At 37.3% G+C, this 72,089-nt stretch overlaps 4 protein-coding genes across 5 annotated transcripts in view; 2 read left to right on the forward strand and 2 right to left on the reverse strand.

Annotated features, from left to right (window-relative positions):
- Positions 1-33,389: 33,389 nt before the first annotated feature.
- On the reverse strand, positions 33,390-33,881 carry LOC113337201 (S-protein homolog 5-like). The gene has a single exon (XM_026582903.1). It carries the CDS (start codon positions 33,879-33,881, stop codon positions 33,390-33,392), a length of 492 nt encoding a protein of 163 aa, XP_026438688.1.
- Positions 33,882-45,113: 11,232 nt separating this feature from the next.
- On the forward strand, positions 45,114-46,994 carry LOC113337122. 2 transcript variants are annotated; one of them, XM_026582801.1, is made up of 4 exons: positions 45,114-45,682; positions 45,776-45,941; positions 46,066-46,154; positions 46,774-46,994. In XM_026582801.1, exons 1-3 carry the CDS (start codon positions 45,351-45,353, stop codon positions 46,093-46,095), a joined length of 528 nt encoding a protein of 175 aa, XP_026438586.1. In that variant the 5' UTR covers positions 45,114-45,350; the 3' UTR covers positions 46,096-46,154; positions 46,774-46,994. The 2 variants fall into 2 exon arrangements, with proteins under 2 accessions (XP_026438586.1, XP_026438585.1); XM_026582800.1 differs by having other exon boundaries at positions 45,114-45,941.
- Positions 46,995-67,989: 20,995 nt separating this feature from the next.
- LOC113337171 (40S ribosomal protein S29) lies at positions 67,990-70,259 on the forward strand. The gene is made up of 3 exons (XM_026582868.1): positions 67,990-68,179; positions 68,870-68,969; positions 69,934-70,259. The coding sequence occupies exons 1-3, from the start codon at positions 68,118-68,120 to the stop codon at positions 69,940-69,942; spliced, it is 171 nt and encodes a 56-aa protein (XP_026438653.1). The 5' UTR covers positions 67,990-68,117; the 3' UTR covers positions 69,943-70,259.
- Positions 70,260-70,630: 371 nt separating this feature from the next.
- LOC113337170 (methylthioribose-1-phosphate isomerase-like) overlaps positions 70,631-72,089 on the reverse strand; it is a 2,860-nt gene continuing 1,401 nt past the window's right edge. Inside the window, exons 5-9 of the mRNA XM_026582867.1 lie at positions 71,891-72,033; positions 71,700-71,805; positions 71,442-71,580; positions 71,055-71,323; positions 70,631-70,946 (exon numbers count right to left, since the gene is read on the reverse strand). Of these exons, the coding sequence (XP_026438652.1) occupies positions 70,887-70,946; positions 71,055-71,323; positions 71,442-71,580; positions 71,700-71,805; positions 71,891-72,033 (717 nt within the window). The 3' untranslated portion in view covers positions 70,631-70,886. The remainder of the gene's footprint in view (positions 70,947-71,054; positions 71,324-71,441; positions 71,581-71,699; positions 71,806-71,890; positions 72,034-72,089) is intronic.

Raw genomic sequence — 72,089 nt, forward strand, 5'->3', positions numbered from 1 at the left:
ATCCAAGTATAGTTTTAAAAATTCATTGTAAATCAAGTGATGGTGATTTTGGTGCTCATACACTATGTTACAAACAAAACTTCTACTAGAGATTTCGTGTTAATATTTCACAGTCAACTAAATTTATATGCCGATCAATTTGGTATGATCCTAACGGGACAAATGGGCACATAATGGATTTTTGTGCTTACAACACTAAAAGGGACTATCAAATACATCGTTTGTTTGGATCATTCATCGAGATCGTGGCTATTATGGACAAAGTGAAGCAAACAAAGATTATCCTTTTCAAAAAATGTTTTCTTACAATGATTTTAATTCTAGATTGACAGTGGATAATTCTGTAAAAAAATATAATGGTGATTTGGGTCCCGGTAATAATTTTCGGAAAAAACTCAATGTCACCGGACAGTAATATACCAAGTTGTAACCATTATCAGTGTTAATTCTTAGTTTTTATTTTCAATGTTGCTTCTAATTCCAATCATAGTGTCAAAATCATCATTTCTAGTTTTAGGATGCTTAAAACAACATGAAGAAATTACTTTGGATAAAGATGGTATAATATACTTAGCTACAAGGGATGGTTGGAAAGATTCATGAGAATGGAACTTGGAAATTCATAGGCGGGGACATGTTATTAGGAGTCACTATGTCAAATACAAATGCAGGCGATGTTTTAGTGTGCGACACAGACAAGGTATGCAACTTGTTAACCACGAGGCCCGATCCATCTAAAATTCAGTTTATCTTCATTAATTGTGGTAAAACATTTTTCAATCCGAAGATTTTTTTTATGCTCAACTACAGGGCCTGTTGAAAGTTAACGAAGAAGGTGAGACCATTCCAGCAACAGAAATCGATGGTTGCGGAATAAACTTTCACTGTTTAAAGTAGTTGCAAAATAAAGTAATGATAGACGATCGATCATTCATTAATACTGACTCACTTCATATTTTCTTGTCAATTTCGTGCATTACTCGAAGCTAATGAAGTAATTGCAGCAACGGATGGTAGTGTATACTTCAGTGACATTAGGACGAAATTAGTTGCACTCCAGAACTGGTATCTTGGCATACTCGAAGCTAATCCTAATGGGCGAGGACTCTCAAGTTAAGTACAATCGTTCAACTAAAAAGAACGACGATACTTGGTGATAGTTTCTGGTTCCCCAATGGTGTTGCTCTTTCCACGGATCAGCATTTTCTTGTGTTCTGCGAATCATGGGGTAACCTCAGAAACATGTAACAATATTTGGAAGGTTGGAACTTGGTTATGATGAGCAAGGGTAAACTGATTTCCTATTCCACCCACGGTAATTAATGACATTCGTCTTATGATATTTTTCAACAGATTCCGATGTCTCGATTACTGTGTAGGTGAAGGAAATCCTACAACCACAACCGTATAGAAATCTAATTGGAATTTAAGTACTCATCGTGGAAATCATAAAATCATTCATTAAAATCTTAAAATTGGATACAAGATTATGTGAAAGACCAAACTTGCTCTCCAAATAAACTTTCTCTTTCCTAAATTTATTGGCTAAACTCTCGGGAAAATCTCTCCTTTACATGACCGCTCAATCCTTTATATAGGGTTTACATAGTGGATATGACAGCTAATAAAGCCCCTATTTTCGGATATGGTGTGCGTTACTAACGCACACTTACATTGACAATTCTCGCACACATTCTTATCTTCGCACGGTTCTTCACACTTTACTCGTGATTATTCTGACGTCATCTGATACGTCACTCTAAATAAGCTATACGTGAAACCCTTCGCTCATACTTAATTATCATGACTTCGCGTACTTGATGACTATGCGATATTTTACCCCTACATTTTTCCTCTTCTCATGTCGTTCCTTCAATAGAATGAGCGATGTGAAAAACCTTCAGTGCACAATGCCACACCTTCTTATCTTTTCATATTCTTATCCGCCGACATTCTTCCGTGATTTAGGCTTTCCAATTTACGTGTGTCTTCTCATCCATTCATTATCTGACACGTCCTTTATAACCGCCTTCTCATATCCGTTCATTCTTGAATCATCGCATTCAAGAGGTAAAATCTTGGGAAACGGGAGTAAATTTTCTATTTACTTTCATTCATCTTCTTCTCTCTAAATTTTTACTCTTTTTCTATTTCAGCTTCTGTTCTTCTTCTGTTATTGTTTTCTTATACTACTGTTTCATTAACTTTAACAGTTCATCGTCTCTTCTTATCACTCTCGTCCTTCTTCCCGCTTTCTTCTCTATTTCTCGTTATCTGATCACAGCTTCGTTGATCTGATCGTTTGATCTTAATTTTGTTGATTATTTGTTGTTTTTTTTTTAAAAAAAAACACCGTTCTCATTCTGAAGATGCCTCCTATGGATGGAGAAGTGAAACAGAATTCACTAGATTGAAGAAGGAATTTGGTTCAAGAGGCTATTCGCTTTCCCTTCCTTATGGATCGAGTCATTCAACCAAACTTAATCTTGAATTAATTTCTTATGAAGAATGGACTGGTCAAAAAATTATCGTTACAGTAGGGCAACTTCTTGTTTGTCTTCCTATCCCCTTGTATGATCCAGAAATTCCTTTATTTTACGAAATTCAAACTGATAAAAGATTCGCACGAGGTATTTTTCAATTAAGTAGTGTGCCATTAGAATACTCCTAGATTATGCTCGTCGTGCAGCGGGATTAGAATCGTCGTCTCCGAAAGAAGTACGAAATCACTTACACCGTGATAAAGAGATTAACCCTGCTGAGTATACTCTTGAGAATTTCTTCAAGCATTACCAAGTCGCAATCATAAAGAATAATCTGTCCAAATGGGTTGTTCACTTGAGAAGAAAAGACGGCTTCGCTGAAGATGATAAGATTATGCGAGATGTTGATTTTAATGATAACTCCAACAGCACTGCTCGCAGATCCAATGATACACGATGGCTAAATCGTCCCATTATCTTAGTAGGCCCTTACATCTCTGGCAGAGATACTGATGGATCATCTCTTCCCCTTCCTGAGATATTTTCTGATTATCATCCTTGGAAGTTCAATTGTCCTGAAAAGGCTAAAGTGGTATGTTGCCTTCAATTATTTCTTTTATATTACTTAAACCGTCTCATCCTTCTCTTATTGCTTTCTTTTACATCAGATTTCCAAGCAGTCAAAGAAGGCTAAGAAGTCACTGCACGCGTCACCTTCGCAGGATAATGAAGTAAGAAATACCCTTTGTTTTATTTTAACAATATTGTTGCATCTAACAAACCTTGATAGAAACTAACAAACCTCAGCAGAAATTTTCGGTTCGAAAACTTCTAAAAGTACGCGTACGGGTACGCATACCCAACCTGTCTCCTTCGCCAATACTGCATGCACGAATGCACACACTTGGTTTTCGGCATATGGATTTATACACTAATGCGCGATCACACTATATATGCTTATATCCATAGTAGGTTATGTAATCTCACCTCTACATTCCAATCGTTGAAACATTCTTCCATAATGTTATAATAGTCGTTATTCACAACTATCGTCATCAAATATATTTTCAAGAAATTGGAACGTCATCATGACATTGTCATGGGTAAAGATTAACTTGGTTAAAGCGAAAGCTTACCAACACATATTTTGAGAAATATGTAAGCGGGTTAAACTCAGCTCGAAACAATAAATTGTTCCACATATTCAGAAATTTCCCAAAATAATATGTGTGCCCCAATTCATTTTCAATCCTCACCGCATTTTATGGCTTCTTGGTGAGGATGCAATTTCAACAAAATCAGGTTGTGTTGGGGTGAGCAAAATCTTGCTCACCACAGGTATTAGAAACAAAATCATGCATATAATCTAGGAATTTAAAAACTTCCTTGAAACTTTTAATAACTGTTCCATACCTCTTTAAGATGTTATCCCTTGTCGAAATCTTTTCTGGGAGATCCTTCTTAATAGTACTCGTTGCTTTATTGATCTTTTTTGGTACCCATTTCTGAGTAGCTTTTGGAGCAACATATTTCCTTATCTCCCCAATATAATTATGAAACTTCTTGGGGGGAATACTGAAGGAACTGATATTATGAGGCTCAGTTTTTCTCTAGTTTGGAACATCATATCTTGTCTTCTTAACAGAACCAGATCTGGTTTTATCTCGTTTAAGAAATCTGCAATTTCTTTGCAAGTGGCCTGGTTTTCCACAATAAAAACAATGTTTAGTAGAACAGAAACAATTATGTTTAGTGTTACCTGAATGTTTATGTGCTTTATTTGGAACTTGAAAGGATTTCCTATTTTCGTTATCAGCAGTTGATAGAAATACTTTATTTTTGTCAACCGTGGAAGGTTTTTCTTGAGAAGAATCTTTATCTTTGACAAATTTTACCTCTTTAAAAATACTAAGAGCGTTTATTCCTTCATAGCCTAATACTCGTGTATCACGATGAATTCTACATGTTCCTGATGAGTGCTAAATAGTGCATATTTATATATATTTTTGTTGGCATTTAACTCATCTTTTGTGCATTAATTCTACATTTTATCCCATATTCTGTATTTTCAGTGTTTTCAAGAATAAATATTTTTCTCACTTAATTTTATATTTTTAGGTAATAAATAAAGTCTGGATGAATTGCGGAGCGGAATAGAGCAGAAAAGTAGTAAAAAGCCGGGAGGAATTACGCAAGGAAGCCGCGAAGAATGTTGTGCACAAGACCAAGAGGGTAGAAATGGGCTCAAGAAGGAAGAATTGTTCTTAAAGAAGTTATGGGCCTGGCATACCCAAGGCCCAAAACCCTTTCTCAAACCCATTTCCACTACCCAAGCCCGTATCGGATTTCAGCCGTCAGATCTAAGCATTTCAGCATCCTACGGTCGCTCCATCATCGCACATCAAACTCCGAAGCTCCCGCTTTACATCGCAACACCGATCTCCATTTTGGGCCGTCCTTTTCGTTGTATTCCTCCATCCGACGGTCGCTACCCACAGCCTCCCATCTCATCGTTGGATCCACCTACCATCTCCACATCCAACAGCTCAGCTCGCCAAACATCGAATCAGATGCTCCCGCTTCACACCCTAGCACCGAAGCCTATACTACCACCCAAACACCCCCTTCTTCCCAAAACTTCAATCTCATCTTCCTCCAACCGACCACTTCCAGAGCCACCATCGCCTGCAACTCCCTGCCACCACCAGACCTCGAGCTCCACCACCACCACAAACACCCGACAACACCACCATCTCCATCAACAGACAACAAAGCCCATCACCCTAGTTCACCCATTTCATTAACCCTACCCACTGTTAGGGTTCTGACATGAGAGAACTAGGCTGATGGTAACGGAATTCATAGCAGAGGAGCAGAAGAAAGCATGGGTAATCGACAGCAAGGAGCAGAAGAAGGCATGGGTCGAGCAGATTTTGGGAATTTGTAAGTCCAATTTTTTGTAATTTAAGAAAACCTAATTTTCTGATTTGGGGGATTGCAATGAGGTTTAATGTTCTGATATAAATGGTGTACTGTGTAACATTGTATGGGGGGGAGGAGAGACCCAAGTTTAATTTGAGTGAAAATTTCTCTATCAATTGGAATTGTTCTGTGTCCTGACTGTTGATTTCTCCATGAACACCAACACTGTTAGTATCATGTTAGGCTCTCTACTCATGAACTAAGCATCTTAACTAGGGTTAAGATGAAACCCTTAGCCTTAATGCTAGGATGTGTGCTGATTGCTGCTGTTTATGCTAAGATAACTGTGTAGGATGAATTTTTGTTGATGAACAACATGTTGCTTTCACCTAGAATGTCAAGCATCCTAGGTAGTTAGAATTCCCCTATGTATGTTCACTTACTCTAAATTGCTTGTTACTGTGTTTTGATTAGTTGTGCTTTAAACAGACAACTAATGCTTGCCTTGATTGAGTGATTGTAGGTAGTTTATCCACTTAAAGAAGCTGAGTAGTGCATTAGCTAACATGCTAGTATGGGCTGAGAGGTGAATTCTCAAACCCTAGTTTCCCATTCATCTGATTCACCATATCTTTCTTGCTGTTCAGAAATTTTCTCCTCATCATTTGCTTGTTCACTTCAGTTATCTTTGTAACCTTGCTTCAATCTCAATGATTGAATTAGTGTAATGTTCTGCCTCCAAATCTGCTGTTCAGTTAATGTGAATGATTAGTATCAATGATTAATGATTAGTTCTCCAGAAATAAATGCTAATGTTAATGTTCAGTCAATGGTTAATGATTAATGTTAATGTTCAGTTAATGTAAATGATTAGTAGTTAGTGATTAATACTTCAGGAATAAAGACTGTGTTGATTTTTATGCTAACCTGAAGTCAATGCATTGAATGTTTAATGTTAGTGGAAAATTAATGTTAGTTCTGTCTAATAAATGCTAGTTCTGTTTATGATTGAGAAGTTAATGCTAGCTCAGTTAATAACTGTTAATGGTTGTGAATTTAATGCTTGTTCTGTTAATGGTTGATAGTGGAAAGTAAATGCTAATTCTGTGTAATGATTGGGAAGTTAATAACTGCTAATGATTAGTTCTGTTGAATGTTAATGATTAGTTCTGTTTAATGTTAGTGAAAAGAAATAAATGTTAGTAATCTGCCTTGGCTAGTATAATCAGCAAGAATTTGGTCACAATAAGAAAGATAGCACTTGCACCCCCTTGTCCCTGTGGAACTGACCTGTGCTTGCCCTGTGTTGCTTGCCGACACTGTGCACTTGCAGTAGAATTTTTTAGGACTACATTTCTAGTCACAACAGTTCCCAATATCGAGATTAATTTATTTGAGCTACTATTTCTAGAAAAATTCTCTTTGAGGCTCGAGTTTTCTTCTTCCAAACTTTTGACCTTTTCAAGCACAATAACTAGATCATTCTTGGATGATTCACATTGAACTTTGAGATCTCCTCGTTCTGAATCAAATAACAAGTTCATCTCAATGTTCTCCAATTTATCTAGCTTTGCTTGAAGAATAATTTCCCGATCTCGACCTTCGGCAATTTCTTCTTTAAGCTTTCCTATTTCGTTGAGATAATCTCTTGCACCAATATAATCAAGTTTCTCTTGCAAGTCTTTATTCCGATTACGAAGTCTGTCATATTTAACTTTCTAACTAAAGATGGTGCTTTCAGCCTCTGAGAGTTTCTGATGACATTCCTTAAGAAGATTATTAGCAACTGGATCTACATGGAACATTTCTTCGTCAAAATCATAATCAGTATCCGAAAGAATTTTTCCAGAAGCTAATGCAACTTCGCCTGCGTACTGTCGGTGCTCAAAATATTCGGGTTCATCTTCAAGAGTAGGCAAAGCAGCTGCATATGTCGATTGTCTACAGCTCCAACAAGGACATACTGAAGAGAGGTTCCCGAAACCACTACAGTTATAACATTGTACATCATCATTAGGAGATGTTGTAACTTTAGAAAAACTCTTTTTCCGGTCTCTCAAGAGTTTTCTAAATTGTGGTGGAGTAACATCCTTAGTATCTGGTGAACCAGATTTATCCTTAGAGGATTCAGAATTGTTTGCAGCTTTAAGAGAAATCACCTCTTTTCTTGCGTGTTCATTATCAAAGATCTTTAACTTTCCAACAAGAGTATTTCTGGAAAGTGTAAAAAGATCGTTTGATTCTTCAATGTCATGTTTCTTAGACTCGTATCCTGATGGTAGAGACCTGAGAATTTTGCACACAATAACTTTCTCTGGAATAGTTCTTCCTAAAGAAAAAGAGGAGTTCACTATTTGAGAAAGTCTTTGGTTAAACTCATCAAAGGTTTTATCATCAGACATGCGAAGGTTCTCCCAGTCAGAAGCTAGATTTTGAAGCCTTGCTTCTTTCTCTGCGGCATTCCCTTCGAATACGGTTTCTAAGATATCCCAAGCATCTTTAGACTTATTACACGTAGTAACGTGGTGCTAATGGCATGGATGATAGAATTTAATCTTTCATAATTTTGCTTTGCAACAAGAATCTCAATATCATTATAATCACCAATATCCTTTTCAACAGTTACACCGTCTACTGTAACTGATAGAGGATCATAGCCATTAACAATACGAACCCATGATTCAAAATCTCGCGCTTGAATGAAAGAACGCATAAAAATTTTCCACCATAAATAGTTCGTGCCATCGAAGACTGGCGGTACGTTTATAGAGATAACACTTCTGTCCATAGAATCAGATTCCTACAAACACAAACTTATAAGGTCTTAGCGTGTTTGAAAACCTCCAATTCTAGTTTACAAAACGAAAATTTCTAGTTTACAAACTGGAAAACCGTCACCTTAGGTATGCGTACCCATACGCGTACCCTCGGAAGTTTTCGAACCGAAAATTTCTGCTGGGTTTTCAAACCCAATTCCCGTAAAGCTAAGGTACACGTACCCATACGCGTACCAAGGATGGTTATTTTCTCAAATCGGTAGTTCCTGAGCTTAAACAATAAATTATAAGGAATGCAATCTTTGCAAACCGTGTTTATATTGGTCATGAATTGATCAAACCTATTTTGCTTCAATTGTGTCTATGTATAAAGATCTAAGCAATTGAACAACTCATGAACTAGTTCTTTTGAATTCATTAGAGCTAGTTACGGTGAAGATGAATATGGATGGATACCACATGTATGATTCTTACATTAGTACAAACAGACGCTTTTGCCACGCCAAATTGGCGTGTCCATAGGGGTTTTGACACGCCGATTTGGTTTGGACTTGTCGTGGCTTCAGCTTGCGTGGTTTTAGGTAAAACGACGTGGTTTTAGGTAGCTTATAGCCACGCCTGCCTTGCGTGTATATTTATGCATGAAATAGACACGCCAGAGCCATATAGGCGTTGTTATATAGTGTCCCAAAAACTTAAGTACTGGTACTCTATAGACACACGATTTATTGTTTTGGCGTTGCTATTTGGTTCACTATAGACACAAAAATTTGTTTGGGCATGGCTATTTAATTCAATATAAACACACAAATTGCTTTTTGGCGTGGCTATTTGGTTCACTTTTAGACATGCAAATTTCTTTTTAGCGTAGCCATTGGTTATCCGATAAACACGCCATATAGGTGTAACGTGGTTATATGTTATGTTTTAGACACGCCAATTTCACTTACCTTCATACACGTGGCTGTATTAGGACCGTTGAATACCATCGACATGTAAAGTTGTGAGCCGTTCATTGGATATCCTATAGACACGCCCCATATAGCGTGGGTTTATGTGATATTTAGCCACGCCAATTTACGGTTACCTTGATCCACGTGGCCGTATTAGGAATCGTTGGATCTCATTTAAGATGATGCAATATTGACCGTTAAATTATATGCATCCTTCACCGTCCACATGTAACGTTGTGAGCCGTTCATTGGATATCATATATATACGCCTTATAGAGCGTGGCTACATGTGATATTTAGCCACACCAATTTCCAATTACCTTGATCCACGTGGACATATTAGGAATCGTTGGATCTCATTTATGATGATGCAATATTGACCGTCAAATTATATGCATCCTTCACCTTCCACATGTAATGTTGTGAGCCGTTCATTGAAGAACCTATAGACAAGCCATATAGTGTGGCTAAATGTGATATTTTGCCACGCCAATTTATAATTACTTTCATCCACGTGGTTGTATTAGGACCCATTGGATCTTGTTTAAGATGAAGAAATATTGACCGTTAAATTATATGCATCCTTCACCATCCACATGTAACGTTGTGAGCCGTTCATTGGATATCCTATAGACACGCCATATAGCGTGGCTAAATATGATATTTTGCCACGCCAATTTACAATTACCTTCATCCACGTGGCTGTATTTGGAACCATTGGATCTCGTCTAAGATGATGCAATAATGACCGTTCTGATGTAACGTTGACCATCCACATGTAACGTCGCAAGCCATTCATCGGAGAACTTATAGACACGCCATATAGCGTGGCTTTATGTGATATTTATCCACTCCAATTTATATCTGCTTAATGTGTCTTTATGTTATGTTTAGCCACACCAATTAATCTCGAAGCGTGTGCATTACACGTGTGACGCCTCTAAGCCGTTCACATATGACGCATCTAAACCATCCACCTGACACTATCCAAATTCTCTTATACTTTATAAATTGTGGTTAAATCTGAAATTCATACATGCCAAAAATTCATATTATTATTAATAACACCGTAAAAAATGTTGATCTTTGGTCTAATAGTTTGCAAAAGAAAATATTAAAGAGCATTTATCCAAATATCATCAGTTTTTCTTCAACTTTTTGGATGGTGGTGTCTCTCCAGGCAATTGATCAGGTTGTGACATTCTCGACGCGGCAAACCTTGTCATCCTCTGTTTCCCATCTGGAAGTTGGTATGCCTGATCTACACTTTGTACATATAACTTTCTTTGCGCCTTTTTAATCTTCTTTGGAAGCTTGTCAGAGGCTGCATGACTCCCCAAATGTGGATTGACTGCTAGGTTCTCCTCATTCAGTTTATCTTCTGCAAGGCTGCTTGTTGTTTTTAGGTCACTGTCTAATTTCTTCTCAGAATCTAAAACTGGTTCTGGTTGCTTACGAGGTTTTCCATGCTGTGGAGTTTCCTGCAGCAAGAGATTAAATGTATTAAATACATATATATATATATATATATATATAAGGTGAATTCGTCTATCATGTGAATTCTCAACAAGAGACAGAAAAATTCATTTTTCCAACAATGTAATAAAGCCGACTTCACTGAAGGCGTGGCATTTTTCACATCTGACGCCCATAATAAAATCCGTAACCAAATATCAATTTTCTAATTTAAACTGGCATCCATGTTCCATTTAGGTGTTAATATATTTCTATCTCGTACTTATTCTTTAACAAACTGGATACACAATTTATGTTAAAAAATTTATGTACTTGATTAACAAAGCAAAAGAGCTAAGAAACTAACCTTGTCATCTTCAATTAAACAAAAGAAAACAAACTTGATAACTGAGATTTGAAAGGAAGCGGAAAGATGCCTGGCTAGCCATTGATAGACACATTTTTGTGTCTAATTTGTCCTCAATGCCTGTATTGTTGGAACTCTATTTTTGTACTAATATTGTGTTTTTATGTTTGTTTAGGTGTTTTTGGAGAAAATACCCTTGTATGGAAAGAGTTGCTCAAAAAGTGATGATTTACACCCCGGAGAAAAGTACTAAAGGCACCCTAGAAATGTACCGGAAACGTCCCAGAAACGTCCCGGAGGAAACCAGAAAAATTACTATTTCAACCCAAGAATTACTATTTCAGCCCAAATTCCTAAGGGGACACCACTGTTTGCTAAGGGGACACCTTTTCACGATTTGAATTTGAAAATGGCGGGAGAAATCAATCACGCCTGCATGAAATTTCTACTCGATTCTTGGACGTGTTTTTGGAAGATTCGATCGCTGGAAATTATTGGGCTAAGCCTCTTAAGGCTAAACAGGCCGAATGCAAGTGATTTTAGCGATCAAGTTGGGCTGAAATGACCGAGAGAGAAGATCAAAGTCCAAACAGGGGAGCCGTTTTCACAGGAGAATATTTTGGAAAATATTGGATTCTGTTGGAGGATATACGTGCGTTATCTCATGGGATTCGAATATATCTAAGCTAGGAAAGATTGAGAGAGCGTCATAAGCCAAGAGAATATTTGGTAAACACGATTTCGATTAAAAAGGAAAAAAATCAAAAATATTATTCTCGCGTCTGCAAAGAATTGAAGAGAAGATTATATGGAGTTATGATGGAAGATATCGATGTTGTTGGGTATAAATAGCTCACTGAGGTCAAGGAGAAAGGGTTTCGAGAGTTGGGAGGAGAGGAGAGAAGGCTGCAGAGGGAGAATCACCATTTTTCTCTGCTGCTGCTGCTTCCATTGATGAAGAGGAAGAACACGAAGAACAGACGGCCAAAGACAGTCGTTCCCCAACAGTGACAACGACCGGTCTCTGTGGGTCATAGTCAGCTACGCAGACAACAACAACACTCTTTTATCGTTCTTTGTAACGGTGTTCTGTAACGCTTATAAGCGTTGCAGTTTACCGATTTTCACCCTTTTCTCCATTTTCTCTTCATTGTAAATACCAATTGAGCTTAATAAAATATTTTTAGAGGTATTTCACTATGATGAGCTAAACCCAGGCACTGGGACGACGGAGAAAGCCTTAATTCATCCATGTGGTAATTTAATTAATTCTTTTATTTACTTTTTGCGCTAATTTTAATTGAATTAAGATTTTAAATTAATTACTTGTGATTTTATTTGATGGAGTATGCTTGGTCCTAGGGATTTTTGATGCGCCATGCTCATAAAATACAAATAATATTTTATAAAATCTATCTTGGCAATAAACTAGAGTTAATATTTATTTTGTTTTTGAACTATAATTGTTAGAATTAATTTCTGAACCACTTGAAAAAGAAAAAAACGGTCGTATCTTTAGTCCCAGTACTCTTGCCCATATTGTTAATATTTTTTGTATATATTTTTATTTTTAAATCTTTACAAGTCCGAGCAACGAACTTTTACTACCACTTTCAAAACTATAACAGCCATGCTATGATATGGAAAGGTATGATGTGACAGTCAGGCGTAGTATTCCTTGAGCCACTTTCCGTTGATGATCGCTTCCAATTTTCCTCCGTCTTATTTAATGAACTTGTAGTACCCTTTGTTGTACGCTTTTGTGACTATATAAGGCCCTTCCCATTTTGGGGAGAATTTTGGTGGGGACGCGTCTTGCTGGATGTGTTTGACAGTCTTCAGTACCAAATCTCCCACTTGAAAAACCCAAGGTTTCACGGCTTTGTTATATGCTCTGGAAACCCTATTTTTGTACGCTTGCATGTGTTCTTCCGCTTTGGATATTCTGGAATCCACAGTGTCCAACTCTGCTACCCTGGCGCTTAATGTTTCAGCTTCATTCCGTCGAACTCCGCTTGCTTCGAAAATTCTAGCTGATGGGATTTTAACTTCTGCTGGGAGGATGACATATGCGCCGTAGACAAGGGATTATGGAGAGGCGCCAATGGAACTTCTTGGTGATGTCCGATACGCCCAAAGTGTCATTGGCAATTTTTCATGCCATGTCCGAGGATTATCGTGTATTGTTCCACTGAGGATTCAGATCAAAGTTTTGTTAGTACTTTCAGCCTGCCCATTTCCTTGGGGATAGTACACGGTGGAAAAAACTTGCTTAATTCCATACTCTTCAAGTAATTCTCGTACTTGATTGTTGGATAAAGGAGTGTCGTTGTCGGTGATGATATGTTTATGCACGCCAAATCAGAAGATGATGTACTCCTTGATGAATGTCGCGATTGTGGCTCCATTAGTTCCTCGTAAAGGTATGGCTTCGACCCATTTGGTGAAGTACTCGGTTGCCGTTATTATGTACTCGTGCTGTTTTCAAGACGGCGGTTTGATCTTTTCAATGATGTCGAGTCCCCAGCTATAAAATGGCCACAGATTTCTTATTGAGTGCAGAGCAGTCGACAGTACATGGATAAGGTTTCTGTGGATTTGACATTTTTGGCATCTCTGAAAAAAAACAGTTGCATCATCCTCCATGGTTGGCCAGTATTATTTCTCGTGTATATGAAGAAATAACTTCTGTTTCCCTTGGTGTTCGCCTTCGTGCATTTCTTTCAGCATGATCGGGATTTCTGCCTAGTTCAAACACCGTAGCAAACTTCCTCCATAGATTTTATGATATAAGATTCCTTCATAGAATATGAATTTCTTGGACCTTTGTTTTACCTTGGCTGCATCCTTCTCGTTGGTGTGGAGTACGCCGTCGCGACAATATTGAAGAGTTCCAATTGATGCGGCGGTTCTTGACAATTGGAACAGGTTATTTGAAGCAACTAAGATTGAGGCTCCGTTTCTGGATATTAGTAGCCAAGGCGTTGCAAACGGCGATAGAGTGTTACCACTAGTGTTATCCCGCAAACTTCACCATGGCCGCGGTTGAGTTGTTGTTGCGTCTCTTCCTTTCCGAGGCATCTTGAAAAGGAACCGTCTGGATTCCGATGGTACAAAATTCCTCAGAGCATGAAGAAATTTTGTAAAGTTTTGAGACTGACCTTTCCCTGGGAGAGCGAGTTGTTAAGATCTTGGATAATAGGTGTTCTTTAGTCGCCGGCTTCAGCCTCCTCGGGTTGCGAAATCCATTTTAAAGCCAAGGTTCCTCTCTTCACTGTCAGGGTTTCCTCAAGACCTTCGAATTGCAGTTTTGACGCTAGTGTGGATAGACAATCAACATGTTTGTTGCCGCTGCGGCCAACATGCGTTATGGTCGCGTCAGCGAAGTAATTTAGTAGCTTTTGTGCCTCGGATCTATACGGGGCCGTTACTTCCTTAAGCGTGTATAATCCATTCACCTGTTTGACGAGTAATTTAGAATCCCCTCTTATTTCCAGACGCATGGCTCCAGCTTGTTTAGCTAATGACAGTCCGATGAGAAAGGCTTCATACTCTGCTGAAGTGTTGGTGCAAGGGAAGTCTATCTTGAAGGAGTGCGAGGAGATTTCACCGGATGGGGATACTAGAACCACACCTGCTCCTCCGGTACCGTTTTTAGGGGTGGCGGAGCCGTCGAAAAATAGTAGCCACGTTTCATTTTTTGATGAAAGAGATTTCTGTAAAATCTCCAAGGAGGTCCTCACGTAGCGTCGTGGTATTCTATCCCGAGAATGCTGCTAGCAAATACGCAACTGCTTTCCCTTTGATAGCTCTCGGGGAAGCGCACGTTATGTCAAATTCTGACATTTGGAGGAGCCATTTGGATGGCCTTCCTATCAGGGCCGGTTTTGAGAGGAGGAACTTCAACGGATCAGACTTAGATATCAGCACCACTTTGTTGGAAAATAGGTAATGTCTGAATTTCTGGATGGAGTGAATCAGGGCCAAGCACGCCTTTTCTGCTTTGGGATATCTGTGTTCGGCATCTCTTATAGTTCGACTGAAGTAGTATATGGGATGTTCAATCCCTTCGTCATCTTCTTTGGCGAGGAGAGCTCCGACGGAAGTGTCGCTAAAAGAATTGTAGAGGAACAACGGTCTTCCTTGCATAGAAGACTTCATGATGGCTGGGGAAGACAATATTTGCTGAATCTTCCGAAACGCCTCCTGTTGCATCGTGGTCCAGACAAAGTTCGCTCCTTTCTTCAATAATGGGGTAAACGTACCAACAAGTTGAGCCAATCCCGGTATAAAGCGGAGAATGTAGTTTATTTTACCCATGAAACTCTGGAGTTCTTTCATAGTTCGCGGTGGTCGCATTGTGAGGATGGATTTGGTTTTGACTGGGTCGACTTTAATTCCCTCGACGGTTACCTAGAAACATAGGAACTTACTCAAAGAGACACCAAAAGCACACTTCAATGGATTCATCTTCAGATTATACTCGAGACACCTTTCAAACACCTATCGCAGAATCTCCGCATGGGCCGCCCGAGTTTTTGATTTAACCACAATGTCATCTACGTAATCTTCGACTTGCTTGTGCATAATGTCGTGAAAGATGGTAGTCATGGCGCTTTGGTAGGTGGTGCCAGCATTTTTCAAACCGAAGGGCATCACAGTATAGTAAAAGTTTCCGAGGGGAGTTCGAAAATCCGTCTTACTTGCATCGTGTTCGTACATCTTTATTTGATTGTATCCGTTGTACCCGTCCATGAAAGAGAACATACCGTGTCCACTTGTGGCGTCTACCAGCAGGTCAATGTAAGGAAGTGGAAAATCATCTTTAGGGAAACATTTGTTCAGATCCCTAAAATCGACACATCACCTGATTTGACTGTTCTTCTCTTTTACCGGAACAACGTTGACCAACCAAGTAGTATGGTGAATGGGTTTGATGAAACCAGCAGCCAGTAGCTTTTGAATCTCCATCTTGATTTGTTCTTTCACATCGTGCCTGAACTGTCTCGGGGTTTGTTTGAACGGATTGGATCCGGGTATTATGTGTAGATGGTGAGTGATCAGCTTCTCGTCTAAGCCAGGCATTTCCTCGTATGTCCATGCGAATACGTCTTGATATTCTTTGAGAAGATCTACCAGCTTCGCGCGTTCGTCTGTGCATAGAGTCGAGCCGATTGAGATGGGTCGCAGAGATTCCTTACTCACGATATTTACAACCTCATGTTCGTCCATGGTAGAGTTGGTTCCGTCATGTAATTGTCGTGGTGCATCCAGTATTTCCTCTTGCGGATCGTTACTGTGTTTGCATTCTGCTTGGGGGAAAGACTGTGTGGTAGTGTCCCCTGTTAATTGCTGACAACGACGCTGATATACGGTTTTCCCTTTTTCATCATGACTCATGATAAAAGACCGTTCTCGCTTGGAACGGGGGTGATCCAAACTCTGGTTTGGCAGGTGGAGACTGGCGCGCTTCCCTTCCGAAGAGGTGGTATGAGACCGGGTTTCTATGTGAAACGATGCAAGCCCATCGCTTTCTTCAATTGGCGCCCACTTTGGCAGTGGAGTGTGGTGAATTTCATTGGTTGCGCCCCGCTGGTCCCTCCTCGGCTCAAACATCTCCATGCCACATATCGGCGCATATGGAGATAACGATTCAGAGATGCGCATGACTTCTCCGTTTAGCATGATTTTCAGGCACTGGTGATATGTCGAAGGAATGATTCTATTGTCGTGGATCCATGGTCTTCCCTGTATCATATGGTAATACGGCTCCTTTTAGATTACTTCGAACCTTACTTTTGACTGCACCGGTCCTATTGATAAATTCAGGTTAATGTATCCATACACGCTGGTTTGGTTTCCTTCGAAATCGGTCATCGTAGTAGACTGTCGCACGACTTCGCTTGGACGCACCCTGGATGTTCTGAGCGTCCTGAGGGTAATGACATTGGAGGACGCTCCTGTGTCGATGAGGGCCCTTTTAAATTCCACATCCTTGATACGGGCTGTGACATGTAGGGCCCGGTTGTGTCCTTTTTCTTCCATCATGTCGTCATCGGTAAACGTGACATTATTGATGAACATCTCCGGCATTCTTGACGTTTCCAAACAGGAAGGAACTAGGGATTCTTTTAACGCTATTCGATTGATGGAAGTGAACGTCTCTATCCGTTGATCCTTTGAAAGATGTGGGAGTTCACATAAACTTCCACCAATGAGGCCGCTTTCTTGCCTACTGGTTTCTGATTGGTAGTGAAGTTGTTGACTTGGGAATGATCGTATGGGACATTAGTCCCAGTTTCAGAGTTTTCGGGACAGGTGGGTCACTCAACTCCGATGTTAAGCTGATAAGGAAGTCGAGTATGCTATTAATCGCCTCTTTCATCAGATCCATATTCCTGGTGTGGATCTTCTGAACCCGTGCCAAAATCGGCCAGCCTTGGAACTTCTCCGCCGATCCCTTTGTTGGATGTTGCGTTGGGAGAGGAAACATTTCCATTCGCCTGAGTGGAACTTGGGGGAACGGATTCAGTCTTAAAACCGACCATCTTCCCGAGTTGGAGTTAAAAAGCGTAATCTGAAATTGGTAATGCAACCGAGATATTAATCTCCCACTGTGGTCGCCAATTGTTTGAGGGTGAAAACAGTTTCTGCTGATTTTGGTAATTTCAAGTGTGTGGGTGACAAACGAGTCTAAACCCTAAATAATGTACTGCAAGGGAGTACTTTGATTCGAGAGATCAATCTGTACAAATCCGGCCTAAACCAAAAAATGGACGTTACATACTTGCTTCGGTCACAAATTGACGGAGAAGGGTTGGTCTAGAGAGGGAAGCGAAGAGAGTGTTGAGACCAGAATAGTTGATTCGGGAAGAATAGTTGTTTGACGATTTGTATCAGAAAGTGGAAAGCTAACAGATGGGTAAGCTAACAAGTGATTTCTGAGTGTTGTATTCTCCTGACCAAAACTTGTTTTTTGGTGGAAATAGGTGAGACCTATTTATACAAGTCGCAACAAAAACGTACCCTGGTCTCGTAAGAGGTGGAAACGGTTAAGTAAATGGAAGAAAGCGGTAACGGGTAACGCCTGAAATTGATGTTTCCATAATGAAGAAAACGTTTCACCATTACTTCATATATTTACTAACCTCCTCACTCTTATGACACTTTCTTGTAACGGGCGTAGTGTACGCCGCAGGCTGTAAACTGCCAGACCAATACCCTGATGATCATCCCCCAGTTTTCTGACATGTTTTGATGTCTCGAGTGTTTTCGTGGAAAACATGTAGTTTGTTGCTATTGTTTGGAAAGTTATGATTGAGACGATCGTCGGTTCGGTGGTGATTTTCGACGGCCGAGATTTCGCATCTTGAGAGGAATGTTACCCGTTGATTGTGGTTTCCTTCCGTTGGTAGCCAGTGGTGTGGCCACGGTGCTGGCATGGCTTGTGCATGCTCTTGGCATGGCTAATTAGGGTTTGGTTCAATGACCAAAGAATCGGCATAGCTAAGTATGTGTCGTGGCCAAAGAGTTGGAAGCGTAGCCAAAAGTTGCCACAAGTCGTTTGGTTCCAAGTTTGTACGGATAAGATCTGCATCTCAGGAGGAAGGATAGTTGTTGATCGTTGCAATCTTCCGTTTGGCAGCCAGCGGCATGGAGGCATGGCCAGCATGGCTTTGGCGTAGCCAAATTAGGAATTTGGCACCATGGAAAAGAGTTGGCACTGTAGCCAAGAGATTTCCACAAGGCGTTTGGTGGCAAGTTTGTACGGCTGAGATCTGCATCTCAGGAGGAAGGACAGCCGTTGATTGTAGCAACCTTCCATTTGGCAGTCAGCGGCAGGGAGGCATGGCCGACATGGCTTTGGCACCATGGCCAAGACTTGGCACCATAGACAAGATATTGCCACAAGTCGTTTGGTGGCAAGTTTGTACTGCTGAGATCTGCATCTCAGGAGGAAGGACAGTCGTTGATTGTTGAAACCTTCCGTTTAGCAACCAGCAGCATGGATGCATGGACGGTATGGCTTTGGCGTGGCCAAATTAGAGCTTTGGCACCGTGGCTAAGAGTTGGAACCGTAGCCAAGAGATTGCCACAAGTCGTTTGGTAGCAAGTTTTTACGGCTGAGATCTACATCTCAGGAGGAAGGACAGTCGTTGATTGTTGCAACTTTCCGTTTGGCATCCAGCAACATGAAGGCATGGCCGTCATGGATTTGGAGTGTCCAAATTAGGAGTGGTCAAGCTAGGATAGTTTAGGCGCGGCCAAAATTAGGGTTTTGGCATAGTTCAGGCGCGACCAAAATTAGGGCTTGGTATTGAGCCAAAAGTTGCCACGCGTTTGGTGGCGAACTTGGACGGCTGAGATTTGCATCTCAGAGGGAAGGGTGGCCGTTGATTGTTGCAACTCTTCGTTTTGGCATCCAGCGGCATGGAGGCATGGCTGGCATGTCTTTGACATGGTTTAGGCGCGGCCAAGCTAGGATGGTTTTAGGCGCGGCCAAAATTAGGGTTTTGGCATAGTTCAGGCGCGACTAAAATTAGGGCTTGGTATTGGGCCAAAAGTTGCCACGCGTTTGGTGGCGAACTTGGACGGCTGAGATTTGCATCTCAGAGGGAAGGGTGGCCGTTGATTGTTGCAACCATTCGTTTTGGCTGCCAGCGGCATGGAGGCATGGCCGGCATGGCTTTGGCATAGTTTACGTGCGGCCAAGCTAGGATAGTTTTAGGCGCAGGCAAAATTAGGGTTTTGGCATAGTTCAGGTGCGTCCAAAATTAGGGCTTGGCATTGGGCCAAAAGTTGCCACGCGTTTGGTGGCGAACTTGGACGGCTGAGATTTGTATCTCAAAAGGAAGGGTGGTCGTTGATTGTTGGTATCCAGCGGCATGGAGGCATGGCCGACATGGTTTTGGTGCAGAGGTGCGGCTGGCATGGTTGGCATTCCTTTGGCGCGGAGATGTGGCTGGCATGGCATTCCATTGGCACGGTGGTGCGACTGGCATGGTTGGAATTCCTTTGGCGCGGAGTGTGGCTGGCATGGCATGCTGATGCGTGTTGTAACCACAACAAATTAATTAATATTTTTCCACCTAATTAACAAGTAATATAGTGTAGTCAAGTTCGTTCCCACGAGGAGCAAGAGGTTTTAGTTGTTTAGTTGTCACAAAAAATGGAGGATTGGTTTTAGATTTTAAAAACAAAAGAAAATAAACAAAGAAATTAAAAGTGTATGTTGAAATCAATAAGAGAGATTAGATCAAGGAATCCTTCTTCGTTGCAAAACAATGATTCAAGTTATTTTCTTTTCCACTTTTTATTAGTCATAGATTATCACCAACCGTAGGTAAAGCAACTAGCTCAGTGCTAAACCCCTAAATCCCTAGTATCACCGGATACGGAAGTTCTCGACTACCGGATTCTATTCACCAAACCACCTAGTAGTAGCTCACTCAAGATGTAATTTAGTTAAACACATTAAGATTTATGAATTTATTAGGTTTATATTAGTAGTTAGACTCTTAGCTCAAGGTCTACTTGCTAACGTTGTTTTCACACACAATTGCTCCACGGAATCCCTCCACAAGGTCTCGTGTTTGCTACTTATGTAAAGTCAAGAAATGATTACTTATCCCCTAACTTTCAATAGCTTTAGATCAATTAACAAATCAATTTAGTTGACCACCTAAACAATCTATCAATCAACCATGAATGTATAAACATTCCTACTAGTAAAAACAAAAGATAATCATGTGAAAAACTTCAAAGTAGATTTAAAAACAAAACTCAAAACATGTTAAGAATTAGGAATTCATCCTCAATCAATAAGAATATTAATTACTCATGTTTTTGAAATTCACACAAATAATTAAAGGAAGAATTTTGAAGTTCACACAAATAATTAAAAGAAGAATTTTTAAAGTTCACACAAATAATTAAAAGAAGAATTTTGAAAGCAAGCAAAAACAAAAGTGTTGTGTGTGTAGAGAGGTGTCAAAAGTAGTATAGAACTTCTCTATTTAAAGGCTTCAATTTGCTTCAACTCTTCTTAGAAATAGAATCCCTTTCCCTTTGTAATTCAACTTCCAAATCTAAGCCTTTCTCACATCTTCCATCTTCTCTTTCCAAATTCGAGCCAAATTCTCCATCCAATTCCAAGTCCAAGTCTTCACACCCCATGAGAGAAACTCACTAAAAAATCTACTATTTTGGTCGCCGGGAAAATTCTGGAACCACCGGAATCCGGCTTGGAAAGTTGCCGTCGGCCACCTGAGTATCACTGTCAGTCACCGGAGGAATATACCGTCTGATGCCGTTAAAGTGAACGGTCAAACTAACGGTCGTTGGTAGTCAATGGAGTCAAGGGAAGAAGGAGTCATCTATTGAGTCAGATGATTTGACTTAGCTGAATGGTCTGACTTGCTTGGGTTGAATCGGCTCATCGGCCGGTAATGAGTTGACTCAGCCAAAAAATGATTTCAGCAGAGTCTCGTTTGTTTTCTGGCACTTCCCAGGCCTAGTTCAGGCCATTCTTCTCCTCCCTGTAGCAATCCTAACATACATCTAATGCAATTTATCAGCTCAATCATTCTGCTACTGCAATAGCTGCTTAAATTATTTATTTTCAGGCTTCCAACACCCACAGCTGCAGCTTATTTAATCTGAATCATTCACACAATTTCAACCACAGAACTTCTTCATAGCAGCAGCTACTCATCCTTATACACAACCACTGACCTATTTCATCAACAGCATCACTGGGATTCACTCTTCTCATTTACAGCACCATCATACCATCAAAGACTTCTTTATTTATCAACGTCAACAGAACCCATTTTCTTTCCTGCAATTTCAGTACCACCTCCCATGAACATCAGCAGCATTAATTCTTCCTTGCCTTCCTTGAATTTCAAAACCCATCTTCTCAACATCACAACACCGTTCTTCACCTTAATCATTCACGAAACCCATTCAATCTAAGATCATCACTTTCTTTTGTTTTCGTATGCTACTGCATCACTTTCAACATCCATCAGATACCACCATAACTCATATAACTTCAGTTGAACATCAGCAAACCCACAATACTTCGACTGCAGAAACAAATCCAAACCCTTATTTCATCAATTTCAGCAAACCTATTCCAGCAGCTGCTTCTTCTATTAATCTCTCTGCCAGATTCAATCTTTTTAATCCCAAAATCATACCAACATAACCCATCTCGAACCAAATCGAAATCTGAACATTACCCATTCATTATCACAACCACCAGATCCCCCTTCTAATCTTCAAGAACAGCAACAACATCTGCATCTCTCACTTTTATCCTGTCAATACACCACCAACCCATCTTCTCGATTTTACAGTAGCATTATCTCCTAACCAATTCCATCAAATCCCATTCTCAGATCAAATTTTTTCCACACTGTAAAACCCCAACTCCTTTTCGATCTAATTCATATTCGTCAGTAGCAGAAACCCATCAGAATTCATCATCGCTCTTCTCAATTCACAATCATTCTCGAGCAACACATCTACCCTATTTCTTTCTTCTTCTGGATCTGAATCCCATCTTCATCTTTTGATTCTTCTGTTATTGAACTCCTTTCATAATTCCGATCGATCTCTCAGTAATGGATGTGCCTCCATTTCGTCTCTCTTTTTACTTCATTGATTTCAGGCAATGGAATGATTGGGGATGTAAGAGAATTCTCGTTTTAGGGTTGTAACTGAGTTTGGATTTAGACACCCCAACTGATAAGAACCACCCAGCTGGTATTCCCCTTAGCCTCAGCTGGTTTGTGTTTAACACTCCTTCAAACAGGGTTTCCCCTTAACCTTGACCAGGCTCCCAATAATGACAGCCTATGAAATTTCCTTTTTTCACTTTTGGCTCAATTTGGGTGATTTCTTCTTCTTTTTCTCCGTGCGACTCCAGAGTACCTAATAACTCAAAAACATGCGCAAAATACATAATTTACAAGAAAAATAGCAGATAAAGTATAAACAATAGATAATAAATAGGATGTATTCTACACCCTATCACATGCCATTGGCAAGATGGTGCGGCTGGCATGGTTGGAATGCCTTTGGCGCGGAGGTATGGCTAGAATGGCATTGCATTGCCACGGTGGTGCGGCTGGCATGGTTGGCATGCCTTTGGCAAGGAAATGTGGATGGCATGGCATGCCATTGGCACGGTGGTACGGCTGGCATGGTTGGCATGCCTTTGGCGTAGAGATGTGGCTGGCATGGCATGCCATTCGCACGGTGGTACGGCTGGCATGGTTGGCATGCCTTTGGCGTAGAGATGTGGCTGGCATGGCATGCCATTCGCACGGTGGTGCGGATGGCACGGTTGGCATGCCTTTGGCGCGGAGATGTGGCTGGCATGGCATGCCATTGGCACGGTGGTGCGGCTGGCATGCCTTTGGCGCGGAGATGTGGATGGCATGGCAATCCATTGGCACGATGGTGCGGCTGGCATGATTGGAATTCCTTTGGCGCGGAGATGTGGCTGGCATAGCATGCCATTGGCACGGTGGTGCGGATGGCATGGTTGGCATGCCTTTTGCGCGGAGATGTGGCTGGCATGGTTTGCCATTGGAAATTTTGGCTAGCATGCGTGGCTGGCATGTGTAGAGATGATGCCATTCAGTACTGAGGGCCCTGCCGTGGAGCATGGCATATACATAAAAAAGGTACCCCGGTAATTTTACGCAGACATATTGAATGTTTCATTAAATGTGCTAATGGCGACATCATTACTCAAGTGTGACGTCACTGTTTGACTAAGGTTTTTTGATATTAACCCTAAGATAAAAACCACCATCAAAACCACCATTGGTTATATAACCTATACTCTCATTTCAATCATTGAAACATTCTTAGAGGATGTTATATAGTTGTTACACCATTTCTCGTCAAAGAAATTTTCAAAGTGATTGAAACATATCATGACTTTCATCACTAGGTAAAGATAAACTCGGTTGAAGCAAAGCTTTCCAACACATATTTTGAGATATAGATAGGTGAGGTATACCAAATGTGTAGAATCAAAATTTATATAGAAAACGACTTTTCTCTCAAAGAGTAGGAGATAGAGTAGATAGACCTTTAAGTGATAGATAAGTTCAAGTCTCCACATACCTTTTTGTCGATGAAGTTCCACCGGTTCCTTGAGTAGTTTTTCGTCTTGTATGATGAATCGCCATGGAGTTCTTGAGATCAACTGCACTTTCTATCCTACTCCAAGAATTAGCTATAGTAGACATAAATCAAGACTTATAGTTTTGATCACTAACATTGACAAGCATGCTTGAGATAGCAACGCATGCGAGTTCGACAGAGCAATGCTCTAACATTTTGTAGAGTAGTATATTCATCAACTGAAGCAACATTCCAAACAGATTATTTTTTTGCTTCAGAAATACAAGTAGGTACTCTAGAGATATATGCAACAGGCAAAGGATGTTTAACATCAAAATATGATTTATGAGTATAATTCCATTCTTGCCTCTGGTATTCATGCTATGATCATTCACTATAAAAATATCTTTAGAAATATTAGTGGAATGCGTGGAAGAAGGAGAAATGGATTCCTTAGAAGGGAGAGCTGGTGACTCAGAAAATACAAGATCAGTGTTAGATGTTTGAACAATATCCTTATAAGGAAAATAAGACTCAATGAAGGATACATTTCTGGATATATAGATTATATTGGAAAGAAGAACAAAACATTTATAGCCTTTATGATTAAGACTATATAATCAAGAAAAACACATTGCTTGCTTCTAGGTTTAAGTTTATTGGATGTATAAGGTTTAAGCCAAGGGAAGAAAGAACAAACAAAAACTTTTAAAAAATTGTAGTTAGGAGTCTTATGAAAATGGAGCTCAAATGTTGTTTGAAAAGCAATGGATCTGGTTGGTAATGAAAAAGCGGGGATCTAACAACACCACCAAATATTTCGCTTAGCAATCTGTATGGACAAACTCGAATATACTTTTAAGAGAATAAATAAGACTCAATCAATTAAAATTATATCAACGAGTTTATATCTCTCTCTTGATTTGATTTACTCAATCAGGAACTTCGAGTTCTAATCAAATACAAGGAATAACTTGGATGGTACCAAAGACCAATATCCAAGGATCAACCAATGTAAATCAACAACCAAATGTTGGATTATTCTAATTGATGATCTAAGCGCACAACCTGTATTATTTCAATTATAAAGATAAAACAGTATAATGCGGAAATAGAAATAACACAGACACCAGAAATTTTGTAAACGAGAAAACCGCAAATGCAGAAAAACCCCGGGACCTAGTCCAGATTGAACACACACTGTATTAAGCCGCTACAGATACTATACTACTCCAAGCTAACTTCGTATTAGACTGTAGTGGAACCCCAAACAGTCTCCCACTGACCCAAGGTATGGTTGTACTCCCTATGCCTCTGATCCCAGCAGGATAGTGCGCACTTGATTCCCTTAGTTGATCTCACTTAAAACTAAGAGTTGCTACGACCCAAAGTCAAAGACTTGGTAATAAACAAATCCGTCTCACATAAACAATACTATCAAAGGATCAATCTGTCTCCCACAGATAAAGCTTAAAAGGTTTTGTTCCGTCTTTTGATAATAATCAAGGTGAACAGGAACCAATTGATAATCCAGTCTTATATTCCCGAAGAACATCCTAGAGTTATCAATCACCTCACAACAATCTTAATCGTATGGTAGTGAAACAAGATGTTGCAGAATCATAAACAATGAGACGAATATGTTTGTGATTACTTTTTATATCTTTCCTATCGTAGATATCAATCTCAAGACAATCAATATGATTGTATTCGTACGGTAGAAGATGCAAGATCAGATCACACAACTACGATAAAAGTAGTATCGGTCTGGCTTCACAATCCCAATGAATTCTTTAAGTCGTTAACCTGGTTTTTGGAAGAAGAAAACAAAAGGTTAAAGGAGAACCGACTCTAGCACGCAAACTAGTATCACACGTAAGGTGTAGGGATTAGTTTTGCACGGATACTAGAGTTCCCCTTATATAGTCTTTCAAATCAGGGTTTGCAATTAAGTTACCTTGGTAACAAACTAATCAATATTCACTGTTAGATAAAAACCTGATTTAGATTGAAGCTAATATTTCTCAACCGTTAGATCGAAAACTTAGCTTGTTACACACAAATGAAATGCACGCTTCTAGGTTTGTTAATCGTACCCGAACATATGCACTTATTGGTTCAACAATAGTTAAACAAATAGGTTAGCGATTTGAGCATTTCATATCAACCATGTTATTCTTCACCATAACTAGTTCAAATGACTTCAAAATGAACTAGTTGTATAGTTTTTCAATTGCAAGGAAATATCATGTACTACACAAGACACAATTGAAGCAAAGATGATTTGATTCACTTGAATCGGTTCATGAACTTTTATAGCCACGGTTTGCAAACTGCATTCCTTAGTGTTTTTAAGTTTAAGTTCAGAAATCATCTTTAGATATATAACCTTCTCAAGTTCGCAGACTAGGTTCGCGGACTTAAGTTACCGAGCAGAGTTTATAAACTCCAGCACAAATTCTCGGATATGAGAACTTCGCCGGTTCGCGAACTTAGCTTCACGCAAATAGTTTTCCAATTCCAGCAAAAATTATCGAGTTTGAGAACTTCGGCAGTTCGCGGACTTGGATCACGTCATTCTTCCAGTTCTCTTGATCAACAAAGTTCGCAAACATGGGTTCAAGGAATAGGACTTATACATAAATGTGTTTCCACAACAATGCTTACGTCCACCATTGTTTATGTAATCTAAACTCTCATTTCAATCATTGAAACAATCTTAGAGGACGTTATATAGTTGTTACACCATTTCTTGGCAAAGCAATTTTCAAATTGATTGAAACATAACATGACTTTCGACACTACGTAAAGATAAACTTGGTTGAAACGAAAAGCTTACCAACACATATTTCGAGATACAGATAGGCGAGGTATACTCGGCTCGAAATACCAAATGTTTATCATCAAAGTATATATATATAGCATACGACTTTTTGTCTCAAAGAGTAGGAGATAGAGTATATATACTTTTGAGTGATAGATAAGTTCAAGTCTCCACATACCTTTTTGTCGATGAAGTTCCACCAGTTCCTTGAGTAGTTCTTCGTCTTGTATGATGAATCTCCATGAAGTCCTTGAGCTCAACTATACTTTTTATCCTATTCCGAGACTTAGCTATATTAGACTAGAAATCAAGACTTATAGTTTTGATCACTAACATTGACAAACATGCTTGAGATAGCAACGCATGCGAGTTCGACAGAGAAATGCTCTAACATTTTGTAGAGCAGTATATTCAGCAACTGAAGCAACATTCCAAACAGATTATTTCTTTGCTTCAGAAATACAAGTAGGTACTCTAGAGAAATATGCAAAAGGCAAAGGATGTTTAATAGCAAAATATGATTTATGAGTATAAATTTCATTCTTGCCTCTGGTATTCATGCTATGATCATTCACTACAAAAATATCTTTAGAAAGATTAGTGGAATGCGTGGAAGAAGGAGAAATGGATTCCTTAGAAGAGAGAGCTGGTGACTCAGAAAATACAAGATCAGTGTTAGATGTTTGAAAAATATCCTTATAAGGAAAATAAGACTCAATGAAGAATATATTTCTGGATATATATATTATATTGGAAACAAGATCAAAACATTTATAGCCTTTATGATTAAGACTATATAATCAAGAAAAACACATTGCTTGCTTCTAGGTTTAAGTTTAATGGATGTATAAGGTTTAAGCCAAGGGAACAATAACAAACAAAAACTTTTAAAAAATTGTAGTCAGGAGTCTTATGAAAAAGGAGCTCAAATGGTGTTTGAAAAGCAATGGATCTGGTTGGTAATGAAAAAGTGGGGGTCTAACAACACCACCCAATATTTCGCTTAGCAATATGCATGGACAAACTCGAATATAATTTTAAGAGAATCAATAAGACTCGATCAATTAAAAGTATATCAACGAGTTTATATCTCTCTCTTGATTTGATTTACTCAATCAGGAACTGCGAGTTCTAATCAAATACAAGGAATAACTTGGATGGTACAAAAGACCAATATCTAAGGATCAATCAATGTAAATCAACAACCAAAGGTTGGATTATTCTAATTGATGATCTAAACGCACAAACTGTATTATTTCCATTATAAACATAAAACAGTATAATGCGGAAATAGAAATAACATAGACACCATAAATTTTGTTAACGAGAAAACCGCAAATGCAGAAAAACCTCGGGACCTAGTCCAGATTCAACACACACTGTATTAAGCCGCTACAGACACTAGCCTACTCCAAGCTAACTTCGTACTGGACTGTAGTTGAACCCCAAACAGTCTCCCACTGACCCAAGGTATGGTTGTACTCCCTACGCCTCTGATCCTAGCAGGATAGTGCGCACTTGATTCCCTTAGCTGATCTCACCTACAACTAAGAGTTGATACTACCCAAAGTCGAAGACTTGATAATAAACAAATCTGTCTCACACAGACAAGTCTACCAAAGGATCAATCTTTCTCCCACAGATAAACCTTAAAAGGTTTTGTTCCGTCTTTTGATAATAATCAAGGTGAACAGGAACCAATTGATAATCCAGTCTTATATTCCAGAAGAAAAGCCTAGAGTTATCAATCACCTAACAACAATCTTAATCGTATGGTAGCAAAACAAGATGTTGCGGAATCATAAACAATGAGATGAAGATGTTTGTGATTACTTTTTATATTTTTCCTATCGTAGATATCAATCCCAAGACAATCAATATGATTGTATTCGTACGGTAGAAGATGCAAGATCAGATCACACAACTACGATAAAAGTAGTATCGGTCTGGCTTCACAATCCCAATGAAGTCTTTAAGTCGTTAACCTGGTTTTTAGAAGAAGAAAACCAAAGGTTAAAGGATAACCGACTCTAGCATGCAAACTAGTATCACACGTAATGTGTGGAGATTAAAGTGTGGAGATTAGTTTCGCACGGATACTAGTGTTCCCATTATATAGTCTTTCAAATCAGGATTTGCAATTAAGTTACCTTGGTAACAAACTAATAAATATTCACTGTTAGATGAAAACCTGATTTAGATTTAAGCTAATATTTCTCAACCGTTAGATCGAAAACTTAGCTTGTTACACACAAATGAAATGCACGCTTCTAGGTTTGTTAACCATACCCAAATGTAAGTACTTTTTGGTTCAACAATAGTTAACCAAATAGGTTAGCGATTTGAGAATTTCATATCAACCATGTTATTCTTCACCATAACTAGTTCAAATGACTTCAAAATGAACTAGTTATAGCGTTGTTAAATTGCAAGGAAATCTCATGTACTACACAAGATACAATTGAAGCAAAGATGATTTGATTCACTTGAATCGGTTCATGAACTTTTATAGCCACGGTTTGCAAACTGCATTCCTTAGTGTTTTTAAGTTTAAGTTCAGAAATCATCTTTAGATATATAATCTTCTCAAGTTCGCAGACTAGGTTCGCGGACTTAAGTTACCGGGTAGAGTTTACAAACTCTAGCAGAAATTCTCGGGTATGAGAACTTCGCCGGTTCGCGGACTTAGCTTCACGCAAATAGTTTGCCAACTCCAGCAGAAATTCTCGGGTTTGAGAACTTCGGCAGTTCGCGGACTTGGATCACGTCATTCTTCTAGTTCTCTTGATCAACAAAGTTCGCAAACATTGGTTCAAGGAATAGGACTTATACATAAATGTTTTTCCACAACAATGCTTATGTCCACTATTGTTTATGTAATCTAAACTCTCATTTCAATCATTGAAACAATCTTAGAGGACGTTATATAGTTGTTACACCATTTCTCGACAAAGCAATTTTCAAAGTGATTGAAACATAACATGACTTTCGTCACTACGTAAAGATAAACTTGGTTGAAGCGAAAATCTTACCAACACATATTTCGAGATACAGATAGGCGAGGTATACTCAACTCTAAATACCAAATGTTTATAATCAAAGTATATATATAGCATACAACTTTTTGTATCAAAGAGTAGGAGATAGAATATATATACTTTTGAGTGATAGATAAGTTCAAGTTTCCACATACCTTTTTGTCGATGAAGTTCCACCAGTTCCTTGAGTAGTTCTTCGTCTTGTATGATGAATCTCTATGAAGACTTAGCTATAGTAGACTAAAAATCAAGACTTATAGTTTTGATCACTAACATTGACAAACATGCTTGAGATAGCAACACATGAAAGTTCGACCGAGGAATGCTCTAACATATAACATGTTAATAAGATAATTTGCAGTGTGTAAGGCTTCAACCCAAAAAGAAGTTGGTAAACCAGATTGGTAAAGAAGAGTTCTAGTAATGTGAATAAGATGCTTATGTTTGACGTCAGCAACACCATTCTTCTCAGGTGTATGAGGACAAGTCATCTCATGAGTAATTCCTTTAGTGGAACAGAAATGGTGAAGATATTTATTAAGGAATTTACTACCATTATCAGTTCTTATGGTAACTACTGATGTTGGAAACATATTTTCAATTTTAGCAACTAAGGAAACAAAGGGATATTTAAAATCAGGTTTAGTGGACAAAGGCAAAATCCATATTTTGTAAAATCATCAATAACATTTGCATTGTACAATGCACCAGATGTAGAGGGATTATGACATGGACCCCATAAATCCCTATGTAACAACTCAAGAGGTCTAGTAGCCTCATTACAAGATAACTGAAATGGGAAATTTTGAGATCTACAAATACTGCAGTCATTACAGAAAAAGTGTTTATTGAAGACATTGGACAAATTTAATTTTCTACATAATCTTTGCAGAGTCTGGAAAGAGGGATGCCCAAATCTTTTATGGAGGAGAGCATGATCTGTGATTATGGAAGAGAGATCATGAGGGTGTGTGTTGAAAAATATTGGATAAGGACCATTCTTATGTGGCCCTTGGAAGATAACCTTCCCAGAATTGAGGTCCTTCACAACAAATCCAGATGAATAAAGAGTTAATGAACAGTTGTTATCAGATAAAATTTTGTGAATTGATAAAAGATTGTGTGATGATTGTGGAACAACTAGGACATTTTTAAGAATGAATGAATGATTATTATTTATTCTATTAGAGTTCCCTTTGCAAGAAATGGACATACCTGCTCCATTAGCTTTCTGAATTTCCTTAGAACCATCATAAGAAGTAATGTCATGCAGTTGAGTAGTGGAAGAAGTAACATGATTATTAGCTCCACTATCAGCAATCCACTCTTCTGCATCAAATATATCAGCAGCACCTAACATTGCACTCAAATTGTCTGGAGGAGCTTTGCCTTTGTATGAGAAGTTTAACCTTTGAGTACAATTGGGTGCAAGATGTCCATCTTGTTTACAAATCTGACAAGGTTCCTGGTCTTGAAAATGAGAATAGCCTCTTCCTGAAGTACCTCTGCAAAATATATAGGGATTTGGATATTTGCCTCCATGATAACCTCTGTCTCTAAAAGAATTTCCACCTCTATATTAACCTCCTCTAGATGATCCTCCTCTATAATTTCCATGATTAGCTAAAAAGGCCTTTGCATCTGAAGTTTCAAGTGTATATTTGTGTCTTTCACTAATAACAGTCTCTTCGCTTAACAGATTATTATGTAATTCAATACAAGTCACTGGCGGATTTCTGTGTCTCATAGAAGTTGCAAATGGAATGTAATCTGAGTTTAAATCCTTGAGAGTAACTATAACTAACTCTTTATCAGAAATAACTTAACCAGCAGCTGCTAGTTGATCAGACAAAGACTTGATTTCATTAATCAAAGATGGAATAGACTTATCACCTTGAGATAGAGATAAAAACTTTGTACGCAACTGAATGGAGTGAGTAGATGAAGCTCTTGCAAATCTTTCTTCTATACTTGTCCACGGATGATGTGAAGTAGTCGATCTTGAAAAGTAGAATATAACCGAACCAGAAATAGTTGAATTGATCCACATGATTATAGTTGAATCCCCATCCATCCAATCAACATAAAGAGAACTTTCAATCCCATTAGCTTCATTACGAGGTGATGTGTATTGAGGAGGACATGGGTGAGAACCATCAAGATATCGCCTTATCTTGTACTTTTGAATCACAGGATTCATGAGTTTCTTCCAGGTTATGAAGTTGTCTTCCTTTAGTTTAAGATGAACAAAACCTGTGAGATGATTTAGTGGAATTCGAGAAAAAGATGTTGTTTCAGTTGGATTTTCCATTGTTGAATACAGTAAAATTGAATCTTGATATTGAGAAAGAAACAATTTGAATCAATGTCTCTGAATCAAAAGATTGAAGATACACAAGCACATTCATTGAATGTTAAAAACTATTGAGAAAATCACTGAAGATCAGGATCGAAGAAATTTTGGTAAGAGAAGAAGAACCCTAACCTAACCTGTCTGATTTCATAACAACATTGTGTATTCAGAGAACTAAAAACAAATCTCTCAACAGAGAGTGTGATTCATCACAGAAACCTGACACAGTAAAAGCAGGTATTCAAAGAAGTCAGACACAACAATTACAGACAAAAGAGCATGCGAGAAGCGTGTGTGAGACAGGCTGTACACAGCTAAATAGCACGTGAAAACAAAGAGGGAAAAGAGAGATTTAAACCTTATCCTACACTGCAACAGAACCTTAACCTTCACCGATACCTTGACCGTTGTATGTTAATAAGATTAAGCTAAACAACTAAGATGAATAACTTAAACCTATTGCAATAATGTGACAATCAGAACAATATATCGAATAAAAGATCACTATTTGGGGCAAAATTGGAGCATATTTTCAAGCTAATGTAACCAGGAAAATTGCTTCATGCTATAATGTGGTGCCGCAACCTATTTCTTGTCAATTTGGCCCGTATTTTCCAATAAGAATGATGAGCTACTAATCTAATCTTTCTGTTAAATAAGCTGTTCCGAATTACTTTTCCCTCGATTTTAATTCTCAACCTCACTTACAAATTCATATAATCATATAATATTGATTATCGTAGACTAGCTAACAATGGATCATGTATGGCACCTGCTCCGCCATTTGAAAAGAAAAGAGAGCTTGGTCTGCCGTTTGAGTTAAGATGGGAGCATATACAACACTCGAATTGTTGTTTGATCACATAGTCTCTCACCCATTTGAAAATCACATAGTCTTTGCTCTTATTAATATTAATATAAATTTTTTATTAATTATCTGATCCACATAAGAACTTAAACTACATTAGAAATCAAATACGTAATGAAGTAATGTAAACTGAAATATTTAGAGTGTTGGGACCAAAATCTTCAGTAGATTCTTTCACGGAAATGCCCACATCCAGTCTAGAATCACTCGTAAGAGAACATCTTTAGAAACGGAAACTTGGATTCTCCTTCAGTTTTACCATCGCCATAGTAGCCACCATCTCGACGAATGCTCCAAAAACAATCTTCGTTACAACGTTGGTGCCAGTCTCTGGTTGGAGAGTAAGCTGTGAACTTTTCTTCGTACCCTCTATTTGAGTGACCATCACCTTTTGTTGCATCTTTCCAACTTGATTCACAAACAAATTTAGTTGTCTCCCAAACATTAACACTGAATCTCCATTGGAAATTTTGTTTGTAATATAATATCTGCTCACCCAGATCATCTTCACTTGACCGGCAATGGATAATTAAAGTTATATTCGGACCTATATCATTTTGCAGAGTGACAGTTTTTTTGCTCCAAATAGTTTTAATACCCTCAACTGTCTGCGCTTGGAATAAAGATAAAACAAGAAGTGTATTTAAGAAGATGGCAGTAGCAGATCCCAAAACTAAAATCGATGATTTTGACATTATTACTATGGGAAGCAGCCTTGGAATGATAACTAGGTCTTAAGAAATTTGTTATTGCTTTATTGATCATTGATGGTGTTTTATAGTTTTAACTTTAAGAACATATGACAACATATTCCTTAATCGGAGGAATCTAATTTATATCAAATTGATTGTAAAAGGTTGGAAAACAATTTCTTTCTATGTTGGGTTTGTAAATATAGTACTAATCCACGATAAAAAAGGATAAAATTACTCTATGATACATTCATTAAATCTGTAAACAGATTCATAAATGTGTAGTTTTACAAATTTCACAAAGGTAACTTTATCATATGCCTGTCCCCGTAAGTGGTATACTGAGAAAGAAAATAGCGTGTTACTTTATATACTCCTAGAAATACTAGTGATACCCCTTTATTTGTGTACCTCTAAGCTAATCTACCTACCCATCAAAAGCATTTGGTTTTTTGTACCCCGGTTAATTACCGATATTTTTGGTCTTCTATAAATTTAGATTAAATTTTCTGGTCTCTATCTTCTCAACGGTGCTGCTAGGGTTCTTGGAGCATTTCCAAGATAAATGTTTTTCTTTTTTAAAAAACATTCCTTTTAAGTTATTTTATCACAATAAAACCAGTTTGACACAAAAAGGATCCCAAAGGAATATGTCTCGCCATATCAAAAGATTTTGGAAAAACAGTGAATTTATTACAAATCATCCTTCCATTTCTGATTGTGAATATATTAAGCTTAAATTTAATCAAGGGATCCATTCTGATTTTGTTTCCTTAGTAATTTACCAAAATAATATCAATATAAGAAATTTCGTACAATTAATTTGGCATAAATCAGATTCCAATCAAGGCATGTTTTTCCAATTATTCTACGTACATGCAAGTTCACTGAGGTTAAAAATCAGATTCTTTCTAACATTATCACCTATTTTTTTTATGAAATGCAAAGCATACAAATACTCCTTCCATATCTGACTGTGGAGATATTAAGTCAAAATTTGATCAAGGGATCCATCATGATATTTTGTTTCCTTCAGTAATTTGTCAAAATAATATCAATATAAGAAATTTCGCACAATTAATCTGACATAAATCAAATTCCAATTAAGGCATGATTTTCCATATATGCTACGTATATGCCTCCTATAGCATTTATCACCTAATTTTTGTTCCGGTATTCAAAATACACAACTTTAGTTGACCAGAAGACAAACTCTCATTGAAGTTATAAATCAGAGTCTCCCAGTTTTCAAAGATTACAATAATGTCAAAATAATTTTTAAATTTGGGGTTTCTCTTCGTCTCCGCTCATACTAGCTACATTATGTTCAGATTCAGTAGATGGTTATAGCTTGGGAGGTATTTGGGCAAATCCAAAGAATGTTAATGTATAAAATGATATACATCCAAAAGTAACTTTAAAAATCCATCCAGTGCAAATGATTTGGGTGAGAAGACACTATATCAGAAACAAAATTTCCAATGGAGATTCAAGGTTAATTTTAGGAAGACGACAAAGATTGTATGTGATTCAAGTTGGACTTGTTCTGATGGTGGATACCACAATGTCCAGTTTACGGCTTACAAAGCAAAAAGAAATTGGAGGAAATATTGTAAAAAATCCTTGTTATTGGAGCATTCGTCAAGTTGGTGGCTATGGGGTGGTTGGCCTGAAACGGATAACAAGATTCCGTTTCAAAAGATGTTGTCTTACTGATGATTCTAGACTAGTATCATGTGGATAATATCGTGAAGGAAGACTACTAGGTGTCATGAGGAGTATTCGTTATTTCTTCTTTATGTATTTGTGTTTGTTGATGTATTTGGTTCTGATGAAAATGAAATATTTATTGAAAAAATAATAGAAATACTTTTTATTAATTTGTTCACATGCTATCCTTGTAGATCATTCTCTCTGGAGAAATGAAAATAACTTCTAAAAGAGGCAAAATATATGTAGGTTGTGCTACAAATGTTTGAATTGCTTGGCGTAGCCATAGATTGTTACCACCAAAGGGAACACGATTTCCCTGTAAGAACATAAATCACCGCTTCCATAGACGAGGTTGGAGATCGAACCCTATAAGAACATAAAGCCTAGGTTGGAGATCGAACCCACTTTTAGGAATCACACTCTTTCTTACTTACCAAAAAATCATAACTTCTAGGGACTAGGGGTGTAAATAATACTAGAAAAAAAATCAGCCTGCGTGTATCCGCCTGAGCTTGCCTGTACCCGAAGTAGCCTAAAGTCTGTTATGGTCCGTCACAGACCGCCTGCCTGGTTCCCGGCATGAAAGCCTTCTTTATGCCATCAATCATTTAGTATCCTCTTAAAAAGACTTAAAAGATACCATTTTATGATTGTCAATTGTGTATTTAGAAAAATAAAATATATAGTTGTTTTTACTTATAATTAACCTTTTCAAAACATTAATGTTAATATATTTTCTTATTTAGAAAGTTTATTGTACTATAATTAATTATTTATTATAGACTAAAATAAGAAATTTGTCATTGTAATTTAAATATAAAATAATACTATTACTTATGATATGCAATGTTAGAAAGAAAAGGATATTGTATTAAAAATAAATAAATTTAATACTATCCATTTGAAAATTTAAACTTTTTTAACAAAAAAAATATTTTCAAAATAGTGGCTTCTCCGGTCTGATCTGGCCTGCCCGTATAAAAAACGGGCTCTGAGTGGACTTTGGGTAGCAAATTATCTACTTTTATCCGGCCTGCCCGGCCTGATTTTTTTACAGGCTCGCAAATATTAAGCCTGGCCTACCCGACCTGTCTTAGTTTTTAGGCCGGGCGGCCAAGCCTGCCCGAATTTACACCCCTACTAGGGACCAACTTTACTATCCATCTTTCTTGGACCTGGCCTTCTTGTGCGCTCACCAATGGAAAGATGGCTGGTCCTCAATTCAGAAACAAAAGAAAACCATTGCACAAAACCCTTTATTTGCATCATGCCAACCCGTTGCATGCATCAAGAAGCCAGGTTAGCATAGCAATACGAAAGCAAATCTCAATAGTTTTTCAGATGAATTAAAACTGTTGCGTATTGGCTTTGACGGTAGATTCATTAGTTTCATTTCCTTATCTCTGATTGATTATCTACAGATCCTTAAATTACCTCTACTGAATTACTCCCATGCTGAATTTTCCATTGGTGCACAAACTTGCGAATTATTAGCTTCGGTTTAATTCTTAGATAATTCAAAACGGTTAATCATTGTTTTTTTGATTGTGTATCGGTGAAGGACACTTAAAACAACCTGAAATTTTATAACATAAAATTTTTGTTAATTATTATTAATGAGTATTATGATTCACATAGAACCAAATACATTAAGAACCCCAAATACATAATGAAGCAATAGACAACTGGAATATGAAGAATGCTGGAATAAAACCATACACGGTTGTCAGTCTAGAATCATTCATCGTAAGAAAACATCTTTTTGGGTGGAAACTTTATTGTAAGATAACCATCTCCTAAATAGCCACCATCTTGACGAAAGCTCCATCTACAATCATGTTCGCAATTGTACATCCAATCTCTTCTCGCTTTGTAAGCAAAAAACTCCTTTTTGTGGTCCTTTTTTGCATTAGGATCATACCAACTTAAATTGCACTTATACTTAGTTGTCTGCCAAAAATTAAAGTTAAATTTTCAAAAGAAAATTTGGTTGTAATATAGTGTATACTCACCAAAATCATCTTTACTTGATCTACAATGGATGTTAAAAGCTACTTTAGGATCTATATCATTTCTCACAGTGACAGTTTTTGTCTTCCAAACAGTCTCCATACCGTTACCATCTGACATTGCACATGATAAGGTAAGAAGAGTGAAGAACGTGAACCTCGTGACCCAGAATGACTTCTATGTCTTTGAGAACACAAGTTTAAACGAGAAGGTCGAAACTCTTTTTTCGCAAGTTGATCACCTGTCCATTGATTGTTCTCGTAATGAGGAGCTAAATTACCATCTTCATGATGACAATGAGCGCCTCAAGCTGGAACTTCAACGAGTCAACAATTTTCTCCTTACTTCGAGGAGTCTCCACCTCTCGTCGTTGGCTGCCTATAAGAGACTGGAAGAAGATTACGAGCGCGTGATCAATAGTAAAAGTAAGGTTGTGGCTTATCTTTCGCAGGCCTCGTAATAAAGTAGTCGGTTTAAACGAAGAGGTTGACCGTCTAAAAAGGAAAGTGGAACTCCTTCAGGCTCAGCTAGATAACTCATCTCGCCCGAAGTGCATCAAATATTCTTCTCAAACCATGTCCATCGAACCTGGCAAAAACAAGGGTGCTCTTGTTATTCAATCCGACAAAGTTACCTCGAAGTATGGTCATGGTAAAGGCTGGGAAAATGCATATCACGAGTTATGTGTCCGGTTTCAAGAATCGGATATAACGATCTCCAAGCTGGATCATTTGTATACTGATATTCAAGAAACCTTGAATACCACTATCTTGCAGATGGAAGGTAGTTTTAGGTATGATTCCACATATCATTGATCGTCAAACTTCTAGTTCCTGATGAAGTTTTGTTTGGTTTTGCAAGTCCGAAGAGCGTCACAAGAGCCAAGTCCTCTGCCTTTCTCGTGAAAGGGATGAGTCACGCACAGAGATTCTTCGCCTTCAAAATGAGGTCAATGGTTTGAACGAGGATATGGACGAAATGCTTGAGTCTTCTGCGAAGGTGGAGAAATTAGCTCGCAAGAACACTCAGAGTTATCTGGTCTCTCTTTTTGGCAACTTCTGTGACGAGCAAGGCCTTCCTCATCCTACCTTTCCCTTGGAGGTGTTCTCCTATGACGAACAACCAAAGGATGATAATGTCATCTCTAGTGATGAATATAGGCTCACTGAAGATTGCGAGGAGCATAAGGCTGATGACACGAAGGTCGTGGAGGAAGAATCCAAGGGCGCTTCTGCTAGTACTGGTGTTGGTCTTAGTGGAGCGCGTGATGAAATTCCCGAGACAACCGTTACTTATAACGCCCTCCCTCAGCAGTAGCTTTAATTTTCTACAATCATTTTGGTTTTACGTCTGACTTCTTTAAAAACAATTTTTCTTTCTGGGCGCTCCCAATCTTGGGGGGCAAACATTTTAACTTCTTTGGGTAGTATTTTGATTGATTTTTGTGTTATTTTCTATTTTGCTAAGTATATATTTATTTAATATTATAATTTTATATTTCGCCAAGTATATACTTACCGAAGAAACATTCAAAAGAATAATGAAATTTAAAGTATATACTTGCCTCTTATTCTTTTGTGTGTTTCTGAAGTATGGTGTAGAGATATTTGATACCTCCCATATTTGCCTTAACCTTGCCAAATGCTTCCCTTCCTTTGGGTTCACGAAGCATCTTATATTGTATTACCTTATGTTCCGCCTGCATTCCTCATTTGGTCTTTGTTTTCAGCTTTCTTATGTTATTTGCTCTTGTTTTTGCCTCTTTCCTTTGACTCTTGCCCTTCTCGTCGGGGCGAAACGCTAAGCCTCGCGAGGATAATGTTAACCATAAAATCTAAAAATATTATCTCGCCTCCTTCAGTTCTGAAAGCCTTACCTTTGATACCTTATTTTCTTTATCTTCCAAGAATTATCTCACCGCCTTTAGTTCTTATTCACATTCTGATTGTTATATGTTACTTTATACAAGGTCTTAGCGCGCCTCCTAATTAAGGTCTTATTTTGCCTCATCCTTTTTGAAGGATTTTAATTCGACGAAGAATCAGGAGCTTATTACCCTTGCGAATAATAATCCATCTACCTCGTTTTAACATTTATTATATTATTTTCTGCGACAATGCGACATGCCTAGCTGTCCCATGCACATTAGCCCCATGACATTGCCGTCTTTTTTGGTCACACATCTCCCTAATCTGGAGGGTGCCATCCCTTTATATTCCCCCTGATTTCCCCTTCAAGGAGGTTAACCCTAACATGCATGTTGGTCTCCTCCCATCCAGTTATTACGACAGTCAGTTGTTTTCGTGACTTCTTATCACCTTCGCCGATATGGCTCGGGGTTACGAAGCCACACCCTAAGTGAGGTTTCTTTGGGATCGAGTGCATCATAGTCAATACTTGCCATACGGACATGGCCGGTAACGCCCCAGACGTCCCAGGCACCCGCAGCTCAACCGAATACGTCGGCGCCTTGGTCATATTTCTGCACCCCTTACTGAAGGCCATCATAAAAGGGACCCTCAGAGGATAGGTCTTATCATTTCCCCTAGATTATATCCCTAAGAGTTGTTCACGACATGCGTTAGGTATTGCCTCTTGCACTTTCATGCGAACTAGGGTGCATGCCGTGGATTCTCAGCCTTCCTAGGCGAAGGTTTTAAGTTTCCCTAGAAACTGTTTATTTTATGAATCTTATTTGCTTCCTAATGTGAGGTCTTATCTTGCTCTTGTGAAATTCATATTCGTGATATGATTTATCAAAATTCATAAAAATTATTGCTATCCTTTTGAAATTTTATACATTATCAATTGATAGATTGAATTAAGTACATTCATCTGGCTTCTATAACTCTTCCTTGATTATCAGTGTTCTTCTTCCATGTGAATATGCTCAGACTAATTTCTTTTCAATTCCTTCATTTGTACTTCGTTTCTGATCTTAGATAACGTCGTGAATAAAGGCTTCCTACTTGACAACGCATAGATGAATGAACGCACTAAATCTTCCTCTGAAATCCTTCCTTTTAGTTCTCTGCAGATCGCTTCCCATCTCGCCACTAGCCTTCGCAGATTTTCATTTTTTCTTTGCCTTAACGAAAACAATGCTGCTATTTCTGGTTTCCATGGTTCGCTTCTTGCGCATTTATTCGTTAGTTTGGATTGCAGCCCGGTTGCCTTTTCTATTATTTGGGTATTGTTTCCTCTCCTACCGGACACCATCGATTGCTACATTAAATACTCTCTTTCTCTGAATTCTCTCCTGTTATTCTCTATGTCTTTCTTTAATTCTTCTCGTTCGTTTTGTTCCCCTCTCCCCTTGTTATCTCGCCGGTAGTCGAGATATCCTTCAGCTATCTTTTTCGGAATATATTCTCCTCTGTGTGCACTACTCCCCTCTTGCTTCCTTTTTAAATGATTGTTCTTGATTATAAGCTTCTCATTTTTTCTTTCCAACCTTATGCGTTCCTTCACTAAGTCTTCCCTCTTTCGTCTTTCTTGATAGAGTTCGTCCTTCAATCGCTCCAATTCTTCTTCTTCTTTGTAAGCGCTTTTCCCTTTACCTATAGAATCATGCAACTCAACGCTTTCATCAGCCTCTTGTTCCAATGTTCTTTTATGCTTAGAAGTGTTTATCTTTTCTCCTCCTCCCGAGCTCGTTTTTATTTAACGGTAGGGGTTTCTTTCTCACTTCTCGATCCCTCGCTTCCTTCAGCCGTTTTTCTTTTCCTTGCCTTTTCACTTTTCTTTACCTCAGCTTTACCTCCCTTTTCTGGAGTCATCTCGCGCTCCATCTCACCATCACTCCTCATTTTTTCCTCTTTGTTTAAGTCCCTCCGTGTTGCGTCCAACTCTTCACATGTCCCGATTGTTAATACCATCAGTTGCTCCGCTCTTCTTTATTCGCACGCCTTTTTCCTTTGCTCGATTTTCTTTCTTTGTTTCTCTTCATAGTTATGGACATCCTTCTTGATGAATCTTGCGCGTCCAGGAGATCTCCTCTTATCTCGCCAATCGTACTTGGCATGGGAAATCGTATTGCTTGATGATATGTAGATGCAATCCCTTTTATCCCGTGTATCCATGGTCTCCCTATGAGAGCATTGTATGGTGAGTCTATGTCTATCACGTAGACTGTGACTTTCATTTCCAGCTCGCCAGCAAAAAATTTTACAACTAGTTCTCCTTTCGGCTTAGATGCAACTCCGCTAAACCCATATATGTTGTACGTTGATGGCACGGGATACGAATCTTTGTACCCCATGGTTTTAAATGTGTGATAAAAGAGTATATCGACCGATCTCCTCGCACTAGTGGAAAATGTGCATTTGGCAACACACATCAGAGACTCTCAATAACCGTAGTTTGACCGTTGACCCGTCAGAGCAGTCCCTGATATAATAAAAAACCGGGAAAATTCTGAGAGCCTAGCTAAGCGTCTCACAATAACAAAATATATTTACTATTTTACCCCTCCTGGAGCTCCGATTCAGAGACGCCTAGCCGGGAGCTGCAGTTCTGATAGTTTCCCTGAGCGGGAAACTTGGCGCCATTTCCCACGGTCAAGATCTTTCCAACGTATGAACGGCTGGATTTCAACTTCGTTTTTATCGATCCTATATAAATCCCCTCGCATTTCTCTCTCTCTTTACTTCTCCTTCCCTAGCTTAGCCGCAGCCGAAACACTCACCTCCCTGAAACCTCTCACCATGAATCAGAACTCAACCATTAAATTTATCTAAATACCTAATAGAAACTCGATTTTCTACATATGTGAATTAACCTTCTACGTCTGTGAATTTAGTGCTTATATGGTTTGATTTTCTAAACAAAATCGGGTACAATAATTAGGGTTTGAATTTGAGTTTTGAAATTTTTGTTTTCTCTTAATTTGTTTTGCTATTTGTTTGATTATATTCATTGGGTTCTAATTATTTATCGTTTTTTGTTGATTTCAGTTTGATCTCTCAGTTAGGGTTTGAGTTTGTTTATCAGGTACAGGTAGGTTTCAATTTGGGTTTTAATTTTTTTAATTTCTTTTAACTGGAGTAGCTTTTTGCTTGATTATCTTCAGTGGGTTCTAACTATTTATCGTTATTTTTTTTGATTTCAGTCTGATCTCTCAGTTAGGGTTTGAGTTAGTTCATCAGGTAGGTTTCAATTTGGGTTTTAATTTTTTAATTTCTTTTAACTGTAGTAGCCTTGGTTGATCATCTTCAGTGGGTTATAACTATTTATAGTTCTTTTGTTGATTTCAGTTTGATCTTCAACAGCTTAAGTTGCAGGAAGATCTTCACAGGTATAATGATTTTGGTCTCGAATCTGTGTTATTTTTTTCAAGGATAAACCATGAATCACCCCATCTATCTAAAGACTGCCTAAAATGGTTTTGGATGAGGAACAACCACCAACCTATAATGAATACCTAAAGAACAAATTGATTTAATCAATTTTAAGAAGAGAAATAGGCATTAACGCAGGTTGTTAACCTCTGACTTTGTCCTCAGTCCCATTAGCCGTCACAATTGCGTGAAATGGTGCTTGTCCAACCGGAAGTGTATCAAGAACTGATGTATACTTGGCAACAAATTTTTACCAAGAAATCCCTCAAGAAGCACTTGAGTTGATGGACCCAAATTGTTATGAAATAAAATGCAGAGAATATGTTGTATGTCATGTCATTTTTGTTTGTTGGTTTTTGATTGACTTGCATATATTTATCTGTTGGTTTCTTTTGAAATTTGTTTTCTACTTACATATGATCTGATTACTTTGCAGGCGAAGATAAGAGAGTTGAACAAAACTGAGCAGTATAGAGAGGAAACCAATTTGGACAAAGATGCAGTCGCCGCGGTGGGTGCATATGATTTCATATTGCAGAAAAGAAACTTGTCAGTTACTAGCTAGCTAAATGATTTTGTTTACTTCTTCGTAGGTGCTTGGAACTGATAATAGGGGCTTTGTTCGAGGAATGGGAGGTGGGATTTCAAAAACTGAACTGCTTGCTTCTACAGGTGCTGAAGACTATAGCTGTGGAGGATCGTGTCCGTACTCTTGAGGTCACTGTTGAGACATTGATGGATGGTTTAAACTGCAATCCTAGCACAAGCAATGCTAATGCTCAGCTAACATTTATAACTAGTTATGGATCAATTGCATGATTTGTTTATCTTATTATGTGCACAATTATTTCTCAACTTCGTTATCATTCCAGGTAAAATTTTCAGGACTTGTGTTTATGGATGGTGTGAGTGAAAAGCAAATAATCTTGGATGTTAGAATAGTTGTATTACAATTTGATTCAAATAATCTTCATATATATTTAGGTTTAGACTTACTATGTGGAAATCAACTGTTTAGGTAAGATGAGAAATCAGAAATCGTTGAATATGAATTTTGATTACGTTGCTTGATTCACTACTGATTCATTGTTTCCAAATCAAGATCATCTTCTGGCACAAGAATCATAGATACAAGATGTGTAAAGAGACCTGTAGACATGAAATGCTTGCTGTTGTGACTTGACTTTTCTGGGATTGTTGTGGACTACAAATGACTACAAATTAGTGTTTTTTTCTTCTTGTTTTAAGTAAAGTAAAGCTCTTAATTCCATTTCTGATCTAAATTGTTCTTAATTTTAAGGTTATTGAGTTTTTAACCTTCGATTCTGCATGACCTTTCTTAGGAGCAGCTGAACAATTTATTATGTTTGCATTGCTTTTCTTATGTGCACCAGTATTTCTTACTGCTATATATTTTTGATGTGATCTCCAGGGAATGAATGGTGGTGGTCAAGTACTATTCATTTTGGACCTTCTTATGTGCAGCAGTGGGAACATTCTTTAACATCTATATTGGCGGGTGCACTATCCCTTTTCTTGACCAGCTTTTGACAACTTTGTGTAATTTCATTTCAGGCCAATTTTGTTTGGTCTTATCGGTGCAACGGGTATTTGTACCTAGTTCCTAGTTTTCCTGAACTCATCTGTATTTGTACCGTGTCTTGTGTGCTTATAGCAAGTAGTCATGCCTAATCCAGCTTACAAAATATGGTTGCAAATTGTCATAAAATTCATAAAACAAGACATTCTTCCCTAGATTTTTCTTATGTGGAATGAGAAATACCAATGTGTAGATTCATTAAGCAAGAGCATTGGGATGAACTTTTAAAATCAAGATTAGATTGAATGCAAGTCAAGTACACTTTGTCTGAATTAAATGTTGCTTCTGATTTGTTGGTTCATGCTACTCTAGTGTAAATCATGCTACTTTATTTCAGTTTCTTCTAAATTGTTGGTTCTGAGTTGATATCTCTTCAGTTTCTCCTAAGTTGATATCTCTTCAGATCATTTCATCGTACTAAGCATTGGCTTTTAAGTTCAAAGACATGAATGTAGTGTTTATTACTTTATTGCATCTAATGAACTTAAACTAGTAGTTAACTACCACATGCTAAAACTGAAAGTGTCTTATCTTTTGACAATTAAAATTGAGTTTGAATCATAAGAGAAAATTGTCAATTCTTAGTAGATTTTTGTCACTATGTTTGATTTCTGGTTGAGTTTATTGTGATTAATTGTTAAAATTGAGTTTATCGTTTCCTGATTTGTTAGTACTTATGACTTGTCACTTTGTTTGTTTTTTGACAGGAATTACGAGACATATGTTTGTAATTTGAACCAAACTCGTACGGGAAGGATAAAACCTACAGAATACATCGAATGGCTACAGAAACAACTTGAAGGCACTCCCATGACAGATTTTCGTAGGATGGCAATTGGTCCTACCTTCGCTACAGTTTCGTACAACTCATATTTTATTAATGGCTATCTTTTTTACACAGCCGATGCAGAAAAAAATTTAACTACACAAAATAGTGGAGTCACCATGGATGCTTGCACTAGCTTCAGAGCAAGTTCCAAAGATACTAACTTGGTCGATGACGATACTACGTACTACGGCATTCTACAACTAATACTTGAACTGGATTATGGAGTTTTCTCTGAAATTATTTTTTTATGTGATTGGGTGCGAGTCGAAGACAAAGTACATGGATCATATGTGGATGCAGATACAAAGTTGAGGTTTGTCAACTTCAGAAAGTTAATGAGAAACTCAAAAGAAGTTGACGAGCCATTCATCCATGCTTCTCAAGCTAGACAAGTTTTTTACTGCAGAGATGTGACAAGGGAACATTGGAATTTGGTTTTGGAATCTCCAATAAGATCAGATCCCAATAAGAATGCTTTGGAAGATCCATTTTTCTTCACTGCAAATGCGAATGAAGCTCCCTCAATTTTGACAACTGTTGGAGATGGTGAGTATTGGAATGGTGAAGCTCAGGTAAGGTTTCATTCTATTTATTCTTACATGTCTCTTCTAGACTTCTAGTAGATTCCATATTTATTATGTTAGCTCTTTTACTTTCGTTCTAATCTCATTTTTTACAATTGGTTATCTTTCCAAGGGCACGAGAAATAGGGATACACGTGAATGAACTTGCCCGACACCTTATAATTCCACTGGTGGAAATCATGTAGATCCACCTGCGCATATGTGAGTTGAAAACATACCCTGAACCTCCTTTTGTGATTTGATTTTGATACTTATTTGGGTCAGATAGCATGTCGAATTTTGGGTTATAATCTTCACATCTTCTATTCCATTATATATATAACATGTTGGCGTTTGATACGGGTTTTAATATTATTCCCCTGTGATGTTGTTAATTTCCAAAAAAAAATACACGAGTTTCTGAAGGATTCAACCCATTTCTTTGTATATGCCTTCTCCCTGAAGCTCCTGTTTTGTTGCAAACATATTACATAACTTTCTTTCAATGCTACTGAAATCCCTTGTGATATCATAGAGGTGAAACCGAATATGAGATATCAGGATTTGCATACCAAAAGCATTCCACAAAAGTAATTCCCTTATAGTCCTTTTCTTTTCCTGAATTTCCTGTTTTCTTCATTTATGTTTTCACTCTTGTTGCCTGATTGTATACCAACTGTTGTTTGCATGACCTAAATCTAGGTTTAGTCTCTCAAATTACCTCACACATGCTTCCAACATTAAAAGGAAGAATATGAAGTATACTCTAGTAACTTATTTTGTTCTACCGTGTATTATGAACTGAACAAAGTCATTGTACTGTTGTTGATTTTCTTTGCAGGAATTTGTTGATTTGCTATGCTCTACTTGATATCATTCATGAAGCATTGGCTAAGTTCATCGTCATCGGAGGACCTGAACCTGTCGTTTTATTGTTTAACATTTTCTTGGTAGCACTAGCTAGCTACCTTGGACATGTATTGTTCTGAATCAGAATTTCATCATTTTTGTGTAATTGTAAACCCAATGGAAATGAATGAATGAATGAATGTGGAATTCTCAGTTTGAGTTTAAATTTGAATTTTAGGTTGAGTTCCATTTGACTTGACTGGCTTGACTGACTTGACTATGACTTGACTTCAATTCAGTTTGACTTGACTATGACTTGACTTTGCAGTCAGATCATTTCAGATTCACAATTCAGGCATTTCATCAAATCTGAGTCTATTTTTTTATATTATAATATAAAATCTGAGACGCACGGCTGAGAGTCTGCATGCCGTTACACTTAAAACCAGTCGTTATTCTGAAGCGGACGGCTAAGGGTCGCACAAAAATAAGACGCTTTATCAGCGACCCTATCAGAGACGGTTGAATGGTGTTGTATAATTCGTATATATGACATGTCCTGACGGTCGCGGAATTTCTGTTTTCCACTAGTGTCGTATCCACCAAGATCTAGTCAATTGCCCATATTTTCTTCTTTTTAACTTGATCTTCTTCCAAATTTGAGTATTTCCCAAAATTCAGGGTTACAACCAAGGGGTTTGTGTGAGAATTTCCTCCTTCGGGTGCATCCTTTGCTGAGAATGTTATTTCTCTTTTCTTCCATTCCTCTAATGGTTCTCTTGTTGTAAGGCTGAATATTTCACTTCCTTCGAAGTCCCTCTTATGTACTCTTTTAAGTATGTTTTCATGGAAATTTTGGATGCTCTTTACTGCATGTATTATCGTATTACAATTCGGCTTTTGTGCTCCCCGATCTATTTCAATTCGGTATATCTGCTGATTGTCACGAAGTGGTGGCGGTGGTGGTGGCACATAGACTTCCATAAAATGTGCGAGTTTTCCCTGTTCTATGAGACAAAGTATAATTCATCGTATGTTTCGACAGTCCCTTGTGTGGTCCCCGTGAAAACGATGATATCTACAGAACTCATGACTCCTGGTCCCTGGGGTGGCTCTCTTCCCAAATTGGGTGGTGGTGGGATCTCCTCTGTTAATACTATTGCCTCTCATACCTTTTCCACAGTCGTGTTAAGCCTTGGGAGCTTCAGATCTTCGAAATCTGGCACATTTGGTTGCCGCTCTCCAAATCTAGGTCCTTGATTATTCCTTTGTTGATACCATATATTGTAATTTCTTGGCTCGTAATTCCTTCGTATTGACTCCTCATACCTTTGTTGATCAATCCATTCTTGATCTCCACTCGATACAGCTACAAGCTTCGCTGGGACTGGAGTTGAAGGCTCTCCTTTCCCATGTTTCGAATTACTCTCCACGACATGCACTGTCCTTGGTAATAGCCTTGAATTTCCTTCTTTTGATGGAATCGGTGCCACTTCGCTAACTTACCTCTGTTTTTCTTCCAAGGCTATGTACTCCTCTTGGTATTCTCTCAATTCATTCATCGCCAACGAGTTTCGAATAATGAATATTTGAGTGTACAACAGGTCAGTTGGGATTAAAGCGTTCACGAAAGCTAAGATGAAAATTTTCTCGTCAACTCTCCCTGCAAGATCGCTGCATACCGTTCTCCATCTCGTCACCAATCCTCACAGGCTTTCTGTGGGTCTCCTTCTCAAATTGAATAGATATCCTGGTCTCAAAATGTTGTTAGTTATATAAGTGGTCATAAATATCCTCTGTAAGTCTTTAAACGATGAAATCGATCTTTCTGGTAGTCCATCAAACCAGGCCAATGCTTCCCCGGCCAAGCTCGCGGGAAAGTATCGACAAAGTACCGCATCATTTCGTCCCCATTGCATCAACGAAAGGGTGTATTTCTTCAAGTGCTGGAAAGCACTTTCAGATCCGCTTAATATGCTTGGTAGCGTTGGTAGCACGCATTTCTCTGAGATGTACGCATACATTATCTCATAGGTAAATGGAGATTTATCGGCCTCTTCTATTGCCTCCGCCAGCTGCACTCTGTTGCCTATTCGAGAATTGTTTATCAGTGTTCTCATATCTCGCAGCTCGTCCAAGACTTCCTGATTCAGGTTCCCTCCGTTTCTCTCCCATCGATCTCCTCTCATCACACTGAGCCTTCTTTCACCATGTCTCTTTTCTTCCTCATCCTTCCGGTTGAATTCGAGCTGTCTTTCCTCTTATCTGCTCCTCTAATTTTCCTCATGTTTCTGCTCTTCTTCATATCTTCGTCTTTGATCTTCCAAGATTGATATTTCCAATGTTCTTCTTAATCTTCTCTCCTCCGTCGTCCTCGCGGGTGTATTTCCTTCATCATAACTCTTCTTCGCCTGATGATATCACGTTCATCTCGAATCTGCGACGTCAGTTGCCGCTTCTTCATTCAATTGACGATTCTGCAACATTAACCTGGTATTTTGCCTCATCAATCGGGCATGCTGCTCCGCTAGATCCATATCTTGTTCCCTTTCAAGACGGAGCGTTTTCCTCAGCTGGTCCAACGTCATGTCTTCTTCACCGATATTCTCCTCAAATTCCTCACGAGTCGTTTCTTCTTATGCGATGGTGTATGTGTCAGAAGTGTGTATAGAACCCTCTCGAAAATGATCTTCGTTGGCCTTCTCAATATGCCGCTGTTTCACGTGTTGCCTTTCTCCTGCAGCTGATGTTCCTCCTTTTTCCCTTCTTCTTCATCTTTTGGCATCCAGTCGCTTGCTTCTCCTCGTTGCTACCATGTGTGCCGCCCGATCTGGTGTTCTAGTCATCGACTTATCCTAATTTCAATATTGATTTTTCTCTAAAACTTAATCTTAAAAGGGATGTTTGTTAAAATATCTTACTCCTACAACTTTAGCTAAGACATCTCGCCAAGATCAATTACTCCTAAAACTTTAGCTTCTCTCCACTCCTTAGATGAGGATGAATCCCCAATCTAAGTTCCCTGTTTCTGGACGCCAAAATGTAACTATTGGAAATCCAGTAGCACACCCAAAGTGACAGTAACCTAGATCTAAGACATATTAAGTAATGCAAGCACCGAAAATTCTTATTGATGAATCATTCAAAGTAACAAACATACAAGTTCTTGAATACAAGGAAACCCAAATATCTCTCCCTAGGTTAAGCTCTCCCACTCTCCGAAAATCCCATCTCTCATGCATTGCCCAGGACCTCTATTTATAGGTCATCTTACCCTAATGGAACACATCTCATTTTATCTCATCGCGTTCTCGCAGTAACGCTTTACACTTCGCCCATACCGTTTTCCATAAAGTTTTTCCCTTCTTTCGCTTACTTCACATGGGCTTGTCGGGACACCTGTCTCTTTCTTGATCCATAATTTATCTATCTCGTGAATTTTCTTTTCAGCCAAGTAATCTTACATCGTCCCTTACGACTTCGTTCTTGATATCTTGTTGGATACTTCAACTTGGTGCGAGTCTCCTCGCTTCCGCACTCACTCTCTTTGTACTTCGCAGGGGCAATCGACGACGAGATAATTCTGACATTTGAATTGACAAGTTTCTGAGTGGGATATTTTAGTGAAATTTTCTATCCCTATTTCTTTTCTTTATGTCCGTCACGTGGCGAACCTATTTCGTGTACCTACAGGTTGCACACGTTCCGAAGCTGGTGGAGTTGCTAAGGGCCGAAACATTTACCGAGGTTTGCTTAATGGCCGATGTCAAGCTTAAGCTTAACATCTTGAACGACCATCTCTACTTGGGAAGTCTCGAACAAACTTCATTTCCCAGCTTAAGCATAACAACTTGAACGAATGACTAAGTTTCCTTGCAATAGTGTGAAGATCACATCAATTATATCAAATATTGTATCAATTATACTCCAATTTCAAGTAAATCTAACCCAATGAAGCAGTGGAAAAATATGCTCTTGGTTAAGGAAATGTAGTAGGCGAGTGTCCCGCACCTCCACTTTCGAAAGTGGTTCCTTCGTTGACTTTTGAGTGGTTATGGCGAAGTCAATTATAAAGCCATTCCTAAGATCCAGGTCTGGAAAATTGGTGTATATTTTCATCTCGAGTAAATGTATCACCTCAAGCAAATAATGTATGCCGGAGGTGGATCTGGAATATAGATCGTGTCAAGTAAATATATTCACTGTGGATTTCACTTACATGGGTAGTCAACTGATATTTCTATAGACTTTCATGGGTTTTTATTTGAATGACTCTCAGAGATTCTCTAAAAATATAAAAATTTCCAATGATTCTCTGGGAGTATATTAATGAGTCTTTGTGACTTGTAGAAACCAAAAATTAATATTTGTAGAGATTCTCTGTGATTTGTAAAGACAAAAGTAAATGTATAATATTTAATCAAAAATTCAAAACATTAACATGTTACTTTATTATGCATGTTATAAACTTAATAAAAATACCATGAAGACCCGATAAAATACGTGTTTATTGTCAAAATAAATCCCGTTTCCCTATGCCTATGGTTTATTTCACTCATCCTACATTCATTTTAAATGCTATGCTAATTTCGCCACTGTTTTACTGCGCAAATAGTTGGTTACTTGGTCATCAGAATTGATCCTACTCTCAAAAGAAAACATTTCCCAAGTTTTCAAGTCTCCAAAAATATCACTTCTTGAGGAGAGATTTCTTCCATGACTATTTTCCTAAAAAAGTCTCTCCAAATCTCTGAAAACAATAAATCAATGACTTCCAATTCTCATTTGAACAACAAAGATATCGGACTAACTAGCACTTATGAAATCCTAATCCAATAACATGGAGTTTAAGAGAATTTAAATGACTTAAAAAAGTCTCTAACCAATAACAAGAGACATTATGAGACGCACCAAAAATCTCAATGGACTAACAATGGATTTGAGAAATCTTTGAAAGTCTTTGAAATCTCATTTGACTAACCCCTTGTTAAAATTGAAGTATATTTTCAAGTAAATGTAACTATATGATCTTGAAATTGCTTCATGCTGCTATTATCGTTGGTTGTCGCACCTCGCCTTAATGTGCCAGCACTACTCGAAATGGTCATAGATTTCGAAACAGATATATAATGTGCTTCATAGCAAAAACCCAACCTATTTCTTAAAAAAGATAAATAAGATTCAATGTGTGGTACCAGCAAGTTATGGAAGTAATTATGGCGCACTAAGTAAAAACTTTCTCATGTCATTTTTAGTGCTATGATTCTGCAAGAAAAGGGATGGATATCAATCCTTAACATGTCTATTATCGTTTACAGGTGTATCCCAGAAAATGTTATGAGATTTATCTATATGAGTATGGAAATCAGGACGTTTCCTAACAGAAAAAGACTGTTCTCTAAATAAGATTCATGAATGCAGGATAATCACATGGAATTTAACGTTTTGACTACATAGCGTACAACCTCTGATATCATTACGTGGGGAGATTCCAGTTTTATTACATGGGGTACTTGGGACTGGTTTCACCAACCAACCTCGATAAAGATTTGAATTTCTTACACTTAGTGAAGGTTCAAATACAAAATATACCTATCATTTACGTATTGATTTCTACGACGATGCGTATTTCCTAACTGAACTTGAAATATGTCGACGTGATCCCACTTGGGTATGTAGGCAGACATTTGAGTGATGCAGCCACTCCAGTTTTGTAAGTTTTCTATTTTATTTTATTTCATGTTTGTTTGGTTATTGAAAATAATGGGGATTTTCGCATATATTTAATAACATAAAAAATAAAATGATTTTCGTCTTTTGTTTGCCGCTACGACGGGAGAGCCTCCTGTGTTTAACAGACACGATGGATGTTAGTTGGAGATGAAGATGCACATCCAAAGGATGTGATGGTTCACATAAGACACATAAATTCCCAATAGGCATTATTGATGTCTATTGGAAAGAAGAGGCATCTCCAATAGTTACGAGTCCCCTAAAAATACTGATGATTGGTTTCATTCAAGTACGAAGAACATCAAATACTTTTTCTTTATCTATTTAAGAATCATCAGAATCCTAGTTTTTGTTCTTGGTTAGGTCAAGGGGTACAAATCTTCAATCCAATGACGTCGTTATAGGGATTCATTCTATCCTGAAAACAATTCATTGAGGAATGCCATGGGTATTCTTTCAAAAAAAAAAAGAAAATGAAAACAATGACTTATATTCCCGTATGCAATAACCAACTTATTGGGACGGTTGAAATGATTTTTATCACAAATATCAATCGAGCCTTGAAGTCAGAAGTACAACGTTTCTCTTAGTGTTTCATCCTCTCTATTTTAGCTCAGCATGTTCAGGATTCTTATATTCAGATAACGGTGATTTTAGGTCGCCCATTTTTAGTTGTTATGACTGAGATCAGGAAAAAAATTCCAAAATATTAGAAGGTAGTCGCTATGGAAGCAATGTAAGAATGTGGCAGATGTTGGCGGTGTTGTTACGCATTGCATCTATTTGGACGTTTGAAAGTTTTGTAACTGTTAGTGAAGGGTTATGTGATAAAATAATATTGCATCACTAGACATTTAAAGGGACCGTTGGTTATGGGTTATCTTTATTAAAACTAGTAAGATCACATGTGCGATGCACATGTTTGAATTAGATTTTTTTAACAACACCAAATTTGATAATAGTGAAGAAAAAAATTATTTTTTTTTAATATTCTTGTTTATACTCATTACATAGATAAAGAGATTTCCAAAAATATTAATTTAACAAAAATCCGATGTGTATTTTTAAAGATATCTAAGTTTTAATTTTTTTGATCTATTTTTAAAACAATGGCATTCCTGTGAATGTATAAATATTGATTAAAAGCTTAGTTGATGAGGATATTATTGTCATGTGAAAAGGCTTCACCAAAGAATTACCTCTTTTCTCTATATTAGTAAGATTTGCGTCTTAACTGTTGGTGAAGGGTTATGTTATAAAATAATATTGTATCACTAGACATTTAAAGTGACTGTTGGTTAAGGGTTATCTTTATTAAAATTTGCGTCTACAAACTTATGTTTGAACAATGATACACACACCGTGATTCAGTCCCGTGATGTGTACCGAGAGGGATCTGACGTCGTAAATGTCACCCTCTCTGCATTGGGATAGGGGTGGGGCATGAGTGGTCCTATCCCCTCTCACACGGTACTCACCACGCTACAAAAATCACGGTTCATCAATTATTTTCGTTTATGTTTAATGCATACTATAATGACGTGTCCACATAGCCTTATTTTTTAAATTTGAGGTGTCCCTACAATCATGTCGTTTCGTTGTTACCGTGTCCCATGTCCCGGCAACATAGTTTCCAAAATCGGTAAGTGTACCAGCAGTACCTGGTGAGTCCTTCACTTCCTATGCACCTCTGTACAAGACCCACAATCATCTGTTGCACATACCCCAACATGGCCGGTTTTGAAGGAGTGCAAGGTGTGCTCTTGCACAAGGCGTCCCATTCATGAAGGCATATTTTTATGCGGTGTTCAGTATTGGGCCCAACTAATTCACAATATTTTTTGGTTGTAATGGAACTTAAAAAATCCCATTGGATAATTTAACTTCTCTAGTTCTCTTAAATCTAACGAAAATCCTACAAGGCAATCGACAGGAATCTCAAAATAAGATTGAAATCGGAGAGACAAGAGAAAATTCTGTCCAACAGGTTAGTCGTTTCCCTTTGTTCATAATTTAACAAGCTAGTTCTTCAATTTTAATTGTGATCTATCATCTATACTTATTTGATTTGATTTTGAGACTTGGGTTGAGTGCATATAGTACTTATTTCTTTATTTCTTTTATACAGTAGATGTAGATAACTCATGGAGAGGGAGGATCCATGGACACTCTTAGATAGACAAGGTCTAACAAGATTTGCACCATTTTCTCCGCAAAACCCAAATGATAATGATTTTAAGTCTAATATTTTGATGGTATATTCTTCTCATAAGACTCTACATTCCTACAAAAATGAGCACAATTCGAAATGTATAAAACCACCATCTACCTCTTTGAATATCAGTCGTTCAAAATTAACGGTTGACATTAAGATCGGTAGATGGTCAAGTTTGGTATCTCAAATTGCACTCATTTTTGGTAGGAATGTAAAGTCTTATAATAGGAACATATTAATAAACTAGACTTCAATTCATTTTCGTTTGAGTTTGCCGGACAAAATGGCACAAATCTTGTCCGACCTTGTCCATCTAAGAGGGTCCATGGATCCTCCCTCATGGATGAAATAACTTCTTTATTTTCATATCTATTTGTGAAGACAGTAGTTATTAAATTAATACTCTTGGATCATGAGACATATGCTAAAATAAAATGCTTGACTGGAGTTACTTGCAATTTAGTACATATTAAATTAATAATTACTTGTCGACTGCAACATTTTTCGTTTTAGTTTCCTTGTTTGAGCTCCTTTCTTCTTTTATTGCAGGTATGTCAAGAACTACCTAGAACGGGAAAACAACATCGTAAATTTTGAAGTGAAAGAGTATTTGGCTGATGGTTATTTTCTTTAGTCTGCTTTTGGATGCAGTTTAGTCCTCAAATTTTATTTCTGTTTCATTTTGTTAATCAGTGTGGTTTATTTCTCAGTAGTTATGTGTTTGTTTTCATTTTTGATGGAAACTTCCCAACTTCCTGACACTTTTTATCATACGTTCTTCTTAAACTGCGACACAAATTATTTCATTTCAATGCTATTAAGTACATTCTATTTATGTGTGGAATTTTGGATAGAAAGGTGTTTCGATCTCTTTCACTTCAGAGACGGCCCTGTACCCCAATGCCGTTTGTCATCAGAGTTACATCCGGAGTCGGCCCAGATTCGTAGGGGCTACCTTGCTGGTGCTGGAAGTGGAACAGACAGAGCAGGCGTAAGAACAAATCAGACATCACCTAGCTTATCGATGCCGTTGCCGCATAACGTAGCTGCCAGACTGTTCATCCAATGATGGCATGGATGATCCTAATTTAATATACTTAAGTGAAAAATATAGAAAATAAGGGAAGAAAATTAGAAGAATATAGATATGGAAAAAATGAAGTATTAAGAAATTATTTCCTTCATTTGTATCATAATATTAAGTGAAAAATATAGAAAATAAGGGAAGAAAATTATAAGAATATAGATATGGAAAAAATGAAGTATTAAGAAATTATTTCCTTCATTTGTATCATAATATTAAGTGAAAAATATAGAAAATAAGGGAAGAAAATTATAAGAATATAGATATGGAAAAAATGACGTACTAGGAAATTATTTCCTTCATTTGTATCATAATCAAAAGATAAAACCCGTCATATCCGGTAAACTCAACATGTATATGGTAAGAAATGTTTTTACAATCAATTCGATATAAGAGTGTGCATGGATCCTACCTCCAAATTGTATTCATAGTATATATTGTACATGCCTAATTATATGGATCTGGAACACTACTTATATAACATCGTAACAAAAGCAGTAGTAACCATTATCATTACACTTGGTTTCATTTCAAGGCTGGCTTTCAATTCCATTCGCAATGTCAAGATCATCATTTTTAGTTTCTGCCATCCTTTTTACTCTTTTTATCATTTCATTATCCGGTGCACAATCGGTTGATGGAAAAATAACCGTCACCATCCAAAATGACATAGATCCAAAAATACCATTAACAATCCATTGTTGGTCAAGTGAAGATGATTTTGGTGAGCATACACTATATTACAAGCAAGATTTCTTATGGAGATTTAGAGTCAACTGGAAGAGGACAACTAAATTCGTATGCCAATCAAGTTGGTATGAGCCTGGAAAAGGCCCTCACATGCTAGAGTTTACTTCTTATGAATTTAGAAGAGACTGGAAAGTTTTTTGTACGGATAATTGTTTTTGGAGTTTTCGTAGAGATGCTGCCTACTATAACTCTCATAAGTGGTATACGTATTATTAGCCGTATTTGGTTCTCATGGGAAACAAATTGTTATTGAATAATTAATAAAACATTTTTATATTATTATAGAGAAGAACTCTTTGTTCCTTCAAAATGGTTTTTTTTATCGATCATCTGAACTGCAATATGCTTTAAGCTCGGGCGACTTACGTGAACAAAAAGGAGCAACAGCAACCTATGAGGATTACTGATTCTCAAAGGAGAAATATGCCGCATTTACTAAAACTGATGTGTAAAAATACACATCAAGAAGTGTTCCCAAGCTAAACAGCACAAAGGAACATAACGGGGAATGAAAACCTTCCAACAAAAAGAACAACGCACTAGCAGAAAAACCAATCTCCTTAAATCTCCAATGAGCCGAAAGGCGATACGAGAAAAGATGAGTCTTCCTGAGAAAACATCGCAGATGGTCTAGAGATCGGACCATGAAGGGCTAGTGAATTGAACAAATGAGAGGTTATATTGTCATGCTCAAAGAAGCATAAGAAAAATCTCTGACGCCATGGAGGACGAGGAAGAAAACGTCCAACCACCATGAAAATATTTTATGGAAAAAGCTCTGAACTACTTAAGAAAGAAGAAGAAAGTGAAACTAAACTTCTCATATAAAGGGGACCTTTTATACAAAAAAAGATCCTCGAAAAAATAACCGACCCCTGAAAATTCAAGACGCAGTAAAAAAGACGACGAAAAATCCGGAAGAAATCCGTAAAAAGGAATAAAAGTATCTCTCGAAAAGAGAAATCTTTGAACAACCAACCGACACCTTTAACCAACAAATCCGCACTAAAGTGCAGATGTTGCGAAAATCTCGGACGTGGTGGAAAAGACGGGACGGTTACGAAGTTTTCTTCCCATCATGCCCTTGGTAAAATGCAAAGAAAAGGAGCAAAATGTGAGAGTAAATTACCCGATCGCCACGTGTCATCATCTTAAGAGATGATTTCATGATGAGACGATAAGAGAGAAACAATGGATCATAACCCATAAAGTGATTTCGTCTGAATCGAGACACCTGGTACAACGTTACATGAATGACGCGTGTAAGGAGTGGTCTAATCCGTTCAGACGGTCAAGTCTAAAAAGGAGGACTGCATTTAATGAGGATTCAGAAGAAATGAGGACGAGTCCACAACATCTCCGAGAGCTAGGACGACCTATATTATAACCCAAAGATGATGCAGCACGAGGTTACCCAAAGAGAGCAGCACGATGATGCATAGGCGAGATGACTCGGAGAGGAATCCAGCATACCATCACGAGGGATAGTATAGAAGCTCGTCCGAAGACCAGAGGAGATAGACGACAAACTCCATACACTCGGCGAGGAAAGACCTTCACGAGTTTTATTTACCTATAAATACCAGTCCATGTAAGAGAAGATGGACAACTTATGTAATGATAGATGGTCTTTCTACAGAGAATTCCTGAGGAAGATCTAGATAGAGAGGGTGTGAGAAATATAAGAGATATTTGTAGCTTCTTCAAGGGTAAGATCTATAATCATAATAAAGAATACATATTATTTCCCGTGGACGTAGGTCTTCATGGCCGAACCCGTTACATACTTGTGTCAATATTTACTTTCTTGCTATTTACTTATCATCTATGAATGGATCTTGTTTGTTAAATAGCTTTTTAGTCTTATGATCTTCTTGGGTGTAGTCATCAGAAAAGATGCAACTACAATCTTCTGGGGGCGAGTTGCATATCACTTGAACATGACTGACCATCACTTGGAGGAGAGATATGTAACACCTCATGGTCTAAAGTAACTCTTCTGAGGCGATCTTCGTAACACTCCACACGCTTGGGGGTGAGTTACGTAGAGCCTAAATGCGATGCAAAATTCAGCTATTGAAAATCGGAACGAAGGGAAACTTGAACTTCTTAAACCTACAACGAGTTTCAGGATTAAGAGGGGGAGAGTATACACCCTAATATTTCGACGCAATTATTGCAATCAGTAACGTTAAACAGCTACAGTTAAGTTGATCGAACTGTTATAGTCAAGCAACTGCGGCATTCAGTTGGACGTAACTGATGCAGTCAAGTTTTGCTCATTAACTTTGTACTTAGTTGGACGCAACTGATGCAGTCTGGTTTTATTTGTAACTTTTACACTTAGGTTTATGGAACTGCATTAATCCAGTTCCTCAACAACTGCTGCAGTCTAGCTGATCGAAGCTACTGTAGTCCAGTTATGTTCGCAGCTCCTGCAATCCATCTGATTGCAGCTGATGAAGTGCAAATTTGCTCGCTGCTACTCCAGTTGATCGAAGCTACTGCGGTCCATCTCTGTTCGCAGCTCCTACAGTCCGGCTGATCGCAGCTACTGCAGAGCAGTTATATTCTTCGCTGATGTAGTTCAGCTGATCGAAGCTACTGCAGTCCATCTATATTCGCTTCTCATACAGTCCAGCTGATCGCATCTGCTGCAACGAATCTTTGCTCTCCTCTGCTGTAGTACAGCTGTTCGAAGCTGCTGCAATCCATCTCTATCTGTAGCGCCTGAAGTCCAGCTGATCGCAGCTACTGCAATGCAGCTTTTCTCGTCGCTCCTGCAGTCCATATGATCGTAGCTGCTGCAGTGCAGCTCTGATCGTCGCTCCTGCAATCCAGCTGATCGCATCTGCTGTAGTCCATCTGGTCGAATCTGCTGCAGTCCTGCTCTATTTGTATATCCTGCAGTCCAGCTGATTGCAGCTGCTGCACTGCAGCTATGCTTGTCGCTCTTGCAGTCCAGCTGATCGCAGCTGCTGCAGTGAAGCTCTGTTCGTAGCTCATGCAGTCCAGCTGATCGAAGTTGCTGCATTCCAACTCTGTTCGTCACCGATGCAGTACAGCTGATCGAAACCGCTGCAGTTCAACTTTTCCTGAAGCTGTCACAATCCAGTTTTGCTCATTACTACTGCAGAGCAATTATATATGACTGTTGCAGTCCAGTTACTGCGTTCATTGCGTTACAGTCCCGTTGTGATTATAGTCATTGCTGTTATCCTGAGGACATATAAAGATCGATGTTAGATCAGGTAGCATATCCGGAACGCTGGAGCTCTAACGACACCAGAAGTGTTTTACCATCCCAATGATTGAACGGTCTCGCTAATGGTTGTCTCTTTTTCGTTCATAGTTACTGCATCTCAACATGTAGTTGACAACGGTTTAGTACAAACAGCTACAACTACCCAGTTCGGTCGAAAATTACTGATAGTCTGCAAATTCAAGTTTCTCTTACAACAACAACCAACATAGATTCCAGCTGAGTGACTTCAAATATAGCTCATCTTTTCCAACAACTGTTAGCAGTATAATTCTATGCAGCTACATCAGTTTAGTTTCACATCAACAGATACATCTCACTTTCAACGCTAATTTGCTCCAGTATCACGCTTCCGTTACGGACCAGTTCAGCCTTCAGTCCAGTTTTTGCATATAACGATGGTTCATACTCAATTGTTGCTTGTCGATCTTCCAGTCGCAATAGACTCACTTGGGGGCGACTTGGTTATGATTTCCAAAATCAACGAGGGAAACTTGCTTCAATAACAATGATTTACTCTTGGGGGCATCTTGATTTCTGCAAAAAGGACTGCACCAGGTTGCCATTTACTTCAAACAACAATAATCCACACTTGAAGACGAATTTTATCATTGTCAGTCAATACAAAATGGAAAACTAACTTCTTAACCCCACAACAAGTTGGAGGTTAAGAGGGGGCGATGTTTGTACCATAAGTAAAATTTCCACATATTGGGCCAGAATATTACCTGGGCCACTGTTCAGATGTCATCCAAGCCTCCTAACTAGTTAACCGACGCAACCCACCAACCTGCCCAGTATCACATAAATAGATACTAGCAAACCCAAAAGGGGATCAGAAATTATTGTAACCAATGTATCAATAAAATATCTCTCCCCACAGGGATTCGTCCGTGGATGTAGGCAAACCATGCTGAACCACGTTAAATTCGTGTCTATCATTTTCAAGCCTGTTTTTTGTTTAAACCTAGTTCAGATCATCATCACCAAAATCATCGTGTTTAGTACCTGGAAATATTTCTGGGTACAAACACCAACATTTACCCCCGCTGCAAGAGATAGCTACTCACTTTTTTCTTCATGTTAACGGAGATTTTTGGCATACCGATCCAACTGTATTTCATCACTTGGGTATCACATACCATCTTGTAATATCCCTGTAGTTATCTAATAAAATTTCATGCTTTAACAAAAAAAAATCAACCTCAAAATATCAAATCTAACTAATTTCACTCATAACCTCAGGTAATGGGCATATGCCTCAAACTATGGAACATAATTTGGAAACGCATCTAAAAGGAAAAATAATTTGGTGCATATAGATATATTATAAACTCATTGTACATTGTACTACACCAGAATCCATCATTACATTTAAAATCTTATCGTGATAAAGCATTTACGTTGGATGCTATTAGAATCCTTCATTACAACTTTACCCCTTTTTTTTTATGTTCCAATTTCCAACAAAATATTTACAGAGATACAAAAGCAATGTCATTTATAAAATGATTAGGGTTTTCTAGTCCAATATTTCATATTTAGATGTTATTACAAAAGCTATCACACGTACCCAACATCTAGTCCTATTTGGAATAAACTCACATTGAATTCAGATGTTATTGATTAAAAAAAAAATAAAAAACAATTTGATCCAAACTATTTATATAATCATATGATTTTGATTTTGATTTTATATAACGTTATTTTCAGAGGATTGTGAAAAAGAAAAGACAAATCTCCTTGAAAAAATGGAAGAATCGAAGAACAAAAATCGTTAGTTTTAATTTGTAATTAAAATTGTCATAAATCAGGTAAAATTCTGACTAGGATGGGCAGACATCCTCTATGTAAACCTCTAGAACAAGAGGTTGGACAAGAAGATATCTTCATAAAACTATGCCATGTCATCTACACATTCGCTTAAGAAGTTGGGGTTGGAGAAAGATTTTAGGGACTGGATGTGTATCCAACGTGTACGTAGACTTTTTTGTTCACACATATATCATTGGATAAGCTCTTACTGTCATTCTAAAAATCTAGTATGAGAATCAATAGCTTTAAGACACGTATAAAACCTTTAACAATTTGTTACCGTTGTAGATATTTCGAAATAGTTAATTTTGCTGTGTGGAATTTCAACAAGTCTAAATGCCAATGGATGCTTAAATATCATGATACTGTAAAACCTCCATATATTGATACTACGTATGTTGATAACCTCTATATATTAATAAAAAATCATGGTCCCAACTTGGGCCATTTATAAATAATAATAACCTCCACGTTTTAATATCACTGTGTTTTTCCAGTCCCTTCTTAAGGAATTAACCTCCATATATTAATAATCGACACTATACTAGAGAAATATAGACTTGTTACATTCAAATTTATGATGAAATAAGTTACTTATTTATAGTTGTTTGAGAAAAGAGGTAATATTTTGGGTTGTTACCGTATTTTTGGGTTATTATAGATTAATGAGTTGTCTTCTAATATACCTTATGCTATTTATATTTGTATAAAACATCAAAAAATTCATAATAACCTTACCGTTTCCGAAATACTTACATGTACTTGTGTGGTGGAAGTATAAACATGTATGTACATTATATAAAAATACTTACATAATTTGAACTAAAAATATTAAATTTTTTTAGATATACCTCCCTATTTTAATAAGCTTCATATATTAATAAATTTATGAATCCCCAAGTGTATTAATATATGGAGGTTTTGCTGTAATAGAGTTACACAAGAGATAAACTTTGAGACTACGCAAAAAAATATTTAATATCGACATGGTAGAAGAAAAATTGTAGTAAAACAATTCATTGTTTGAAAAAAAAATGGCTAATACCAAGAAAAAAGGGGAATGCCATCTAAATAGGATGATTTTCAAAATTTATTAAGATTGTAATTTATTTATAATATCAAACCTTCCATAAATTCAAAATTATGGAAGCTAGTGTGCCTGCTCGTAAGGAAGTTTCTTTGGGATTTCTGACGAATGATGACAAAGAGCTGAAACCTGCTGATATTCTTGTGCTTAACTGGGAAGACGGAAAGGATGTTTGTATGGATGTCACTGGTGTTTCGCCCTTCGCTCTTTCGTTCCAGGGAAAGATATATCTAATGTGGTTTCACGTAAACACTCTAAATACTTGGACAAGTGTATTTCACATGGCCATGGATTGAGTGTTTTGGCTTTCTCTACTCTAGGAGAATTGGGTGAGGATACTTTGTGTTTTCTCAAGCGTCTGAAGAATTGTTTAGTTAGTAACGACGCTAGTAGTGGTTTTGGTAGCTTTATTTTTCATAGATTAAGCGTTGCTATTCAAAAAGGTGTTGGAGCCCAGCTTGTTGCTAGGTTACCAACCAAAAGCTTTGTATAATGATTCCAAATGCCAAGTATTTAAAATTTAGGATTAAGTTTATATTTTTAAGACTTCCATAAATCGTAATAAATAATAAATATTTTACGTCCTTTAATAACTTTATCTTAATAAACTCAGCATATACATAATAAGAAATGTTTTGCAACCAATTTGATTTAAATCAGACTCCAAAAATCAAGGAATATATTTGTTGTCATGTATACACGTACATGCATCTTATGAAATTTCTCTATAAAAAAACCATCAAAAAACTAGCAACCATTAGCATGATACACAGTTTTCTATCTATCATGATGTCGAAATCATCATTTTTAGTTTATGTTATCTTTTTCTTCTTCACTCTTCTTAATTTATCAGTATTTCGAGCACAGTTTGTTGATGGAAAAGTGAATGTCACTGTGGAAAATGACATAGATCCAAAAATAGCTTTGAAAATTCATTATTGGTCAAGTGATGATGATCTTGGTGAGCATACACTATATTACAAAGAAAAAATCATGTGGATATTTTACGTTAATTGGAAGCGTACAACATAATTTTTATGTGATTCAAGATGGTATTACTTTGAAATACCAGGTTATAATAACATAGTACAGTTTACAGCTTTCAGTGCACAAAGAGACTTGAACAAGAATTGCTATCTTGATTGTGCTTGGAGCATACGTCAAGATGGTGGTTACTATGGGGATTCTTCTAATTCATCTAATTATCCATATAAAAAGATGTTTTCTTATTAATGAATGTAATACTGATAGTAGATATAATCCCCTTGAAAAAAAAATCAGGTCTCAGCACACTGAAATTTTCATTGCTTCGCTATAGGCCTTGTTTGGCAAAATTTATGATTATCTATTTATGATTATGGATAATCAAAAATAGATAAATGATTTTAGTATAATCATTTTTATAATAAATTTTCACAAACACCTTTATCAAATAATTGATTATCTTTAAAAAATGCTCCCTAAAAGTAGTGGAAAAAATAATGATCTAAAACTTTTTTCTAAGTTCCCTAGTGTTTTTTAACCCTCTCTTGATAGTTTATAGAAAATAAGAGGAATAAACACAACTCGATTTTATTAAGAAAAAATAATTGATTATAATAATTTTTAAACAACTTTTTTCTGTTTATGAAAATAATGGATTTTTTCAATTATGATTAAAATAAGCAATTATTATAATGGTTACCAAACGCATATAGAATCCATTATAATCTACATAATGGATTATGGGATGATAATCCATTAAAATAATGGTTACCAAACAGTCCCATAATGTATTCGCGTTTCTAGTGCTTGATTCTTTTGTGGATCAAATACTTATTGAATAATTAATAAAGTTTATGTTTTATATAAAAGTAGGTTCTTTGATATTTCGTAATGGGTGAGAGATTGTGTGATAAAAGTGTAGATTTTCACAAGTTGGAGAAGTGTGAATTTCGTGAATGCTGCGCAGCGTGAGTATTGGGAAACCTACTTACATGGAGGAGAGACTTTGCAACATAATACGATTCCTCTACAAGCAAATTTTTGCAACATATTTATCCAAAGAACAAATTAATTCTGTTGCAAAGTCTGAAATCTAACGTTTTATGCTGTCTGACAATAGGTTTTTTATGCCCTCATCTTGGTTTGTAATCATAAACCACTTTTTCCCTTAATTACACAATTTCATTAATTGACAACTCAAAGAATTAAAAGAATAAGAATCAACAACAAAAACTCCTAATTATAGAACTTAAAGTAGCAAGTATCAGGTATTTCAACTCTCACATGAGAATCAAATCTTCCCATTTCAACAGTTCTGACACTTGTACAAAGACTTGATCCTTGCCAATGTGTCAGCAGCTAACTCCTTAGGTCTCTGTAACTAGTTCTCTCTTTGAACACCAATTCCTACCCCATCTGGTAAAAACCAAAAAAGGTCCAAGATAAGCCAAAAAGGGTCTGGGCCTACAAGAAGAAAAATGTTCTTTATTCCAATACGACTGATGCACAAGAGCCATATTACAACTTTGGTAGCATTTTCTAGTCGGACTGAATCATGTTCCTGAAATAATTAAAGCTCAAACTAATATAATAACTTTTGTTAAAGCGACGCCGAAAGAATTAAAATACGAAGATTGCACAAGTTAAAAACAAAAAACATTGAATACAATTTTCCACATCACTCGATGGCAGTCGATTTCTCAACTTCAGCTCATGCAGAAACTCAAATCTTATTCTGTAAGCTTCTCCATAATGTTCTTACAATACATTCTGATTTCCTTGGTTATCAAGTTTTCACCAGATTACTATATGCATTTCTGATGTCTAAAAGGATAATGACTTATGGCGCAAAATCTCAGTTAATGCATACTGTTTTGCTTTAAACACGTCATATATTGGATGTAGATTTTCCATCTATTGCTGTCAGGGGAAGGAAGCCTTCTAGCAAAAAATTTGTAGTGCTCGGAGATTCCTCCATGTGGCCAGTAGTATACCAAGAGAGATCCAGTTCAGAGTGTTAGCAAGTAGGTGGAAAGCATTAGCGGAACTAAACAACCTCCGAAAAGAAGATATCCTCCTTGGAACTTTTCAGCATGCATCTGAAGGTTTCGTCAATTGGAAATTAAAAGAAAGTAAACGAGTTTCAAGCTATCTGGCGTATGCCTATATCAACTATAAATTAGGGTTTTAAATAAAGGAAAAATCTTTTACTTGAAACAACTTTTCATATCAGAGATGCTGCCCCAAGTGTGGATATTGTCGCTCACAATGTTAGGTATCAACTCCGTTATTGTTATTGTTGTTGTTGATGATGCCGATGATGATAATGATATGTTCATAAATGCTTCCTTAAGTCAAGCCAAGACCCAACGCTTAAATTTGTTAGATTCCTAAAAAGAACATCTAAACTCCTCGTAATCTATATTCATTCGTAAGTAAATTATACGCACCTGTAATATATTTGATTGTTAGTTTTGTATGCGCTATGAAATATATCTACTTGAGAAATTGGTTAAGAATTCTCATGGTCCGCCGAACCAAGATTTTGTAAATAAAAAGGATTGATAAATTTTTTTAATAACTTTCCCTTATAAATGAAATAAAAAATAATTTAAGAATAGTCCGTTATAATTAGCCATTGTTATATTATGAACCTTGTAATTTAGTGGGGTCCATAAATAAGTAACAAGGATTTTGCTTAAAGATCTTATAACTTATTAGAAAACGGGTCGTCATTATCAGTTTTTTTTTTAAGTGGATCTATAAAATAGAGAATGGATAATCGTTATCTTTTCTTAAACCAGACAATTATTGTCCATCAACAGTACAAATAGAGAACACATCTCAAGCTTGGATCTATCCAAGATGACATGGAAAACGACTTTGAAACGATAGATTGGGAAGAACCGTAAGACCCGATGATCTGAATCTTCAACTCCAAAGCTTAATCAACCGATTCCTGGACTGCAATTGCTCCTACAGGATAAATTATATATTTCAATTATCATAAGGTTGTGTTTGACAGGAGTTAACTTCATGGAATTAACCATTTTTCCATGAATATGACATGTTTTCCTCCGTGTGATAAAAAATCTATTTCCACTAAATTATTAAAAAAAAAATGACAAGCTGCAATATATTTAAAATTTTAAACACCATTCCATAAAATTGCATGAAAAGTCTTTCCTGCCTCCTCGACAAGGTTTTTAGAGCGCGAAGCGAGGCGTGACTCGTTTTTCATTTCTACGAAGCAATGCGTATGTTGAATCATGAAGCGTCGTCTCATGGTTGATGTTTGAAGCAGATGCTTTCTTATCAAAATAAAATTAATTATTAGTGGTGAGTATATAATTTAGGATGATAATGTTTATATAAAGTTAATGTATATCCTAATATTATGAAAAATAAAAGCATGGTACAGTGGTTCACAATACTCCTGCTGAACATAATGTACGAGGTTTGAAACGCGAAGCGTGCGCTTTTAAAAATCATGCTATTCAGGATACTGATTCCATAAAAACATTTTTTGTGGTTTTCTACCCGAATCGAACTGGTCCAAACCGACAAAAAATATCCAGAAAACCAAAAACCAAGAAACCAAAAACCCGAGAAAATCGGTTCTAGGTAGTTGGTTTTGGTTTGATGTCACAAAAGAACCAAAAATCCAAAAAAACCAAACCAGAACTAAAACTGAGAGTTATAACCAAAAAAACTGGCAAAAACCATAATAATATGTAGCGAACTTTCCATCATAGTATGATATATATACACTTTAACGAGTATATCCATAAATAAAGAAAATATAAAAATGTATCTAATATTGAATATATAGGTATATAATTTTAATGAGTATACATGTAAATAAAGAAATTATAGTTCTAACTTTGGTGATTTGCTTTACAATTTTGACTCACGAGTTAAAAATGAAAATTTATTAAAAAATCCAAAAATCAAAAAAAGAAACCAAAAAAGCCGATAAAATGGTACTGATTTCTAATATTCTAAATGGAGCATGGTTTGGTTTAATTTTTAGTTACTTATAAGAGATATTGGTTTGGTCCGTGTGTTTCAGAAAACCAGACCGGACCATGGGCATCCCCCTACTTTAAGATGAACTTGGTGGGGTAGTAAGAATATAACTTCCATTGTAGCCGTTTGATTAAAATCGTGATCTTCATAGGTCCCGCTAAAATCTAATTAACTAAACTCCGCGTCACACGATATCGCATCTCACTCTTAAAGGATAAACTATGTGATTCCCACTATTTTAGAGGGCCAATAACGTCAAAGAAAAACATATATAATCCATTTTTCCTTTAGATAAAGGTATTAGGGTTTTAATCTCTTCTTCTCAGTCCGCCTCTGTGAAAACAAATCTAGGGTTTTCGAAGAAGAAGAAGAAGAAGATGGGTCACGCTAATGTCTGGAATTCTCACCCTAAGAACTACGGTCCTGGATCTCGTACTTGGTAAGAAAATGAACTACAGAACCTCTGATTTTCACTCTTTCCTGTGAATTTCTTTGCTCATTTTTTCATCAAAATCTAAGGTGTTTTTCGTTTTCACTGTAATTTTTTTCGATTTCTGAAATATGTGTTTAAATCATCTGTTGGTTGTGTAAATTGAGCTGTCGCTTGATTAAATCTAGTGTGATGAAGTGATTTATTAGGTGATAAGGCTCATACTTGCAGAGTTTAGTTATTGGAATCTCATTATAAGTTAAGGATTCAACTGTGGATTTCGTTTTTGCACTCTAATTATTTGTGTTTGAACTGGATTTATGGATTTGGTTGATTAAGTAATTAATCTAATAATTGTGGAATTTTAGGAAAAGTTATTGTTATTGGTTGAAAACTTAGCTGTGGATGTTGTTTTATGGGGAAGCAGCTCACGCTGGAAGCTCTCTCTATTTGTTTGCTCCAAACTGGTTGTGAATAGCTAATGGTTGTAGAGCTTTCACATGGGATGTGTGTTGAATGAGATTTGTAGATTATGGTTGTGTTGGTTGTGGGTTTGTTTTATTGTGATTAGGAGTGGATTTTGGGGATGATAATGGGTTTGGCTTATTGTTGAGTTGTAGGATGGTGTTTTTTTTATTTTGTTGTTGGAGGTTAATGACTAAGGAGCTAATTTGTTTGTGTTTGTATATTGGTTTGCAGCCGTGTGTGTGGGAATCCACATGCTATCATCAGAAAGTATGGACTGATGTGCTGCAGGCAGTGCTTCCGTAGCAATGCCAAGGAGATCGGTTTCATCAAGGTGAGCTGCCTACAAGCAATTGAGATTTTTCTGTAAATTTGTTTATACATGTTACGTGAGTTTTTGTGACAATTTCATAATATATGTAACATTTCATAGGTTGTGTTTTCTCAAAATTAAGTTCTGAATTGGTTTTTTATCCTGTACACGTCCCTTAGCACACTGGTATACTGACATTGTTTCTTACATTCTCAAAGTAGACCGTGATGTAGGATTTTGAATGGAATTTGTCATTTTGTTGTCTTTTGAGAAGTAAACAACTAGATTTATGATATTGTTTCTTGCTCTGTAACAATCCTGCGGCATCATTTTAGAGTGTTTTATTTGCTAGAAGCAAACTGGTTGCTGTTCTTAATTTGTTCTTGTACTGTTTTTATTTGCTAGAAGCAAACTGGTTGCTGTTCTTATTTTGTTCTTCTACTGTGCAAAACCATTAGCACACCAATTTTGTACTTCTCAAACTAGACTTATTGTAGGATTTTGAATTGATATACTTGTAGTTGTAGTTTCATTGTTTCAATTCATTTGGAACAACTTATTTCGTGTTGGGGGATGTGACTATGCAATGTTTTAGCTGTTTAGAGGTTGTATTTCCTAAACAGACTCATTGTTCTTAATTGTGTTCTCTTAATCTGCCCATAACCCTTACACCAACATAGTTCTTACGTTCTCAAGTTAGAACTACTGTACAGTTCTTAATGGAACTGACAAGATGCTTGTAGTTTTATTTTTTCTTTTCCTTTTGAGGACAAAGTAACTTGATTCATGCTACTGTTCTTTCTTCTGTAACAATCCTGCTGCATCATTGTAGAGGGTCTTATTGCTAGTAACAAACCAGCTGTTGTCTTGTACCTCCTGAATTAGACATATATGATAGTGTTTTAAATTGATCTGCTTCTGTTTTTAAGGGACTTTTGATTTTTTATTTCAATGTATTAACAAGCTGAGTTTCTTTGTTTTACAGTACCGTTAAGGAAGTATGGTTCTATCCATCAAGTACCTTATGATGGAGGAGGATAAAGGGAAAAAGCTGAAGTTACGTTTCTCTGGAAGGATGGGTTACTGAAATGAGTCTATACCTAGTAAAGTAGTTTTAGTTAGATCTGTTCGATTGATATTTAGAATTTGTAAGTTGAGGTGTTATTGACATCATTATTCCATGTTTTGATCCGAATGTTATGCTGGCTATCAACATCAGATTCTTATATTTTAATGTTGCATTTTAATGTTGCTCAGTCAGATCTTCTATGTCAGCTACTTTTTTCAACTTATAAATGTCTTTGTTACCAATTTAAGATGTCATTGTGGATTTTATATCAACCCCTGTGGATGCCAGTGTTGGAAGTCCAGTATTTCAGAAATTTATAGATGCAGAATTGGCAATAGTGTGTCTATATTGGATTGATATCCCACAGCATCTGGATAGTCTTGAGTGTTAACAGATTGTGTGATAGATAGATCTGCTGTTCTCTGGTAGAAGCTTGATATTCTGGTTGGGATCTAATATTGTGATTCTAGCTTTCTTCTTGGTGTATTGTCAGGAAAAATGCTTACTTTCTTAATGTTTCAAATTTGTGTGTTAAGGAATCTGATACATAAGAAATCTTAGATTAAACTCTGCAAATAGGATTGTCAAATTTGCAGGAGCTGAGATAAGTAGATGAAAAAATAGACCTACTCGGATTGAACAAATTCAAAGATCAATTCAACAGATTAATTTCTGTATTGAAATTTCATTCTTTGAATCCAGTTCATTCTGTAATCAGATGAGGTAGAATTCAGAGTTTACACAGTATTTTACTCTTGAACCAATTAGCCAAACATTTTTTTATTCCCGGTTCTTATTCTCTGTAAGAAACAACAACATTCAGTGATTTCTACTGCTGCTCTTATAACTTGTACAGTGAAAGGTGAACCTCACTGTGTGAATAGCTTTATGTCAAACTCAATCTCCATTCCGTTCTTCATGATGACTCCCTGGTTGTGATACAAAGTTTAGCAAGTCATCAAACGAAATTTAACTATATAATTAAAAATTCATTGAATGCAGTTTAAAGAGATGCAGAGCAGGAAAGAAAATAGCACCTTTTCTGTTATTATAGAATCTATAATGCTGGCGGGGGTCACATCAAAAGCTGGATTCCAAACTGAGATCCCTGATGCAGCAATTTGTTCGCCAAGCCCACCTTTAGTATTCAACAGCTCGTTTGCTGATCTTTCCTCAATAACAATTTGGTCCCCGGAAGAGAGGGAAAGATCAACAGAAGTCAAAGGAGCAGCTACATAAAATGGAATTCCATGATGCTTTGCATTAACAGCAAGACTGTAGGTTCCTATTTTATTAGCAGTGTCACCTACAACAGTTTGTAATAAAAACCATATGAAATTTCTGAAATGTAATGTAAAAGAATAACAGTTCAGCAATAAGGAAAAGATCGACAAGTTTTCTTTCAGATGTAGTTTCTAATTTACCATTTGCTGCAACACGGTCAGCTCCAACAATAACTGCTTGGACCTGCCCGGCCTTCATTAATGCAGCTGCTGCAGAATCTGCTATTAGTGTGGCAGGTATTTTATCATGTACCAATTCAAAAGCTGTTAGCCTAGACCCCTGCAGTTCAAAAAATGCACTGAACTGTCAGCTCGACGCCCTGCGGTTTTCTCATAACCGTATATGAATTTTATCTACTATGGATGCACTACAAGTACAACGCTCAAGAATTTCTTAACCTGGTTAAATGGCCGTGTTTCAGTGCAATAAGCATGTTCTAAGACTCCTTCAGCGTGAAGTGAACGAATGACACCCAGGGCAGTTCCATAACCGGCAGTTGCAAGACTGACAAAGAAAAAAAAAGTCAACATGAACTCCAAACATAGCCCAAGAAAAAGGACCAACAGAAGTCTCGAAAATTCCGAGTTACCTGCCAGTATTGCAGTGGGTTAAGACGGATATTTTCTTCGAGTCTGTCAGCCTGGCTTGGATAAGACTTGCTCCATAAGAACCAATAGCTTTGTTCGAGGCAACATCATCCTCGAGCATGGTTTCAGCAGCTTCAATGTAATCCTGAAATGTTAACATACACAATATTTCCTCGTTACAATTTGAGAACTAAAGATATC

This window comes from Papaver somniferum, unplaced genomic scaffold (assembly GCF_003573695.1).
Source record: "Papaver somniferum cultivar HN1 unplaced genomic scaffold, ASM357369v1 unplaced-scaffold_158, whole genome shotgun sequence".
Classification (NCBI taxonomy): domain Eukaryota; kingdom Viridiplantae; phylum Streptophyta; class Magnoliopsida; order Ranunculales; family Papaveraceae; genus Papaver; species Papaver somniferum.

Bases quoted from the DNA above. Each gene is read 5' to 3' on its own strand.
- LOC113337201 (XM_026582903.1), bottom strand. From the start codon at position 33,881: ATGTCAAAATCATCGATTTTAGTTTTGGGATCTGCTACTGCCATCTTC.
- LOC113337122 (XM_026582800.1), top strand. From the start codon at position 45,351: ATGACAGATTTTCGTAGGATGGCAATTGGTCCTACCTTCGCTACAGTT. The intron at 45,942-46,065 runs GTAAGGTTTCAT...TATCTTTCCAAG, and splicing joins ATTGGAATGGTGAAGCTCAG to GGCACGAGAAATAGGGATAC.
- LOC113337171 (XM_026582868.1), top strand. From the start codon at position 68,118: ATGGGTCACGCTAATGTCTGGAATTCTCACCCTAAGAACTACGGTCCT. The intron at 68,180-68,869 runs GTAAGAAAATGA...ATTGGTTTGCAG, and splicing joins GGTCCTGGATCTCGTACTTG to CCGTGTGTGTGGGAATCCAC.